The sequence below is a fragment of the Humulus lupulus genome, chromosome 3, assembly GCF_963169125.1.
Source record: "Humulus lupulus chromosome 3, drHumLupu1.1, whole genome shotgun sequence".
NCBI lineage: Eukaryota > Viridiplantae > Streptophyta > Magnoliopsida > Rosales > Cannabaceae > Humulus > Humulus lupulus.
The window spans coordinates 271742432-271814520 of NC_084795.1; the positions used below are offsets into that span (position 1 = coordinate 271742432).

Consider the following 72089-nt stretch of genomic DNA (forward strand, 5'->3'; position numbering starts at 1 on the left):
ATCAATCCATGTGTGTAAATATGATTGTTCCTTATTTTATAATGAGCATGCAAGCAAAGATTCATGTCATGTGTGTGGGTGTAGCCGATGGGTCAGTGAAAAGAAGAAGGGGAAAAAGGTTCCACACAAGGTGATGCGTTACTTTCCGTTGACTCCCAGATTAAAGCGAATGTACAGTTCAAGACATACAACTAATGACATGTTATGGCATCATACTGGGAGATCAATAGAATATGGGGTGATGCGTCATCCGGTTGACGGGTATGCATGGAAAGACTTTGATGCCACCCATCCTGATTTTGCAAAAGATCCCAGAAATGTTCGTCTGGGCTTGGCTGCTGATGGGTTTAATCCTTTTGGCAACATGAGCTTATCATACAGCATGTGGCCTGTGATTTTGACGAACTACAATCTCCCCCCTTGGCTATGCTTGAAGGAAGAGTATTTTATGCTAACTTTGCTTATTCCTGGGCCAAAATCACCGGGTAAAGATATGGATGTATTTCTAAGACCCTTGGTGGATGAGTTAAAACAATTGTGGATTAACGGGGTCGACACAAGAGATGGCACAAAGAATGAATTGTTCAAGATGCGTGCAGCCCTTCTGTGGACAATTAACGATTTCCCTGCTCGTAGTAGCTTGTCTGGTTGGAGCGGGCAAGGGTATAAAACATGTCCAACGTGCAATGAAGACACCACTTCCATTCGAGTGATTGGTAAGACATCGTATGTCGGTCATAGGCGATTCTTGAGGAGTAATCATAAGTATAGAAGGGACAAAGAATTTGATGGCAAAGTTGAGAAAAGAAATCCTCCACAACAGTTTACTTGTCAACAAGTTTTAGATCAAGTCAATGCTTTACCGCTTCAAGTGTCTGGTAAACATGACAGATTTGGGGGGGGGGGGGGGGGGTGAAGCGCAAGCGAGGTGCAGAGGAAAGTAATTGGAGGAAAAAAAGTATTTTCTATGAACTTGATTACTGGAGTTCAAATCAGTTAAAACACAACCTAGATGTGATGCATGTTGAGAAGAATGTGTGCGACAGTCTCCTTGGGACTTTGTTAGATAATGATAAATCTAAGGACACCACTAACGCAAGACATGATTTAAAGAATATGGGGGTTAGGAAATCATTGTGGATTTACGAGGATGCCAATAAAAGGTTAATGAAACTGCATGCTCCATACGTGTTCGCTTTTGAACAGATGCGAGATTTTTGTCAATTTTTGAAAGGAGTGAAGTTGCCCGATGGTTTTTGTTCTAATCTAAAGAAAAAAGTCACAGACAATGACTCAAACATTGTTGGGTGGAAGTCCCATGATTGTCATGTGATAATGCAACGATTACTTGCAGTAGGTGTTCGCAAGTTTTTACCAAAATCTATATCCACTACCATCACTGAATTGTGTAATTTCTTCAAACAATTGTGCTCTAGGACACTGAACGTTTCTGATATGGAGAAAGCTAAGGATGACTTGATTGTTATTTTATGCAAGATGGAGTTGATTTTCCCTCCAGCATTCTTTGACATAATGATCCATCTGGTTTTGCACTTGCCTGATGAAGCAATATTGGGAGGACCTGTATTTATGAGGGGGATGTATCCTTTTGAAAGATACATGAAAAAATTAAAAAACTATGTCAAGAATAAAGCTCGTCCTGAAGGATCTATAGTAGAAGGATATGTTGCAGATGAGGCTTTGACATTTTGTTCAATGTATTTCAAAGGTGTGGAAACAAAATTTAACCAGCCTGATCGTAACGAAGATGCACCGTATGTGAATCGACACCTCACAGTGTTTGAATCTCAATGTCGTCCTCTTAGTAAGGGAATTCCTGTGCCCCTCGATGAAAATACTCGGAATAAAGCTGAGTGATTCATATTGGATAATTCTCCAGAAACTGAAGTGTATTTAGAGTAAGTACATAATTAATATTCATTTTATTCTTTGTTCAATCTACTCCTTAATTAACAATATTGACATTGTTAATTAATTAACAGGGAACACCTAACTGAGGTGCAACAAAGAGATATGGCTGCCAATCATAAATTGATACATAAGAAAGAGTTTCGTTCATGGTTTCATAAGAAGGTAACTTGTACTTAGCAAATTGCATACTACAAATTACATTCTCATTCTAATATATTTCTTTATTATTAGATATATGACTTGCACCAGCTTGGGTCATTAGAGCATGCTGATGAATTACTAGCTTTAGCATCTGGGTCAGATCTATTGGCTTACTCTTACCAAGCATGTATAGTGAACGGAGTTCGATTTGTTTCATACAATCGAGATCAGAATCGAATTACACAAAATAGTGGAGTGTGTGTTGCTGGAACAGAAGGTTTTAACTATTACGGGCAACTTGAAGAAATACTCCAGCTGTCTTTTACTGGTTCTTATTCGATGGTATTATTTCGATGTAAATGGTTCAATACAGATCTGAAAAAAAAAAAAAAAAACCATCACTGTAAATAATATTACTAGTATCAATGTTAGCGGTGTATGGTATAAAGATGAACCGTTCATACTAGCTAGTTGGAAACAAGTATTCTACATCGATGATCTCGTTAGAGGACGAGATTGGAAAGTTGTCCAAGAAGTGAATCATCGGCAAGTTTGGGACTTTCCAGATGCTTCAGATATGATTGCTGATGTTGATGTTGTACATGACACCAACTCATCGAATTTTGTTTTGACTATGGATCTCGGAGAGTTAGTAGTTCAGCAATCTGATGTACCAGCGACTCAAGTCAACACGGCCCATCGACCTTCTTTAGTTGTTCAAGAAGATGATGGATTTATTAATGACAATGAAGATGATATGGCAGACAGTGTAGAAGAAGCAGAAGATGAGGATGAATTAATTGTCGACCTTAGTGATGATAATACTGATGATGTGTGCCCGATAGATGTTGATGTAATTAGTGAGGATAGTGACTATTCTACTTAGTTTTGTATCTAGTGTTCAATGTATTATACATATTGAGAAATAAAAAGTTCGTTTCCAAATAGCATGTTTCAAATTACCTAATCAATTGAAATAATACTCAATAAATTAATTATAAATAATAATTAAATATTAAAATAGATAGGTTAAATTACTGTCGTGTTAGTAGATGTCAGCAGATGTGGCTAGAGCTCACGGTGGAGACGCTGGCGGTGATCCTCCACCGGATCCTACTAGGATCCCGACTACATGCGAGTCAGGTCATTTTTTTGTTATTTTATTTACTCACATATGTTTATCATGTATATACTAATATTCTATGTATTATTAATAAAAAAAATACAGGAATCCCAACTAAGAAAAAGGGTCGTGGCGCAGCTATTGGAAAAGATCTAGAGGAGAAGCGGCATAAAAATGGAAAACCACTGGAAGTAACGTTTTGCCCACGAACGTACAAGGTTGTTGGGGGCGAGCACGCTGCTTTTGTCCGCCTTGTGGGAACCCAAATTAAAACGAAAGTTCCCGAACATTACGGTTCATGGGAATTAGTGCCTAAACAATACAAGGATCAGGTCCTTGGCATAATTCAGGTAAAAATAGTATTAAATATATATTTTTTAAAATTTGTCTTTAATATAGTACATATATTATTAATATGTTTAATTTTCAATTTAGTACTATTATCAAATAGCGGGCCGCGAGGATTTCTTAAAGTGTTTAGGTGGTATCGATCGAGAGATGAAAGACCGATATCGTAATAGGAAAACACTAAGACGCGAACACTTTGAGAAACACTACAATGGACCGGAGGATTGGGATAAGGTTCTAAACAACCCAACCAATGATGTTAACAAGGAGGAGTGGAAGCAGATCTGTCAGTTATTTACAAGTCCACAATTTATTGCGCGCTCCATAAAGAATAAGGAAAATCGGAAGAAACAAAAGTATTCTACAACGCAGGGTACAAAATCGCAGGCAGCCATCCTATAACGTCCCTAAGGTAGGGTACGTCTGCCACATACTCGTAATTCTAGGGTTTACGAGTATGTAAGGCACTTGACCAAAAGAATTAAATAAAATGATACGAAGAAATACAGAAAAATTTAAAACTTTTATATAAACTTATTAGAAGAAATTATTACACGTATGAATACTTTAATTTTAAGGCAGCCATATGAAAACTCTAAACCATTATTGCATTGCTACTGAGTCCGTGCTCCACAAGTTGCTCAACAGCTAAAGCCACACCTGGAAAAATGTTGGAAAATAACATAATGAGCTAACGCTCAGTAAGCAAATCTCATGCATACACATACACATGAATGTCGTGAGTTTGTAGTGCACATATACTAATATGCTGACTTATATACTTATGCATTTCATTTATTGCACTTTCAAACTTTACTTTTATGCTCTTTCTTTTAGTTTAACATTTTTATGGGCCCAATATCACTTGTGCACACTGTTTGATTCAGCCAATTTCTGCAGGGCTTATTACACATATCATATAGAATCCCATGGGTTCTCCTCTGGCTAGCCATCATCTCAGCTAGGCTCATCATAACACTTATTTCATCGTCGCCATAGCTGCCATACTTATTACACATATGGAGGAGAAAGACGGGAACATGGCAAGCGTGTCTGAATGGTCAACTCTGACCTAGCCCATACTAGTGGGCAGCCACTATTAGTCTTATAGACCTCCGTCTTCTTTGCTGAACTTACTTAATTGCTTCATCAAAACAGTGGCACCCTTTTTAAACATATTATTATCACTTTGCTTAAGTCTTGTGTCATTAAAATGTTAAATTTTACATAAGACTTTTCAAGGCATTTCATAACTTTTCTCATATTCCTATGCATGGTCTTATATCACATAATAATGTATCACATAACTGTACATGCCATGCATACATGCTGATGCTGAAATGCCAATGTTCATGTTCATGATTCGTGTTGATGGTATTCAATCAAGGCATTGTATCACATCTCATATAACTCAAAACATCTTTAGTCATAATACATGAAGCTTTGGGTTGGTGGCGTTGTTATACCTTAACGTAGAGCTATGGCTCAGGTCTAAGGTTTCCAGCCTAAAAACTTAAACGCTTCATATATCATAACATATAACAAATCATGAACATAAAGTAATCCACATATCCATCAACATAAGAACACATACTTGCACATAATTCATATCATTCTTAACCAAGTAAGACATCTTTCACATATCACAGAATTCATCAATTACATATCACACAACACCCTTATGGTGTTCATATAACCATTATTCACATACTTATCATATGCATCATCATCGTACCATACTTAACTCATCAGATGTACACAATCAATGTAGTCATGCATCTTACACTTAAGCACAAAAGGTGAGATTTACTTACCTTAGGTCCTTAGCTTATTTTAAAATTGCTCAGCAAGAGTCAATCAATCAAATCCATACAAATGCTATTCAAGGCACATCATTTATTAAATTCTATCAAAATCGTAAATATACACTATTGATAGTGTCTATTAACAATACCATAAACTATATGAATGATAATAATAATTATTATCAACGTAATACAAATAACTCTTCATATAAAACCGTGCTTTAAACCTTGCTCATAAGATAATGTACTCTTATGATAATAATAATAATAAGAATAATAATTATCGTCTATAAATAAACTTACTTCAATATTAATAACAAAAATACTTCAATAACAATACATATATGAATGTATATATTCAAATAGTCATTTTATAAAAGAAATTATATTTTTAACATAAATTTGTAATAATCGATATAATGATAATAATATAAATATAAATATTTATATTATTATTAATTAGTCATAATATCAATTCCAGTGATATAATAAATATACTTTATCCAAAATTTACTGGTCTTACAAATATCAATAACTGTAAGAAACTAATACTGATATTATTTTGATATTCAAATATTAATATATAAGAATAATTGTTAAATAATAGGTTTACTATAAATCACACTTTTCATATATATATATATATATGAAACTATATTCTTAATTTACTTAACAAAATAATAACAATAATAATTAAAATTACTTAATCATAAAAATTTCCATATTAATATAAAATCAATTAAATATGTATTTTTATACTTTATTTAATATCTAATATTTTCTAGAAAATTGGACAGCACAACGGCTATAAAGTGGACAATCCCAAAATCAAAACCTGTATAAAAAAATACATATAATCCCAGACAGCCAGTAAATTACAGAAAATATTCCATATATCAATAATATATAATTATATACTATAAATACACATAATAACAATTACTCTAATAAATCACAATTAAATCACAATATAGGTCAAAGAAATTATACCACAATGATCGGGTTCCACAATAAGTCAAACGGTGATTTTCTGAAACTCAAAACGTACTTCGGAACCTCGAACACTAAGTTTCGACCGTCGGTCTACGGTGGCTCGTGGTGGGCCCACCACCCAACTATGGTAGATGTAGGAACAAGTTATTGGGTTTTGAAGCCCACAACACGAGGAGCACGATGGTGGTGACGGGTCGGCAAACGGATGCCCGAGGTGGCCGAATCGCAACTTTGAAATCGCGGGGTGGCCGAACTTAAATCGAGTGGTTGAGGCGTTTAATTGGCGAGTGAGCTCTAGATTCCCGCGTGGGACGATAGTTCGGAGGCCTCTGAATCCAACTGTCCGGCACGTGGCTAAAATTGGTGGCCGGAAAGTACTCCTGCGTCGTCGGCAACAGTAGCACGCAGAGAGAGAGAAAGAGAGAGAGAGAGTTTCTGAGGAGAGAGAGAGAGGGGCTAGGGTAAAAAGAAAGGCTGAAGCATTTTCTTTTCTTTATTATTTTTTTATTTTTTAAAATTACACTTGGACCCAAAATTCTAAAATTCTTTTCAAATAAGCCCTTTAGCAAAACTTTCTTAATTTTATAAAAATCCCCAATTAAAATTATATGACATTTGGGTCCAATACTTGACTACTCAAGTTTCTCTCTCTTTAATCTCATTAAAACATAAAATGATATTTTAAACACTATTTTTCCATTACTATTTCTTAAATTTGTAAACTTGTACATTTCATGTATTAAAACTCTGATTTATAATAAAAAAATGTATAATGAAAATGTTGGATATTACACATCCGTTTTGAAAAAGTAAGTAAAAGATAAAATATTATCAAAATTATGTTCTTTTAAATTATATGTTCTCTAACATTTGGGTTATATTTTTTAGACGAACCCGGACCTCATTGAGTCATGGAAGGATTATCATTGGATGAAAGCAACAAATGATTTCGTGAACGATGATGCTCGCCCAGATTATGTAAGTTTGAATTATATTTTTTAATATTAATAGAGATATATTTAATGTTAGTGTCTAACATTTTTTGAAAACAGGAAAAACTGAAGGCTGATCTTGAATTACAAACTCAGCAAACATCCACTGGTGCTTCTAATAATGATAATCCGTTATCAGTTGATCAGGTGGAGGTGCTACAAAAAGTATTAGTCCAAAGGCGTGGACATGTGCGAGGAGTGGGCCGCAAATTGAAGGGGTCGGGGTCGAGGTCGAGGTCGGGGTCGGGGTCGGGGTCATCATCTACCGAACACTCTCACTTCAGCGAGTCTCAAGTTCCTCCTCATCATTCAAGAGAATATATAGAAAAATTGGAGAATAATCTACAGAAATTGACTGATCAAGTTAATTTCTTAACTCAATTTTTTATTCCTTCATTTCGTCCACCAAACGTTCAGATGTCGCCTGTGCCTGATAGTGACAATATTTCTAAGGCTTCGTCTTCTCAACCTCCAGCTCCAACTCATCCTTCTATGTACGGGGCAGCGGCGTGTCAACATATGGTACCTCCATATATGTACGGAGCAACACCTTATCCGTGGCCGATTCCACCGCCCTCCCTGCCGTTGTATCCCTACATGTATGGAGCTAGATCGTCCACATTACCTCCCCAATATCCTTGGCCGATGCCGCCACCGCAGCAATCACAACCACAGTCACCGCAACAACCACAAAAAGAAGACAATAAGGAGGAGGACGAGGCAGCTGATTTAGAAGACTAGGTTTATTTTATTATTAATTATTGTTAAATTTTATGAACAATATGAATATTTGCTATGTTATTGTATTGTGAATATGTACAATTGTTATTTTGATAAACTAATTTGAATATTTAATATAATATTTTTATTTTTAATATATTTGTTTTCAATTATTTAAATTTTAAATAATAATTTCGATAAATAATTAATTAAAATTGTATTTAATTAATTTATTTTATTTTTTTTATAAATAAAATAGTATTAGGGGCGACATTGTCACCCCTGATAATATGCCACGTGTAACCATTTGGGGCGACATAGTATAGTATTAGGGGTGACTAATGGAGTATCAGGGGCGGCATATCGACAAAAATAATTCAAAATTTTCAAATTTTTGAGGCGACATTTCAAGTTTTAGGGGCGACCCTTCGAGTCGCCCCTAATGTTCCCTTTAGGGACATTTTTTCACGGGTGACTAATCAAGGGCGACTTTTCGGGTTATTAGGAGCGACATGCGTTGCCCCTAAAACTCATTTTTGTTGTAGTGTCACCTCCTTCGAGAATAAATAGCTTCTGCGTCTAGGGTTGGCTGGGTATGGAGACCGAAGCTTGGGAAGAAAAGAGAGACGAATGAGAGAGAATGAGAAAGTAACATTATAGTTTTTTAATATTTTAAAATTTTAATTAATCAAAATATCATTTTTTTTTATTTTATATTAATTTTTATTTATTAAATTAACTAATTTATAAAAGTAGGGGCATTTTAGTCATATTTAAAAAAAAGTTGACCAAAATCAGGCCTAGGGTATTATTTTGCTCTATTTTGCAAAATGTAGTATCTAAATTATCATTTAACAAAACAGAGGGTCCGATCAGTAATTTTTGCACAACACAAGATCCAAAATGGTATTTAGCCAAAAAAAACTATATTGATTTTATTGATATATATTTATATATATTATAAATGTGAGTTTAACATTGTTGACCTTCAAATTGGTCAATGACACGGAGTCAAGTAAAATGATAGAAAATGAGATGAAATCAAGATAAAAAGATAAACGACACAAAAGGCTTATAGTGGTTCAGCCCCAGTCAAATGGTAATGACTTACGTTCACTTAGTGTTCTTATTGATATAAAATCCCAAGAATTGTGATCAATGAACTAGGGTTCACGAGTTTCACAAGCTCTCGGATGAATACAACTATGGTGGATAAAAACACTCTATTTCTGTAACGCCCTAAACTCCAGGGACCATTACGGTGTGCATTTTAAACAGTGTTAAACTCGTTAATCGAGCCATTTCGCCATAATTGTGTAACTAAGTATGATTAGCGGTTTAGGGATTAAAATTTTTGGTTAAGATATAACGTTTCACTAAAATGTTTATTGTATTCATTGGAATCCCAAAAATATAATTTAAAGGTTTATTACAAGAAAATATTTACAACTAGCCGATCTAAGCGGTAAAACAGGGTTTAACCCTAGTTCCTCTTTCAACCCTCAGCCATGGCGGTCGAGCAGCCGCATATGTACACATCGTCACCTAAGGTCTCCAACTCAAGGATGGTCCAGCTTTCTTTTGCCTTTACCTGCACCACGTAGCACCCGTGAGCCGAAGCCCAGCAAGAAAACTCAATATGCTCATGAACAGTAATAACATGTCATCAAATCATAAAGTGCATGCCTAGTAATAATAGCCTTAATCACGCATGCAAATAAGTTCAAGCAATGAACGGGTGACTGACCAACAAGTCACTAACAGGGGGTCTGTACCTTTAAACGAGTGACTAATCAACAAGTCACTAACAGGGGGTCTGTACCTTTAAACGAGTGATTAATCAACAAGTCACTAACAGGGGGTATGTACCTTTAAACGAGTGCTAATTATCAGGTCACTAGCAAGGGGTCTGTACCTTTAAACGAGTGAATAATTATCAAGTCACTAACATGGGATTCTGCTCCCTTAGCCATGTGACAAAACAGTCACCTAGGCCTTTGGCCCTAGCCCTGAGTAACTAATCATATACTAGTCAAGCGCTTATAATTTCCATCGAACTTAGGGTCGGTCTAGCATTAATACCCCATATGAGTCATTCAATGCCGATGTCGATTAGATCTAATCTTTTATCGGCTCTGTGTTCATGACGCTTATGCTGTTTCTGACTCCTAGTCAGTAACGTGCGACCAGTGTCGATTCTGACTAGTTAGTCAGTGCCACACACAAGTAAGCAATGCTACCAGGCATATATCATATGTCAAATATCTGAATACAGGGGCATTCAGCATGCTTACTTAACAATTGCTAGCATAATTAGGATCATGCACAAACACAAAGACCCAAGCTCTGATCAATCTCATAGTCAATATTCATGGCATACCCTAATCACATGTTTCTTGTGCATCACATGCATCACATTTAAACATCCAACATGCATCAAGAATAACCATGCATGTCACATACACAGGGTGCAATTTTCTTACCTTTGATCCAAGCACAGGTTACCAATAAACGAGCCACAAGCACGATCCTGATTCAAAGCCGCTAGTGATAACCTAGTCACAACCATAAACGGTGATCCAATGAGTTCAAGTTCTAAAACCAATCCCTGAACCAAGACTTAGCCTCTGGGACATCGAATCCCACTAAACTGTGTAGTAGGAACGATCCCGAGGCCTAAGGTTTGAGTTCCCATGCTCAAAACATCACTTCGGCCACAAATGCCCTCAAGCCCCGCGGCCCCAACTCACTGAGCTGCAGCCCCCAGCCAAAACAGAGGTGCCAACATCAGGCATCAGCACCAAGCGCCGCGGCACCACTATTCAAGCGCTGCGGCCCCTAGACCCCTTCAGCAACCTTTTCCTGCTTCATCGAGCCAGGGCCGCGACGCCCAAGAACAGGGTCGCAGCCCAACCTCGAAGCAGCCATTTTTCCTTGATTTTCCACTTTTAAAACCTTCCAAAAACCTATCCAAACATCTCCAAACTCAAAAATCAAAGTTCCCAAACATCCCCATGATCCAAAACCCATAAAACCCAAGCTTCAATTCAATCAAAAACTCATCAAAACACAAAGTCCAATTCAAGCTTAAAAACTTTAAAAAACTTAGAACTTAAAACTTGAATTACCTCTGATTGAGTTGTTCCCAACTAAATCCTCTGGCTAATAAGCTTCTAATCTTTGCTAGGATCGCTATGCCTCGATCCTCACTTGAATCTGAGTCCTAGAACTCAAGTTTATTCCTTCGAAAATGCGATCGGGAGACATAAATGGAGCTTAGAGGGAGAGAGAACTTACTGAACGTTCTTTTTATTTCTTAAAAGGTTACTTCAAGCTTAAGTAGCCTCAAACAAATCCTAACGCTCGGGGTCCCGAAAATGTCCCCGGGGGCAAAATAGTCAAAACCTCCATAATTTCCCCTGATCTTACTAACTCCTAATTTATCACCAAATATTTATTCCCATTACCCAATAACCCGGTAATGCTAAATACCCATTGACTCACTCCGAGTCAAGAATAAATCTCGTTGTGACTTTCCCACTAGCTTACCTCCTAGGATCGTCTCGTGATGAGTAACCCTAGCATAACCAAATAATAAAAAAGCACCACACACATATCACATATATGCCAAATATGCCTGAAATAGCCAAAATATGAAAATCACCCAATTAACCAGAAAGTGGGTTCACATGCATATTTAATACACTTAAACATGCATATTATCATTTAATAACATAATAAATCAATTATGGCCCTCCCAGCTTCCTAATCAAGGTCATAAACCTTATTCGGAAATTTAGGGCATTACAACTATCCCCTCCTTACAGAAATTTTGTCCTCGAAATTTGTCTTAACAGCGCGGAATATAAATTCCGCACAATTGATTCCAGTTTCCTAGGTCGTTCCCTCGACCTCACTGTTTCTGTATCATTACCTTAACCCAAGGTATAACTTTGTTCCTTAGAACCTTATTCTTTCTGTCTCATATCTGGATTGGCTACTCCCTACAGGATAACTTAGCCTCAAATCCCCAGGTTCTCATAACTCAACTCGTGAGTTTCCTTTAACTCATGTCCTCAGCATGGAATTAAAACATACACCGTATATAATTGACAGAGCCAAAACTAAGGCCCATCCAAAGTCAACCTGACCAGTCCTATCCAGGACTCAAACTGCTATACTACTCTAGGGCTCAACTTTCCCTTAACTCCTCACCCCTTTCCATGGTGATACTTTTGAGGAAGATACAATCTTCTACCTGGAACTCCATGTTCCTGCTTTTCAATTCAGTAAAACTTTTCCATTTACTCTGAGAAGTGAGCATCCAAGCTCTAACTTCTAATAATCTCAATGATCCCTTGAACCACCTCAGGATCCAAAATCAACATCTCACCCATCTCATTCCAATGAACGGGTGAAAAACATCCTCTATCATACCTTATCTCATAAGGTACCTTTCCAATACTGGATAACTCTCTCTCTCTCTCTCTCTCTGACTTACCATCAGTCTGACGACAATGAAGTGTACTGAATTCCATCTATATACTCATCGCCTTCCTTAACCCTTCCAAGCCCTGGAAGTAACAATAGAGTCTTCATCTAATAAGATAAACCTTGAATTCCATGAAGGCGCACTATCTCTCTCACATAGAAATCTGAATACTGATCAGTTGTATTACTTGTCCTTACTGATAGAAGTGTCTCACTTTAAATACTGGTCCATAATGACCCAATGCCAGCTCATACTGACCCACTAACCTAGGCAATCCCACTACGAAACCCATTGCAATGCATTCTTATTTCCATTATAAAATACTCAAAGGCTGCAATAGCCTTACTGATTTCTGATATTCTGTCTTGACCTACTAACAGGTTAAGAATTCTACCACATATTCCATTATGTCCCTCTTTATCTCAGGCCATCAATATTAAGCTTTCAAACTCTGGAGCACTGTCATGATGCCTGAATTAAGAGAAAATAAGAGTAGCACGAGATTCATCTAGAATCTCCCAATCAATCCCAATGTTCAGCAGATTCCAAATCTGATCCTTATACCATAATAAACTCATACCTACACTGTTTAATCCTTAGCTAATCCAGCTAAGACTTTCCACTCAATCTTTCCTATATGTGGTTCACTCAATCATCTTTCCTTTTGATCTTCTCTAAGATAGTAATCTCAAGCATAAAACTGACCTCCTGGCCCACCAGAAACTCTACTCTAGTTCTGGTCAGATCCTTTAACCAACATGTTGCATAAGCAATCACTTCTCCCTGTCACTGAGGTGTCATAACTACCTACTAACTGATTCTGATCTGCAAGAAGTCTCAAAACCCTTTCCCAAGGTACATGTAATATCTTTACCACCTAAGGAAACTCCTACCCCTATGGCGTTCCTTGACCTTGGCAAATCTCCGCAGAGAATACACCACAATACCATCGTCCAAGACGATCACAAATCTCATTCAAATAATCCTTTGAATACGTTCATCTAACTCATCAAAACACTCAACATTGATTAAACTCTCAAATCATAACTCAGCACTCCTAGTGCCCTTATCTAATATAATAGTCTTCTAATTAACCTTATCCCTGGTCTCTAACTGGTACTAACCAGATCCAAGATCCACCTTAGAGAATACCATCTTATCCAATAACTGAATCCCTTGGGTCTTACAACTTTGCTGAAGCCGTTCAAACAGTGCCCTAAATCTGATTCCATCCTTGGTACTAATCCAATCACCATTCTATCTCTTCATATAAAGGAAACCCTGGCAAGTTCCCTGGAAACACATCCAGAAACTCACAGACTAGCCCAGTCTATCCTGACCCCATTGCCACAATGTAAGTGGTATCCACCACACTAACTAAGAGTTTTATGCATCACCCTGCAATAAAACTCCAGCTCTTAATACAGATGTCATCAGCATACAAAACCCATGCACAGTGCCACTGTCTCAAGGCTTCCCACTCTCAAGCCCAAGAGTTACTATCCTTTCCATACAATTTAGCATTGCCCCACACTTTGCTAACCAATCCAAATCCGACATCATCTCAAAATCAATCATAACCAACCTTATCATATCAACTGATGAGTCCTTTCCACAATAATTCACCTCATATCTTAAATCACCAGTACAATAGCACTTTCCCATCATAACATAACCATGCAATCTGTATAATAACTCCATGTTTCTCCAGATGCAACAAGCAAAGAACAACATGGTACTAAAACCAATCAGCATAACTCAAAAATCAGAACTATAAAACTAACCTGCCATCCCTGAGGAACTAGTCTCAGTCTTGAATTCTGACTGCATCGGAACAAACACTCGAGCTGGAGTCGAGCTGTCCATCCCCTTTTACTCATCCTCTCTTAGCATTGGGAAATCCTTCTTGATATGCCCAACCATTCCACATAAGAAACATGTCTTTGGTCGACACCCCTTCAAATGACGTCTCTTGCAATGAGCACATACTAGATAAGTCTTCCAGCTCTCCTTCTTTCTTGCTCCAATAAATGGAGGTACCACTACCTGAGCTTCGTGCTCTCTGGCACTCTTCTTCTCATTCCTTATGCTCTCAACAACAAGAGCCTTCTCTACTACCTGAGCATAGGTAGAGATTTCATGCACTGGGGCAACTCTAATTCCTTGAGCTATTTTGGAATTCAATCTCTGAACAAACCTTTCCTTCCGAGCTACATCTGTGAGTACCATGTCAAAAGCGAACTTGGCCAACCCATCAAATCTGTTAACATACTTGGTTACTGTTGCATTTCCCTGAACGAGATTCAGAAACTCATTCACCTTAGCAGTCTTGGCTGCATCGCAGTAATACTTTTCATTAAACAGGTGCCTAAATTCTTTCCAATCCATCACAGTTGTGTCTCGTGTCTGGGATACTACTTCCCACCACGTCTGGACATCATCTTGCAATACATATATCGCACAAATCACCCTCTCATGACCTACCAGCCCCATACTGTCCAGAATGGAGCTGATCATGCCCATCCATTCCTCAGCTCTGAATGGATCTAGGCCTCCCTCAAGTACTGGAGGGTAATACTCCTGGAATCTTCCACAGAGAAACTCCCATCTGCTCTCAACCCTAGGCTGAGCCAAAACTGGTGCCACTCCTGGCAAAACAATGGAAGATGTGCTCCCCAACAGATTCTGATGTTGCTTCAAACACCTAATCCCTTCCTCCTGTCTCTGCAATCTTAATTGCACATTTGTGAACATCTGCTGAAAATTCATAGGAGCAGATGAAGAACTAAAACCCTGGCTGTAACTCCCAGCCTCTGTGTAACCACCACCAGGCCTCATTATCTGCCTTGGATATAAACTTATTGATTGAATCTGCAGTCAATAACTTGACCCATTAATCATGATGAGCATATCAAGAGCTTTCCCCACGGGAGCAATCTTACCACACCACATTCACAAATTACTATCGTACTAAAAACATGCCCATGGCATTTATACATCAATCATAATCCCTGTTCTTCCTACATTCATACCTTGCCTCCAACTCCAGCACGCAAATATCACAATCATATATGTTCATGGAGCAGGTAGTCATATGATCACATTCATATATATATATTCACGGAGCATATAATCATATAGTTAAGAGCCAGGCTCTATCAGAATCTCATGCTCCCTAATACAATGTGCAGGTAAAGCATTTACATTCTATTTAAGCAGTTTAGTACATAACTACAGAAATGGTTACCATTCCCTGAGTGAAGCTATCTTCAGTGACGATTGTACATGCCCACCTTGTCTTCAGGAACCATAAACCTTGGCTCGCTCTGATACCAAATTGTACCCTAAACTCCAGGGACCGTTACAGTGCGCATTTTAAACAGTGCTAAACTCGCTAATCGAGTCATTTGGCCATAATCGTGTAACTAAGTATGATTAGCGGTTTAGGGATTAAAAATTTTGGTTAAGATATAACGTTTCACTAAAATGTTTACTGTATACATTGGGATCCCAAAAATATAATTTAAAGGTCTATTAAAAGAAAATATTTACAACCAGCCGATCTAAGCGACAAAACAGGGTTTAACCCTAGTTCCTCTTTCAACCCTCGGCCATGGCGGTCGAGCAGCCGCATATGTACACATTTTCACCTAAGCTCTCCAGCTCAAGGATGGTCCAGCTTTCTTTCGCCTTTACCTGCACCACATAGCACCCGTGAGCCGAAGCCCAGCAATAAAACTCAATATGCTCATGAACAGTAATAACATGTCATCAAATCATAAAGTGCGTGCCTAGCAATAACAGCCTTAATCACGCTTGCAAATAAGTTTAAACAATGAATGGATGACTGACCAACAAGTCACTAACAAGGGGTATGTACCTTTAAACGAGTGACTAATCAACAAGTCACTAACAGGGGGTCTATACCTTTAAACGAGTGACTAATCAACAAGTCACTAATAGGAGGTCTGTACCCTTAAACGAGTGACTAATTATCAAGTCACTAACGGGGGTCTGTACCTTTAAATGAGTGACTAATTATCAAGTCACTAACATGGGATAACGCTCCCTTAGCCATGTGACAAAACAGTCACCTAGGCCTTTGGCCCTAGCCCTGAGTAACTAATCATAGACTAGTCAAGCGCTTATAATTTTCATCGAACTTAGGGTCGGTCCAGCATTAATACCCCATATGAGTCATTCAATGCCGATGTCGATTAAATCTAATCTTTTATCGACTCTGCGTTCATGACGCTTATGCCGTTTCTGACTCTTAGGTCAGTAACACACGACCAGTGCCGATTCTGACTAGTTAGTCAGTGCCACACACAAGTAAGCAATGCTACCAGGCATATATCATATGTAAAATATCTTAATACAGGGCACTCAGCATGCTTACTTAACAATTGCTAGCATAATTAGGATCATGCACAAACACAGAGACTCAAGCTCTGATCAATCTCATATTCAATATTCATGGCATTCCCTAATCACATGTTTCTCGTGCATCACATGCATCACATTTAAACATCTAACATGCATCAAGAATAACCATGCATGTCACATACACATGGTGTAGTTTTCTTATCTTTGGTCCAAGCAGAGGTTACCAATAAACAAGCCACAAGCACAATCCGGATTCCAAGCCTCTAGAGATAACCTAGTCACAACCATAAACGGTGATCCAATGAGTTCAAGTTCTAAAACCAATCCCGGAACTAAGACCTAGCTTCCGGGACATCGAATCCCACTAAACCGGGTAGTAGGAACGATCCCGAGGCCTAAGGTTTGAGTTCCCATGCTCAAAACATCACTTTGGGCACAAATGCCCTCAAGCGCCACAGCCCCAATTCACTGAGCCGCGACCCCCAACCAAAACAGAGGTGCCAACATCAAGCATCAGCACCAAGCACCGCAGCGCCACTATTCAAGCACCACAGTCCCCAGACCCCTTCAGCAACCTTCACCTGCTTCATCAAGCCTAGGCCGCGATGCCCAAGAATAGGGTCGCGACCCAACCTCGAACCAGCCATTTTTCCCCGATTTTCCACTTTTAAAACCTTCCAAAAACCTATCCAAACATCTCCAAACTCAAAAATCAAAGTTCTCAAACATCCCTATGCTCCAAAACCCATAAAACCCAAGCTTCAATTCAATTAAAAACTCATCAAAACACAAAGTCCAATTCAAGCTTAAAAACTTTAAAAACTTAGAACTTAAAACTTGAATTACCTTCGATTGAGTTGTTCCCAACTAAATCCTCCGGCTAATAAGTTTCTAATCTTTCCTAGGATTGCTATGCCTCGATCCTCGCTTGAATCCAAGTCCTAGAACTCAAGTTTCCTTCGAAAATGCGATCGGGAGACAAAAATGGAACTTAGAGGGAGAGAGAACTTACTGAACATTCTTTTTATTTCTCAAAAGGTTACTTCCAGCTTAAGTAGACTCAAAAAAATCCTAACACTCAGGGTCTCGAAAACGTCCCCGGGGGCAAAATAGTCAAAACCTCCAGAATTTCCCCCTGATCTTACTAACTCCCAATTTATCACCAAATATTTATTCCCATTACCCAATAACTGGGTAATGCTAAATACCTCTTGACTCACTCCGAGTCAAGAATAAATCCCGTTGTGACTTTCCCACTAGCTTACCTCCTAGGATCGTCTCATGCTGAGTAACCCTAGCATAGCCAAATAATAATAAGGCACCACACACATATCACATATATGCCAAATATGCCCTAAATTGCCAAAATATGAAAATCACCCAATTAACCAAAACCCAGGGCCTCTGGGTTCGAGTTTCTGCCTCTGCACGAGCTCATCCCGTCCCTCTCGTTTGACATTACAAAGGTAACCTCTTATTTTTATTACATTCAATTTGTGTTTGTAGTGTTATATTTTAGGATATTTTATGTTTTTGTGTCTGGTTTTGGGTTTGAATTTGGTTGGTTAATGTATGGATTAGTGTGGGTATGTTAAGAGTGAAGTATGATATTTTTTTGGGTCTGGTAAGGTTGCTCGATGGTGGTTCGATGGAGTTTCGATGGTGGTTCGCTGCATGCTCGATAAGTTCGATAGGTTAAGCCATTAAGGCTTCCAAGTTTAGGCTCGATAAGGTTCGATGCATGCTCGATTGGGTTCGATAGGTTAAGTCATTTGGGGTTCCAAGTTTATGCTTCTGTGGGTTTCATGCATGTTCGATGAGGGTTCGATGCATGCTCGATTAGGTTCCATAGGGTAGGCCCATTAGGGGTTCCAGGTTTAAGATTGAGGGATTCGATGCATGCTTGATGGGTTGGGTATTTTTTTGGGTTTGATGGTGTTCGATGTTGGTTCGATAGAGTAGGCCTTAGGGGTTCGATATTGGTTCGATAGGGTGGCCCATTATGGGTTTCATGTTTAAACCTAAGAAATTAGATGCATGCTCAATGGGGGTTCGATGCATGCTCGTTGGATTGGGTTTTATGTTGGGTTCAATGGTGGTTCGATGCATGCTCCATGGATTGGGTTTTATGTTGGGTTCAATGGTGGTTTGATGCATGCTCTAGGGTTGTTCGATAGGGTGGGTCTTAGGGGTTCGATGGTTCATGTATGTTTATTGATGGGTTTTTCACGCGACTTTATTTAACTGTATTATTTTTATTTTTATTTTTTGCAGATGTCGAAGTTTCTTTTTCCCTTGATAGATCACTTTCCTGGTCAAGTCACATATAGGGATAATGGTTACTTTAAAACAATCAAGGACAAGTTTGAGGAGCTCTGGTTGATAGAAAGGGTGAAGGAATCTGCTTTCAAACAATTTTTCGTGGCTGAGAAGTTAGACTTCTCTGCATCTCTCATACATCAATTAATGTTGTGCAAGATCCAGTGCAACAAAGAGGATGAGTTGCATTTTCATTTGGGATCTAGACCCTGTAGATTTGGTAGAGGTGAGTTTGCTTTGGTTACAGGGTTAAACTTCAGTGTTGGGCCATCTAAGAGTGATTTGAAGAAACACTTGACTAGTGACCACTTAATCAAGGAGTACTTTAATGATGAAGAAACGGTGAAGATAATGCATTTGGAGGCTGCTTTAAAAAACTGCATTGTAGTTGAAGATGCCTACAAGTTGGGCATATGTTTCTTTGTTGAGGGGGTTTTACTTACACGAGAGGGCAAGTTAAATGTCTAGATAGATTCACTGAAGATGGTGGAGGACACTGAGTACTTCTTTACTTACCCATGGGGGAAGGTGTCTTTTAATAAGCTTGTGGATGCATGTCAAAAGGACATGCATCATTAGAAGAGGAACTATGAGAAGAAGAAGAAGGAAGTTAAGGGGAAACATAAAAAAGAAAAATACAGTTTGTATGGTTATGTCCCTACATTGTAGTATTGGGCATACGAGGTCATCTAGCAGTTTGCACGTGAGTATGGTATTAACCATGGAAACCAGTTTCCGAGGACGCTCAGTTGGTCGAGCAATAAGGAGCGTCCTATTTCGAAGGCCGACCTTGCACCGATGTTTAAGAAGATGAGTGTAAGTTCTTCTATATTATGTCAAAATACATTATTCTTTGGTGGTTTCAAACTAACTTAATGCTTTGTATTTGATGCAATTGATTGTGTTGTCCATGTTGAAGCCCCGCCCTTCGGAGATAGATTATTATAGTGCTCTGACTGAGGGTGATGCTCCCTTGTATCCTGGGTTGGGCCAAGAAGAAGAGGTAGAAACTCCCACTGATTTTGAGAAGGTGGTGGAGATAGCTGCTGAGGTTGCGAAGGCAGCCAATATTTTTGTTGATGGCCCTGATGACGAGGATACCCCAGTCCCCATCGGCCCCACACCCTCGACCCTGGCCCCATCAGTACACCCCAGTCCTGATCAACCTCATTTACGGGAGGTGTTGGAGAGGTTGGAGCGAGTCGAGATTCGTCAAGATACCATCCTACAGAACCAGTCGGTCATCATGGAAGCTGTCAATAAGATCTTGACATTTGTACAAGATCTTCGCAGAGGCACGACGGAGAATGATTCTGATTCCGACTCAATTGACCTCCCAGATGATTTTGTCGTACATGACATAGGCACTCCTCCCCCGATAGTACTCACAGCAAATCTCGAGACCCCAGGTGTTGCTATAATAGAACCTGGGGATGTTGCTAGTGTAGAGTTTGAATTGGCCAAGAGGAAAAGACGCAAACCTAAGAAATTTGAAGACTACACCGACCCAACCAGGAAGAAAGCTCGTGTGGATGCGATTGATGACGTGCCATTAGTCCTCGATCCTCTGAAGAAGCCACTTGCTACACAGTACAGGACGGTCGACAAGTGGTTGCTTGGAGATATTCCGAACAAGACGAAAAAGGATGTCAAAACTGGTGTGTATGGTCCGAGTTGGTTTCTGATGCTGAAGACACCACAATTTTGGATCGATGATGGGGTAAGTAATTTTATTAATATATTTTATCTGGTATAAACATTGGTTCTGATAGGGAGAGGCAGGTGTTTGGTTCTAGTAGCTTTAAATGGGGTTCGATAGGAGTTCGATGGGTAGAGGCAGATGGTTTGGTTCTAGTAGCTTTAAATTGAGTTCGATGGGGTTCGATAGGAGTTCGATGTTGGTTCGATAGGGGTTCGATGGGTAGAGGCAGATGGTTTGGTTCTAGTATCTTTAAATTGGATTCGATGGGGTTTGATAAGGGTTCGATAGGGTTTCGATGGGTAAAGGCAGATGGTTTGGTTCTAGTAGCATTAAATTAGGTTAGATAGGGGTTCAATGTGGATTTGATGGGTAGAGGCAGATGGTTTAGTACTAGTAGCTTTAAATTGAGGTCGATAGGGTTCGATGGGGTACGATGTTGGTTCGATGTAATGACCCAACTATTTCTAAGGCCTTGGACCATTAAAACTACTAGACATAGCCACTATTTTTGAGAAAACATACATAAGGAATATTCATAACTTTATTAAAAACTCCAAAGTAAATACTGAAATACATAAATGAGCGGTATGGGATCCCATTATTTTAAAATAAAACATAACTTTAAATTAAATGAAGTTGTTTACAAAACTAAATGCAGAAAATACATAAAAACATAATTTAAAGAGACTAAATAAAAATAACGTCGTCCATCGAATCCCTTCATCCTTAATACACAAGTCAAGCTACCAAGAATCCTTTCGCCACCATATCTATTTTCCTGCATCACATAAAAAAATAAAGAAGTGAGCTTAATGCCCAGCAAGGAAAATCTACTAACACATATAAGCATAAAACTATATTATAAACATATTCTATAAAACATATGACTATAAATAAAAACAAGTATTACAATGACCATCATAATTCTTGGGGCTTGCTAGCTAGGCAATCATATGCCCATAAATTTACGGGGCTAGTTATCTAAACAAGTCATATAAATTTATGGGGCTCGTTATCTAAACAAATCATATGCCCAAGGAATATATTATTGGGACTTGTTATCTAAACAAGTTATATGTTTGTTATCTAAACAAATTATATGCTTGTTGGCTAAACAATTATATTCTTGTTATCTAAACAAATCATATACTCAAGAGTTAAAAACATATCAAAACATAACAGCACATAAAATCTATCCTATTTTCCTTACCAACACCGGGATATTTGAGAACAAGGACGGGATTTATAACACTCCTAAAACCAACTATAAGAATGGTGAGTATTTCTAAAGAAAAGAGATGATAAAGAAGAGAACTAAACCATCAAGAAGAAGCTTACTGAAAAGAAATCTTAAGTTCAAAGAACTTAAATACCTAACCAAGAATCGAAAACAACGAGTTAGGATTTGAGTAAAGAAAACTAAAGAACCATACATAAATGAACTTAAGAATAAGAATACCTTTGGATGTACTAGAACCGATCTACACCTCGATATTGAAAAAACACTCTATATCTCACTTCCCAAGTGTTTATAAAGCTTAAGATGATAAAGCTTTTATCCCAAACCCAAGCGTATCACTCTATAGTAGCCCTAGCAGCTTGAAGGCTCTGAACACAGCTTGAAGAATGAGAGAAATGGCTGGGTACTAGGTCCTATTTATAGAGTTCAAGGTGTGAAAATATCTCCTTTTAGCTTGAATAAAATAATGAATATTAATTAAAAAATATTTGAATATTAGTTCAACAGGTGCTTAAGACTCAGTCAAAAATGTTCAGAGGCAAGTCAAGAGGTTAAGGGATGAATCAAGCTCGGTTTCTACGACGTTTGAAAATATGGTCCTAGGGCCGATATATCGCCCGCCCTAGGTGATATATCGCTTGGCCCTATGTCCCGGGTGCTCGTGGTTTCAATCGTGTGAAATCAACGTGTTTTTCGTATCTCTCGTGTGGCGATATATCGCCCCTATAGCTGCGATATATCGGCATACGTTGAAATATTAGACACATAATTGCACTTTATCAGCTTAATTTGAATTGGATAAATAGCTTTGACTGATTCATAATACGATCTTAAAGCTGCTGGAAGGTTCTAGAGCTTATAGATCTTTCTTTTTAATTAAACTATTCATAAAAATACTTAAATCCTTAATAAACATGCACACGACAAGTGTCATGATCTTATTAGTTCTATCTAAACCTTATATTATAATAAATGACATCTTTATAATCAGTTATATTAATCAAACCTTATGTTATAATTAATATTCTTAAACTATAGGTTAAACTTATAAGATCTATAGGTGTTGCTACGAGTTTCCAACTAAGTCCCGACTTGAACCAAAATCCATGGTAACTATCATACTATAAACTAATACTAACTACTACTATCTAGCTAGCTAATCAAACATTCTGGTACTCTACATTCAATGGGTAGAGGTAGATGGTTTAACAATTGCTTTCCTATCATTTTTGCAGCATATTGATGCGGCCAAGCATATGCTACGTAGGCGTCGACAGTTCTATCCCGGGGCGTATCGGCAAGATGCTGTTGTGATGAATACTATGTTCTCACAAGTGGTACCAGCCCATTATGATGCATATCAGAATGCCAAGGAAGCGGATAAGAAAAGGTTTTTCTGGGATTCAGATGTGATGTCAATGATTACGGGAATTGACAATCAATTTCTGGCGTCGTGGAAGGGAGTAGACATTGTATATTGGTGCCAGAACTACCTTCAAGCGCATTGGTTTGCAGTTGACGCCTCCATTTCTACTTGGACTCTGAATGTTTATGATTCAGACGTGACAGTGATAAGTGATAAACAACTGCATTCCTTTATGAAGTCATGGTCTACTTTGTTCCCATAGTTGTTCTTGCAGTCACAGCTTTTCAAGGACGACCCTCGATTGACGATTCCACCTAGAGCTAAAAGATGCAAAGAGTTCAACGTGCACCACATGCCAGTTGATTCAGTACCCCAAACCAAAGTCAGGTAATCAAAATTCTAGATTTTATTCAAGTTTTTTAAATTAAATTCTATGTTGATTTTGTTACTAATGCATTTTATGTTTCGTTCACAGTGGAGATTGTGGTGTGTATGCCATCAAGCACATCGAGCACTTATTGGGTAGGCTACCACTTCACACGATCTGCAATGACAACATGGAGTTGTTCAGAAACAAATGAACAGTTGACTTATGGTATCAGAATGTTAGAAATTGAACATTCTCTTCTTGTTATATTTCTTTCCTTAAAATTTAAGTTATTAAAAAAATTGTGTATCGAGCATGCAAATCATTAACGAAAATTAGCAGTAAAAATCCACGCGATCAAAATTCATTAACGACAATAAAAAAACAAAAAAAATAACATGACCAATCAAGTTTAAATAAAATACAACAAAAATTATACTCAAAGTCGAGCTTTGCATGAGGACTTGTTGTGGCCACGACCACCACATCTACTGCACTTACGCATTTTCACATCTTTTTCCCCGCCGGATGGCCAACGGTTTGTCCTTGGTCTTCCTAGCTTTGGCTTCTTTGGAAGACCAACTTGTTGTTTCTCTATGGGTACACAAACTACCATATTCTTAATGTCATCTGGAAGTATCCAGTCATCCTCGTTCCCAGTTGGGTAAATGGTTTCTTTGTACAAATTCCTCCATGACTCAATGGTGTAAAACGGTGAACACAAAGAGTAAAGGTTCACCCCACGCTCTATAGATGTTGCAACTGCATGGGGACAAGGTGTGCCTATGAGCTGGAATACCCCACATGAGCATGATTTCATCATCAAATTCACCTCAGCATCTCTGTCTGCACCAGTTACATGAAACTCGAATTGGCCAAGGGCATAGACATCCATGAACCTTCCTTTGTCAGCATTGTTCGATACATCTGCCTCCATCAGGGTGGATAATTTGGTGGTAGTCTTCTGTGTCACACTATGTCGTTCAGAAAACCAAGATTGTAGTGTGAATCGAATGAATTCCAAAAAAATTGTAACTGGAAAGGTTCTTTCATCCTTAGTCTTGTTGTTGAAGCTTTCAGCTTAGTTGCTTGTCATTATATTGTATCATTTTCCAAGATAGAAAGGACGAGACCACTTATCGAAAACCAATTCCCTCCAAATAGGCAACTATGGGAGGATCCATTCGCTTAATATTTTCAAAATGCTTTAGAAATTCGGTATTCTTCCATGCATAGGTTGTTGCCCACATCTCACTGTGACAGTGATCAGTCTTGAACTTAGCTTTCACATTCATACTGATGTGATGGTAGCATGCGTCGTGGTAGGCATCAGGAAAGACAACCTCTAGAGCATGAATAATTCTAGCATGCTTATCTGACACGAAAGCCAAGTCATTAACGTCCCCAATGGCTTCCTTCAACTTTGTCATGAAATATTTCCACGAGTTGTGGTTTTCACTATCCACCAACCCGAACGCAATTGGATATAAATGACTATTCGCATCCAAAGCAACGACACATAGCATATGGTCACCATACTTGTTCTTCAGGAACATGCCATCCACACATATCACAGGACGACAAAATCTGAATCCCCTCCTACAAACTCCAAGGGAAAAGAAGAAATATAGGAAACGTCCATCGTCAGTGACAAAATCATTAATTGTACCTAGATTCTTTTGCTGCAACATGTGCAAGTAGGATGGCAACTTGCAATTCGAATCTTCATATGTCCCCCTAACATACGTAAGTGCCTTCTCCCTACATCTCCATGCCTTTTCATAACTCATATCAATACCGAATTTTTTCTTCATATCCTCGTTTATGTTGTTTGCCATGTAACTGGTCCATCAACTACGTATTTGTTCTTTATGAGGTGTCCAACGACCCACGGTGCAGCTTGACGATGACCTTTTTATCGCACTTCTAGTGAGCATGTGTGTACGCTATTGTATACCATGATCTCAAGCATGGGGGACATTGGTAGTTTTTTCCCTCACAGTCTCCAACAACAGTCAGGATCTTTGCATGTGATATACCACACGTTAGTACCTGTAATGCCCCGAATTCTTCGATGTGTTTAAAGGCATGAATAGTAGGTCGGGAGGGCCATACTTGCTTAATTATGTTATTAATTGATAAAATGCATGTATATCTGGATTATATTATAATATGATGTGAAATGCATGCATGTGAGTCCATATTTCTAATTACAGGAGTGTGATGGTAATTTGGCCCGTTGAGGGTAAATTGTATATTTGTATGCATGTTGGTGATATATTTTGACACCACATTATAATGTGGGTTTGTTCGAACCATTCAGCATGAGACGATCATGGAATGTAAATTAGCGGTCTGGTCATAATAGGTTTGAGTTCGAGGCTCGGGAGGAGTCTCGGGGTGATTTTGATGATTAGAGCATTACCGGGAGTTATAGGGTAACAGGATATGAATTATTGGTGTTTGAGATTATTGAGGTTAGCGGGAATTGGAGAGCGTTAATTATGATTAACGAGATAGGTGAAAAATACCGATTTTACCCTTGGAATAACTTTAGAAGCCTTAAATGACCTAGGGGCATTTAGGTCATTTGGTTTGGATGTATATGAGACTTTAGATGGCTGTAGAAAACAGAACAAAAACAGAGCAAGAAATTCCCTTCCCGTACATCCATTTCTCTCCTTCTTCCTTTGAAGTTTTTGGTCCCAATTTGAAGATACAAGCTAGGAAATCAAAGCTTGGAAGTTGTAGACTTGGTTCATCCATTGAAAAGGACTTAAATCTCATTTGAGGTAAGAATTCATTCATGAAAATAAGCCATACTCTGTTTTTCATTATAGTTTTCAGCTTATAGTTTTGACGTGGATAGTTGGAATCAATGGGAGTTTTTGTGTAAGATTGATTGGGTTTTGATGAGGGTATGATGTAGATGAAGTTTAGGGGTTGAATTGGGTGCTTTGGTAAGGTTTTGTATTGTTATGGAGGGTTGGTTTCAAGAGAAATCGCAAGGAAGAAGAACCAGAAAGTTTCTGGTCTGTAATTGGCGCAGCAGCGCTAGGCAGGGCACAGAGCTGGGCTCTCTGACTTGGAAATTGGGCTGCAGCGCCATTTAATAGGGCTGCAGCGCCATTCAATAGGGCTGCATCGCTGGTCCATTTTTCAGCAAACCTATTTTAGGGCTCGGAATGATCCTTAAGGGTCGGGGTTTGGATCCTTTGCCCCGTTTGAGTATATTAAGATTCCCGAGAGTGGGGGATTAATCCCGGGAGTGTGGTTTTAGATTGTGAACCATTTATTAATTTATTTTATTAATGGATTATAATTGGTTATGATTAGGTAACCGCTAAGGAATCTAAAGGTTGATCGTTCTCAAGGGTCGTTCTTTTATTCATTCTAGCTCGAACCAGAGGTAAGAAAACTGCACCCCATAAGTGACATGCATGGTTATTCATGAGGCATGTTGGTTATGTAAATGTGTACATGGAATGATCATTGAATACTTAGCAACTGTTGCTCACTTGTGCATGGTACTGACTCATTAGTCAGATTTGGCAAAGGTGCTAGTATCAACTGTGAAGCTGTGACTTATTAGTCAGGTTTGGCAGTGGTACTGGGCACTGGTCACATAGTGTTGACTCATTAGTCAGGACGGCCTTAGCGTGATTCACGCAAGCCAATAAAGATTATATCTAATCGACTTTCTGCATTGGATGACTCAAAAGAGCATTAATGCCGGACCGACCTCAAGTTCGATGAATATTATAAGCGCTTGTGTGGCTTACCCATCAGTCACTCACTTGTTAAAATAGAGACTTACCCATCAGTCTCTCATTTGTTGAAGGCTAGTGGCTTACCTAGCAGCCACTCTTCCATTTGAATTAGTGACTTGCTTGTCAGTCACTCAATATGGTTTATCAGAACCTCAAGTGATATTCACTCACCTGTTTGAGAGTTATGAGCTATGTGTGATTATAATGATAATCATTTGATAACACTTACATATAATGCTATGTTTTCTTGCTGGGCTTTGGCTCATGGGTGCTATGTGGTGCGGGTAAAGGGAAAGAAAAGCTCACCCAGCCTTGAGTGGAGAGCTTAGGTGGTGATGTGTACATATGCGGCCGCTTGACCACCACGGCCAAGGAGTTCTCAGAGGAACTAGGGGGTTTACCCTATTTTTGCCGCTTAGGTCGGCGGGTTTATAATTTTGGAATAGTAATGACCTTTTTGAGTTGTAAATAACTTGTAAATGTTCTTGTGGGCCCATGAACAGTTTTATGTACTAGATAAAACATATCCTTTCCTTTTTGCTGATTTTCACCTTAGCCTGTTAATAACACTTAGATCACGTCTTAACCAAATGACTCAGGCAATGAGTCAAATTTCCGGTTCACCGGTCACCGTAACTGTTCTGGGGTAACCAGGGCGTTACAACTTGGTATCAGAGCAATGCCAAGGTTAAGGTTCCTGTAGACTGACTGGGCATGTACACACATCATTGAAGTCAAGCTCGACTCATGGTTTGGTAACTATTTATGTAGTTATGTGCATAACTGCCTAAATGTGGTGCATATGCTTTACCTGTGTGCATGAGACACTGTGTTGAACCTGTGCCCCTGAAATATTATGAATTGTTATGTGATACATGCTGAGTACTGAATGCCATAAACGTGTATCTGCTTGTGAATATTGAATGACTGTGGAATATGATAATTGTCTGCTTGTTCTTGGACCGTGAGGTGGCAAGAGGTTTAGTTATTACTACCTGACCAGCCGTATTGATCAATGTTTCAGCAAGGTATCAGATAAGAATGAACCCAGAACAGACAGACACTACAGCTGGCTAGAGTGATCAGGGCAAGAATAACAATAATAGCCAGGGTCAGGAAAATGACCAGTCTCAGATTCCACAGCCAACTCCTGCAAACTGGCAGCAGTTGTTTAATGAGTTGCAGGCTACAGTGTTGAAACAGGGAAAGGAGCTTCGTCTCCTGAGACAGCAACAAGTGCTTGCAGTGGTTGGTGTATCAGGGGCACCTTCTGTGTCGGTGCCAGCAGCTGGGCAGCTGCCTGAGGTAGGAAATAAATGGGAACCTCTTTATGAGAGTTTCAGGAAGCAACAACCTCCAGTTTTTGAAGGCATTACTGATCCTGCCAAGGCTGAACAATGGATGAGCATGATTACCACTATCCTTGACTTTATGAGGGTAGCTGGTAATGAGAGGGTGGCCTATGCTACTTATATGTTTCGGGAGGATGCCCGGATTTGGTGGGAAGTGATTACCCAGACCAAGAATGTGAATGCTCTGACGTGGGAAGAGTTTCAGACTCTATTCAATGAAAAGTATTACAATGACGCCATCAGGGCAGCTAAAGCTGAGGAATTCATCAGGCAATGAGTCAAATTTTCGGTTCACCGTAACTGTTCTGGGGTAACCAGGGGTGGACAGCTCGACCCCAGCTCGAGTGTTCACGTTGACACAAGCAGAAGCTAAGGCTTCCCCCTCAGTTGTTACAGGTCAGCTTCTTAGTGCTGGAACCCCTTATAATGTGTTGATTGATTCTGGTGCTACACACTCCTTTGTTGCTAATAGTATTATTGATAGATTATGTAGACCTTGTGATTTCTGTGCTGTGAAGTTTGGTACCTTGTTACCCATTGGAGAGTTAGTGGTATCCAGGAGATGGGTCAGATATTTGCTAGTGACAGTGGAGGGCAGAGAGTTGTCAGTGGACTTGATAGAGTTGGTTATGACTGACTTTGATATGATACTTGGTATGGATTGGTTGGCAAAGTATGGGGCAACTATTGATTGCAGAAGGAAGATGGTCACCTTTGAGCCTGAAGGTGAGGATCCTTTTGTGTTTGTTAGTGCTATGCATGGACCTCGTATTCCTATGATTTCTGTGTTGAGGGCCAGGGATTTATTGCAAAGAGGTTGCATTGGATTCTTAGCCAGTGTGGTTGATACCACCCAGGTCGTGCCAGTGAGACCAGAGGATACCAGGTTAGTTTGTGAGTTTCTGGATGTATTTCCAAAAGATTTGCCAGGATTGCCACCACACAGAGAAATTGAGTTCGTTATAGAACTGGCACCAGGGACGGAGCCAGTGTCTAGAGCGCCTTACAGAATGGCCCCAGCTGAGTTGAAAGAATTAAAAGTGCAGTTGCAAGAACTGTTGGATTTGGGTTTTATCAGACCTAGTTTTTCACCTTGGGGTGCGCCAGTTCTGTTTGTAAAGAAGAAGGATGGTTCTCTGAGAATGTGTATTGATTACAAAGAACTGAATAAACTAACAATTAAGAACAAGTATCCTTTTCCAAGGATAGATGATCTGTTCGATCAGTTGCAAGGCAAGAAGGTATTCTCTAAGATCGACCTTCGTTTTGGTTATCATCAGTTGAGGGTCAAGGAAGGAGATATACCGAAGACTGATTTTCGTACCAGGTATGGGCATTACGAGTTTCTAGTAATGTCATTTGGATTGACTAATGCCCCTGCTGCTTTAATGGATTTGATGAACAGAGTGTTCAAGGATTTTCTAGACCAGTTTGTGATTGTTTTCATCGATGATATACTGGTATATTCTCAGTCTGAATCAGAACATGAGTATCACTTGAGATTAGTTCTTCAGAGGCTGAGGAAACACAAGCTGTTTGCTAAATTCAAGAAGTGCGAGTTCTGGTTGTCTCAGGTATCTTTTCTTGGACATATTGTCAGTAAGGAGGGGATTATGGTAGATCCAACAAAGATTGAAGCAGTCAGAGATTGTCCAAGGCCGAAGAATGCTTCTGAGGTTAGAAGTTTCCTTGGATTGGCAGGTTATTATAGACGCTTCGTGGAAGGGTTCTCAAAGATAGCTGGTGTTTTTACTGAACTGACACGCAAGAGTCGGAAGTTTGTGTGGTCAGATAAGTGTGAGAACAGCTTCTAGGAACTGAAACAGAGGTTGATTACAGCTCCTATTCTGAGTCTTCCGACAGATCAGGAGAAGTTTTTGATTTACTGTGATGCTTCTCATCAGGGTTTGGGCTGTGTTCTGATGCAGTCAGAGAAGGTGATTGCCTATGCTTCTCGCCAGTTGAAGGAGTATGAAAAGAGGTATCCTACCCATGATCTAGAGTTAGCAGCGGTGGTCTTTGCTTTAAAGATATGGAGGCACTATCTCTATGGAGAGAAGTGTGAGATCTATACAGACCACAAGAGCCTGAAGTACTTCTTCACCCAGAAAGACTTGAATATGAGGCAAAGGCGTTGGCTGAAGTTAGTAAAAGATTATGACTGTGAGATCCTGTATCACCCAGGAAAAGCCAACGTGGCAGCTGATGCTTTGAGCCGGAAGGGTCCAGGACAGATTCATGGTATGAGGCTGATAGCCAGAGAATTAGCAGATGACATGACCAGAGCTGGTATAGAATTGCTGGTGGGCCAGTTGGCTAACATTACGCTACAGTCTACGCTGTTGGAGAGAATCAAAGAAGGTCAGTTGAGTGATCCACAGCTGATCAAGATTAGAGAGGATGTTCTGGCTGGAGCGTCCAGAGATTATTCAGTGTCTGAGTTAGGCTTGTTGAGGTACAAGGGGCGGATATGTGTTCCGCTGGACACTGCATTGAGGCGAGAGATTCTAGATGAATCTCATACTACACCTTACTCTTTGCATCCAGGCACCACGAAGATGTATCAGTATGTGAGATCATTGTATTGGTGGCCGGGGATGAAGAGAGATGTAGTTGAGTATGTGGCTTTAAGTGCTTGACATGTCAATAGGTCAAGGCGGAGCATCAGGGGCCGGCAGGGTCATTGCAGCCTCTGGACATCCCAGAATGGAAGTGGGAAGACATCACAATGGATTTTGTGGTGGGCTTACCCAGGACTGTTGGTCAGCACGATTCTATTTGGGTGATAGTGGATCGCTACACCAAGTCAGCTCACTTTCTACCAGTGAGGACTACTTATACAGTTGACCAGTATGCAGATCTCTATGTGAAAGAGATCGTGCGACTCCATGGTGCGCCTAGGTCGATCGTGTCAAATCGGGACCCCACTTTTACTTCCAAGTTCTGGAGAAGTTTGCAGAAGGCCATGGGGACGCAGTTGAAGTTCAGTACTGCTTATCATCCGCAGATAGATGGGCAATCTGAGAGGACGATTTAGATTCTAGAAGACATGTTGAGAGCATGTGTACTGGACTTTGGTGGATCTTGGAGTAAGTATCTGCCTTTGATAGAATTCTCCTATAACAACAGTTACCAGTCTACCATTGGGGTTGCACCTTATGAGATGATGTATGGTAAGAAGTGCAGATCTCCTATTCATTAGGATGAGACAGGTGAAAGAAGATACTTAGGTCCTGAGGCAATTCAGAGGACCAGTGAGGCTATTGAGAAGATTAGAGCTAGAATGCTCGCTTCTCAGAGTAGACAGAAGAGCTATGCGGATCCCAAGCGCAGGAACGTGGAGTTCCAGGTAGGAGACTACGCTTTCCTCAGAGTCTCACCATGGAAAGGGGTGAGAAGGTTTGGGAAGAAAGGCAAGCTGAGCACTAGATTTGTAGGTCCATTTGAAATCCTAGAGAGGATTGGTCAGGTGGCTTACAGATTGGCCTTGCCTCTGGCGTTGTTGGCCGTGCACAATGTGTTTCATGTATCAGCTCTTTGGAGGTATGTATCTGATGTGGGCCATATTCTGAGTTATGAAGATCTGGAGCTTGAGCCAGATCTCTCCTTTGAGGAGCAGCCAGTTCAGATACTTGACAGGAAGGACAAGGTCCTCAGGAATAAGACAATACCTTTCGTTAAGGTATTGTGGAGGAACAGCAAGGTCGAGGAGGCGACCTGGGAGATGGAGTCAGATATGCAGAGTCAGTATCCCAAGATGTTCACGTAAATTTCGAGGACGAAATTTCAGTAAGGAGGGGATAGTTGTAATGCCCCGAATTCTCCAATGTGTTTAAAGGCGTGAATAGTAGGCCGGGAGGGCCATACTTGCTTAATTATGTTATTAATTGATAAAATGCATGTATATCTGGATTATATTATAATATGATGTGAAATGCATGCATGTGAGTCCATATTTCTAATTACAGGGGTGTGATGGTAATTTGGCCCGTTGAGGGTAAATTGTATATTTGTATGCATGTTGGTGATATATTTTAACACCACATTATAATGTGGGTTTGTTCGAGCCATTCAGCATGAGACGATCATGGAATGTAAATTAGCGGTCTGGTCATAACAGGTTTGAGTTCGAGGCTCGGGAGGAGTCTCGGGGTGATTTTGATGATTAGAGCGTTACCGGGAGTTATAGGGTAACAGGATATGAATTATTGGTGTTTGAGATTATTGAGGTTAGCGGGAATTGGAGAGCGTTAATTATGATTAACGAGATAGGTGAAAAATACCGATTTTACCCTTGGAATAACTTTAGAAGCCTTAAATGACCTAGGGGCATTTAGGTCATTTGGTTTGGATGTATATGAGACTTTAGATGGCTGTAGAAAACAGAACAAAAATAGAGCAAGAAATTCCCTTCCCGTACATCCATTTCTCTCCTTCTTCCTTTGAAGTTTTTGGTCTCAATTTGAAGATACAAGCTAGGAAATCAAAGCTTGGAAGTTGTAGACTTGGTTCATCCATTGAAAAGGACTTAAATCTCATTTGAGGTAAGAATTCATTCATGAAAATAAGCCATACTCTGTTTTCATTATAGTTTTCAGCTTATAGTTTTGACGTGGATAGTTGGAATCAATGGGAGTTTTTGTGTAAGATTGATTGGGTTTTGATGAGGGTATGATGTAGATGAATTTTAGGGGTTGAATTGGGTGTTTTGGTAAGGTTTTGGATTGGTATGGAGGGTTGGTTTCAAGAGAAATCGCAAGGAAGAAGAACCAGAAAGTTTCTGGTCTGTAATTGGCGCAGCAGCGCTAGGCAGGGCACAGAGTTGGGCTCTCTGACTTGGAAATTGGGCTGCAGCGCCATTTAATAGGGCTGCAGCGCCATTCAATAGGGCTGCATCGCTGGTCCATTTTTCAGCAAACCTATTTTAGGGCTCGGAATGATCCTTAAGGGTCGGGGTTTGGTTCCTTTGCCCCGTTTGAGTATATTAAGATTCCCGAGAGTGGGGGATTGATCCCGGGAGTGTGGTTTTATATTGTGAACCATTTATTAATTTATTTTATTAATGGATTATAATTGGTTATGATTAGGTAACCGCTAAGGAATCTAAAGGTTGATCGTTCTCAAGGGTCGTTCTTTTATTCATTCTAGCTCGAACCAGAGGTAAGAAAACTGCACCCCATAAGTGACATGCATGGTTATTCATGAGGCATGTTGGTTATGTAAATGTGTACATGGAATGATCATTGAATACTTAGCAAAATGTTGGTCACTTGTGCATGGTACTAATTCATTAGTCAGATTTGGCAAAGGTGCTAGTATCAACTGTGAAGCTGTGACTTATTAGTCAGGTTCGGCAGTGGTACTGGGCACTGGTCACATAGCGCTGACTCATTAGTCAGGACGGCCTTAGCGTGATTCACGCAAGCCAATAAAGATTAGATCTAATTGACTTTCTGCATTGGATGACTCAAAAGAGCATTAATGCCGGACCGACCTCAAGTTCGATGAATATTATAAGCGCTTGTGTGGCTTACCCATCAGTCACTCACTTGTTAAAATAGAGACTTACCCATCAGTCTCTCATTTGTTGAAGGCTAGTGGCTTACCTAGCAGCCACTCTTCCATTTGAATTAGTGACTTGCTTGTCAGTCACTCAATATGGTTTATCAGAACCTCAAGCGATATTCACTCACCTGTTTGAGAGTTATGAGCTATGTGTGATTATAATGATAATCATTTGATAACACTTACATATAATGTTATGTTTTCTTGCTGGGCTTTGGCTCATGGGTGCTATGTGATGCAGGTAAAGGGAAAGAAAAGCTCACCCAGCCTTGAGTGGAGAGCTTAGGTGGTGATGTGTACATATGCGGCCGCTTGACCACCACGGCCAAGGAGTTCTCAGAGGAATTAGGGGGTTTACCCTATTTTTGCCGCTTAGGTCGGCGGGTTTATAATTTTGGAACAGTAATGACCTTTTTGAGTTGTAAATAACTTGTAAATGTTCTTGTGGGCCCATGAATAGTTTTATGTATTAGATAAAACATATCCTTTCCTTTTTGCTGATTTTCACCTTAGCCTGTTAATAACACTTAGATCACGTCTTAACCAAAGGACTCAGGCAATGAGTCAAATTTCCAGTTCACCGTTCACCGTAACTGTTCTGGGGTAACCAGGGCGTTACAGTACCAGACTTTTTCACTATATACTCAAAGTTATTCTTCATTGCAAATAGAGCAGCTTTGGTTTTTAAATCAATCTTGTCGTCAAAAGTCTTCCCAACATATATTTCTCCCATTGGTGCACCAGATGATGAGGAATAGGTTTTAGCAGATGCCTCAATATCTTCTTTTGTAAACATTGGGGCACTCCATCTGGTGTGATCTTCTCTTGATACAATTGTCTCCCTCCACCTAGTGTTATCTTCTGTCCTAGCAGGTTGATTATTGCTTCTGGCAGGTGTTCGACGTCCTTGAGTTGGGAGGTATACATGTGCAAGAGGCAGTCCTGTCTCTTCTTCTACTTGTTGGGCTTGGGAAATGTCTAACTCCTCATTTGAAACATCTGCACTATAATACGAGTCATCCTCGAAACCATCATCATTATCTTCAAAGCAATTACCAACTAGATCATCATTCACATAGGGATCGTACTCATATGCCTCAAGCACACCTGTGGGACCTCCTTGTGGTATATCAAGCTGAATAGTAGCCATCGGATCAGTAACTGGAACAAAAGTGCCCACCTCTCTAAGATGCTTGTAATTGCTACCTGTAGGAGATGGATCGACACTGGTCGTGTCTTTTTTGTTCACACTAAGAGAAGGATCTGACATGACATTCTTCTTAACTGGAGTCACACATAAGACTATCCATTCTTTCAAGCTTATTCCTAAGAATACATGAACTTGACGATCATTCCTCAATTGAACCGGTGCAAATGGTTGGTCACCGTATATGTATGGCACCTCGAGTTTCAATTCATACACCTCTCTATCCACCTGAAATGTCTCGTGCAGTATGTCAAGTAGTTGCAAGTAAGTGACATCATTCTCTACTGGTATCATTTCACCTTCAGCATCCTTAAAATACCATTTCCTACCATCTGTTTCCCAAACACCGTTGTAAGAAACAAATATGTAAAGAGTTGAACCTGAAATTAAAAAAAAAAACACAAATACAATTAGATGAAAAACTAGAAAAAAAATCAACAACCATGCGTCGAGGATGCCATCGAGTATAAATCGTGAGAATGCACATGACCATCAAGCCAGCATCGAGTAGGCATCAAATAACCATCGATCATGCATGAAATAGTTAGAATGCACATTAGCATTGAGCTTGCATCGAGCAGGTATCAAGTAATCATTGAGCAAACATGCAACTGTAAAAAATGATGGGCCATTGAGCCTACATCGAGCAGGCATCGAGCCTCCATCGAGCATGCACAAAATAGTGAGAATGCACATTACCATCGAGCTTGCATCGAGCAAGTATCAAGTATCAACCGAGCAAGCATGCAACCGTAAAAAATGATGTGCCATCGAGCTTCCATCAAACATGCATGAAATAGTGAGAATGCACACTGTGACGCCCCACGTCACTATGGCTGCTTTCTGGAATGACGACTAGCCCTACAAACCAACACGAGTCTTTCCAGCGTGCTTTGTCCTCACTCGCACGCTTCTTGGGAAAACTTCCCAAGAGGTCACCCATCCCTAGATTACCCTAGGTCAAGCACGCTTAACTTTGGAGTTCTCAAGTGATGGGCAACCGAAAAGAAGATGCATCTTGTTGATATAGGTAGTACCCATCAATCCATTTAAGCCATCTTCAACTGTGTAGTCCCATACCTACACAGTCTTAGAATAATCACACTTGACCTTCCCCAGGCGGTGTGGGACTGCACAGCTTACCCGGCCTTTCCCCTTACGGATCACGGGATTCTGACTGTCACAATCACCCCCCCTTACGGGCCCGACGTCCCCGTCGGCCACACTTCCGGCTGGGTCAAGGCTCTGATACCATTTGTGATGCCCCACGTCACTATGGTTGCTTTCTGGAATGACGACTGGCCCTACAAACCAACACGAGTCTTTCCAGCGTGCTTTTTCCTCACTCGCATGCTTCTTGGGAAAACTTCCCAGGAGGTCACCTATCCCTAGATTACCCCAGGTCAAGCACACTTAACTTTGGAGTTCTAAAGTGATGGGCTGCCGAAAAGAAGATGCATCTTGTTGATATAAGTAGTACCCATCAATCCATTTAAGCCGTCTTCAACTGTGTAGTCTCATACCTACACAGTCTTAGAATCATAACACTTGACCTTCCCCAGGCGGTGTGGGATTGCACAGCTTACCCAGCCTTTCCCCTTACGGATCACAGGATTCTGACTGTCACAATCACCCCCCCTTACGGGCCCGACGTCCCCGTCGGCCACACTTCCGATTGGGTCAAGGCTCTGATACCATTTGTGACGCCCCACGTCACTATGGCTGCTTTATGGAATGACGACTGGCCCTACAAACCAACACGAGTCTTTCCAGCGTGCTTTGTCCTCACTCGCACGCTTCCTGGGAAAAATTCCCAGGAGGTCACCCATCCCTAGATTACCCCAGGTCAAGCACGCTTAACTTTGGAGTTCTCAAGTGATGGGCTACCGAAAAGAAGATGCATCTTGTTGATATAGGTAGTACCCATCAATCCATTTAAGCCCTATTCAACTGTGTAGTCCCATACCTACACAGTCTTAGAATCATCACACTTGACCTTCCTCAGGCAGTGTGGGATTGCATAGCTTACCCGGTCTTTTCCCTTACGGATCACGGGATTTTGACTGTCACACCCGTGATCCGTAAGGGGAAAGACCGAGTAAGTTGTGCAATCCCACACTGCCTGAGGAAGGTCAATTGTGATGATTCTAAGACTGTGTAGGTATGGGACTACACAGCTGAATAGGGCTTAAATGGATTGATGGGTACTACCTATATCAACAAGATGCATCTTCTTTTCGGTAGCCCATCACTTGAGAACTCCAAAGTTAAGCGTGCTTGACCTGGGGTAATCTAGGGATGGGTGACCTCCTGGGAAGTTTTCCCAGGAAGCGTGTTGGAAAGACTCATGTTGGTTTGTAGGGCCAGTCGTCATTCCAGAAAGCAGCCATAGTGACGTGGGGCGTCACACACACTACCATCGAGTAGGTATCGAGTAACCATCGAGCAAAACATGCAATCGTAAAAAATGATGTGCCATCGAGCAACCATCGAGCACAACTCAAACCTAGAAAAATTCCAGAAAACACAGATCGACAAAAAACAAAAATATGTGCAAATATTGCTCAAATCTACTCGAAATGCCCAAAAAGTTTAAAGGAAACATCACTAATACAAGTATTTAAGAAAAAATTGCTTACCCATAAGATTTTTCTCCAAGATTCCTCAACCCTTACTTTGGTCTTGATCTTTACAAATGGCTTCCTTCGTAAGGGGGTTGCTCGACTTGTGGTAGTGCAGGGATCTCTACCGTGGTGCTCTTAGTGGCGGTGTGAGGTGAGGTGAGTGAAAGAGAGTGAGGAAGAAATGAGAAGAGGGAAGAGAGGAGAGAGTTGCGACAGGGGTATTTCGGTATGCTAAAAAGAATTGACATCATTTTGAAATGATAAAAATGTCTAGCATTATTTTGAATTACACCACCCCATTAAGCATAAAAACTCAAATTTCCCTTTACAATAATGTTGAAAGGTTCTAACTGTCATTGTGGCGAGGGGCGGTTCATGCTCGTGGAACCATGCTCAGGATGTTGCAACCAGTTATTTATTTATTTAGTATTTCTAATTTTAATTTTTGCACTATAAAAACATATGAAATAAGTGTTGTCATAGCTAATGACGACACATGTATTTTATTTGTTGCTATATGTATTTTATAAATTGATTTCTTGGATTTTTAAACACTTTAGTGACGACATATGTCATAGCTAATGACTTTTTTTTAATATCTCTTCCATATTAAAAATGTGTATTTAACATTTTTTTCTTAGTTTTAACCGCTTTTTTTTTTGTTAATTTTAACTGAATATTACAAATATTTAATGGATTATACTTTTAAAATAAATTAAAAAATATGATAGAATAAATATTTAGTAATTATATTAATATAAATTTAAATATTATTATAAAATATCATTACTATAATAATATTTAATACAAAACTAAATATTTAATAATTATATTTATATAAATTCAAATGTTATAAAATAACGTTATCATTATAATATATAATACATAATCCTAATTTTTATAAAATTTGAGTAGAAGAATTATTTAGTAATTATATTAATATAAATTCTAATATTATAAACTATCATTATTATAAAAATATTTAATACAAAATTACATATTTAATTATTATATTAATATAAATTCAAACGTGATAAAATATCATTATTATAATAATATATGATACATAATATTAATTTTTATTAAAAATTTATCATTTATATTTAAAAATAAAATATGTTACTTTTTTTATTACTTAATCTAACTTATATAAATATATATTTATATTAAATAACAAAAAAATTATTATAAATACATTATATATAAGTGTTATGTATGTAAAAATAGTATGAATGTGCAAATATATGAGAAATTAGAATAATATTCTATTCTATCAAGAATACGCAACCTTCTTTTTTGAATAATATTATTATTTTTATTTTATATCTTGAATAGAAATGCTTGTGATCTATTAGGTGATTATATTATTATGCTTTTTTTAATAAAAAAATCATAGAAAATGTTTAGTTTATTTTTTTTAATATAGCTATGACATTCTTTTATAAATAATATTTTTTATTTATTTAACATTTATATGAAAATCATAAATACATAACAAAAATAATTAATAAATTTTCTAAATAAAATTAACCAAAATAATATATTACTTACATCTAGTATATGTGTAAGCGTGCGACAATAATGAAGGTTATTGCATTGCATTGTTTGATAGTTAGTGATGACAGTTTTGTTGTACTAATGACATAAAGCGACAAAAAACTCATGGCTCATTACAATACCTTATTTATATAAAGAACTCTACTCATATTCAAAGAAATTTGAATCCTTACCTTACCTTAGTATACTCTTCTAAATAGAATTTGTGACCCAGTATTAATTTGCCTTATAATAAAGTCAATGAACTCATAATTGTTGAGTAAGATGTAACTCTTATATCTGTAACTTGTCTTCTCCTGTTGTAAACTTCTTCATAATTAATTGGTGATTAAGATGTAATTAATTATTGATATCTAATTTTGGCTTTGAATTAGTAAAATTTTGTGGAAACTTTCATGCTATCTATTTCCTAAGAATATATCAAGAAAGATTCTACCGAGGACCTAGTCTGACATACATACTTAAATAAAAGAGTAACGATATATTTATTTTTAATTTGTACACTCAAATTATATACTATAATATGTAAGTAATCTCAACTATAAATATTTTAAGTGGGCTCTACATTGTATTAAATCTGAACCATACAATGTAGAGCCCACTTAAAAATATTTTTAATTGAGATTGCTTATACATTATAGTGTGTAATTTGAGTATAAAAATTAAAAGTGGATTTATCATCATTACTCGTATTTAGAAATCCTATTTTTTTGACCCAATCTATGCCGACTTCTTCAAATCAGATTTTTTTTCAACTACTAATAGACTAATCTAAATTAATTAATAAAATAGACTTCCATCTAGCGAGAGAGATTGATCTACCGTGTGAAACTTATATTATTGTGGCCCGGACCATAAGTGGCACGACATCAATAAATAAATAATAGTAATAATGAGATGTTTGTTAGTGAGAGAGACAAATCAAAATAAAGTGATATGTATTACAAGCTTAATTACATTTACAAGTTTTTTTGCTTGATTGATCAACTAAAAATAAACAATTTAACGATTAGGATGTATGCGTTAAAATTTGTTTTATGTCATTATGCTTAAAAAAATAAGTCTTATTCTATTTTTCATCTAATTTATTATTCTTATGAATTAGAAATGGTGATTCTGCGTGTGTGTATCTAAAACATTAAACTGTTTAGAATAAGATTAAAGTGATAAAAGCACTCACCACAATTTCTCTATTTTATTATTTAAAATACATTATTAATACTTTATTTTTTTCAATTTCAAATCAAATTTTTGTATTACCCTTGTATCAATTTTTCTATTTTTTCTCTATATTATTTAAATAATATATTTTATTTATTTAAATATATGATATTATTCTATACACACATACATATAAAAAATAATTAAAAACTAATCAAGTAAATTTAGAGTAGAAAAACAGTGCTACTGTACATGTGGAGCAATTATTACTACTTATTACAGTAATATATATATATATAATACATCAAATGATGCTTTATTTTGCATAAACTTGGAGCTTCTCTTCTCTATTTTAGATAAAATCACATTTTACATCATGGCACAGCTTCCCAATGCTCTTCCTTTTGTTATTTAGTTGTATAAGCACTTTGTGATAGTTGTTTGGATTGAATTATTCAAAGTAATTTTTTACTGTTATAAGCTCATTTCAGAGAAGTTAATAACCATCTTTTATAAAAAGTACTTTTACATAATCTGTAAGCCCAAGCCCAAGCCCAACCAAAGACCTACTATATATGAGTATCCTTATGCCTAACATTTTCCTACTTTTCAACTAAAAATAACTAGTTAATTTGACGAAAGAAAGTTGTATTAAATTAATTGTGTAATTATAATGGTTGTGTCCGGTAAAAAAAAAAAAATTGAATTTTTTAAATACAAAAATAAAATATTATTATTATTTTTATTTTTAAAAAATAAAAATATGTTTGGTAACTATTTTTGTTTTTAAAAATAAAAAATAATAAATACGTTTGATGACTTTTATTTTTATTTTTTGTTTAATAATATAAAATAAGGTGTTGATTTGAAGAATAGAAGAAAAAAACAATAAAAAAATATTTGAAAGTGAAAAAATTATATTTTTAAAATTTAATAAATTTTAATTAAAAATTTTAAAAATAATAAATAAAAATGGAGTTATATTTAATTATCAAATTTTTAATTTACTAAATAAAAAATTGTTTTTTTAATAGTTACCGAACATCACCAATAATAGGAAGAATATTATTTTTTTTATCTAATGATGTATATATATACTAGGTGCAAACAACGTGTAATGCACGTTTACTTAGTTTTATTTAGAAAATTTATTAATTATTTTTATTAAGTTTATATGATTGTCATATAAATTTTAAATAAATAAATAATTTTATATATAAAAAAATGGCATAAACATATTGAAAGAAAATTAAACAAAAATATTGTTTATGGTTTTTTTTTAAATAATAAGATAACCTAGAACTACTCTATTAAGTTACAAAACATTCATGATATTATTCAAATTACACCTAAATGATTGAAGAAGAAACTTCTTTATTCTTGATAGAAGATAAATGTTATTATAATTCTTTATTTAGCTACACAATCATATTATTTGTACATGACACGATACATATATATAATGTATTTATTATATATTATATATTATTGTAATAATAATATTTATAACATGGGAGTTTATATTAAAATAGTTATTAAATATCTAATTTTGTACTAAATATTATTATAATAATATTTTATAATATTTAAATTTATATTAATATAATTAATAAACATCTAATCTAATATTAAATATTATTATAATAATGATATTATATATGGTAGGGCCTTCAAAAAGAGCCCTACTGTAGGGCTCTTTTGTGTTCTCAACCCGTGAATAGTTTTCGGCGCAATTTTTTTTATGACCATGTATATTGTAGTTATTTATAGCATCCTGCAAATTTTCAGAAAATTCCGAATAATTTACAGTGCCGAAAACAGATTATTGCACACGTGACTAATTTTTTTATGCGCGTAGAAAATAACATGTTTGAACTTAGTTTTCGGCACTATAAATTATTCACAATTTTCTAAAAATTTGCAGGATGCTCTAAATAACTACAATATACACGGTCTTAAAAAAAATCACGCCGAAAACTGTTCAAATATTGATAACACAAAGAAATTTCCATTAATATAATTACTAAATATTTATTATACATAATCTTATAATAATAATAATAATAAATATGATTCTTCTCTGATTGTTACATTAAAAAATTAAACGAATACTTTATCATGAATAATTTGATTGGTATTTTTATAATACGTATATATAACTAATAATAATTAACTCGGCGTCACTGGCATTGCAGAGTGATGGAGATGGTTTGATCATTCCAAATTGAAGTGGAAGAATATTGTGGGCTATATTTCCAAAACGAAGGAAGATAATGTTTCATAAAGAATAATACACCACAAGACAATTAAGATCATTTTCACTTTTTTTAAACGTAGAATTAATTAAGGTCCAAGGGATGTTGACAAATTAAAGAAAAGTCTTGGACAGTCCCTATTAGTAATATGTGGCAAAATCGATCTCTAGTACTGGCACGTGTGATGACTTATATATGTATATATATATAGTCACACACGTGTGTGGTACTACATCAAAACATGTCTTCTCTGTTGACTGTTTATCCTCTACCGTCTCAAGTGCATGTATTTTATTTGAATTATTAGTTAGAAACCAATTAATAATACAACAAATTTCAACATTGGATTAAGAAAAAGAAAAAAAGAAGAAGAAACGCTAGTCTACTCCTGCTATGTGATCGGTTAGTTAATATTCTCGCCATGACATTTTTCAATTAGTTTTGTTTGATGCTGCATTGCTTTTATTTAAGGGCTTATACATTTTTAGATCATTTGTTTTGATTCATTATCTGTTTGTTTTGTAAAATGGTTCAAATAGGCTACTAAATTTGATTCTGATAAACAAAAAATTGAGTATAACAACACAGTTCTTAGGCAGAATGATTATATTTTTATTCTGAATTGTTAGTTTGATTAATTATTTGTGATTTTAGTTCAAAAAATTTTGATCAAAATCTGGTTTAGGGGTCTATTTGAACTATTTTAGAAAATACAAGATCTAAAAAGTAATTTATTAAAATACAAAATCTAAACAGGTAATGAGACAAAACACAAGATCTAAAAAAGTATAAACATTTTATTTAAATATATATAAATATATGTATGTATTACAAATTCTAATTAAAATATAATAATATTCTCTGTCTTTTATTTTGGTATATATATAATAATTGAAAAATGTTACTCTAATCCAAAGAGTCAATTTTCTCTTGCTCTCCTATAGTTAGTATCCACGTATATTCGGCTTTAACAAATAACGTCCCTAGTATTACTTGATGAGCGAGATCGATCGCAGAATCAACCCTAACCAATTCGATTGCAAATTATATTAATATAAAGGTATGTGATTTCACCCCTATTAGATTTTTTAGTAAATACATTTAGATTTCATTTTGTGAATAATCTTATTACTGTAACTAGCTAGTTGGAGTCGATATATCATTGGACAGCCACCAGAATAGTTATAATAAGAATTTTCTAAGGGGTATTATCCGTGCCCAATAATATAAATAGGTGGCATAATGCTATTGGTATAATTTAATATAAGGACTTACTTATTTGAATTTAATCAGAATTATGGAATATCGCTAACTAATCTCATATAGTATTAAAACACATTAAAATATCAAATAGCAACATCTTTATAATAATTCCATCGATGTAATACATATCTGACCACTTATATTTAATTTGTAGGGAAAAGACATATATAGCATGTAACTTCGTGGCTAGCACACACACGAACAACAAAACAAAACTATATAATCATAAACGTGCATTATTATTATTTGTGATAAAGTGTTTGGTCTGTAAGCTGATCGATCTCATCGTTATCAATTTGGTTACACATATATATGCAATTTTGAAAAGTCTATGGATGATGTGATGAAGAAGATGTTCAGAGAGACACAAGCCGCTCATTGCATGCGTGAATCGCCAAGACAAAGACAACCATTCTAATTTAATACTTTGTTATTATTAAACTTATTAATTAGACAAGACAAGTTAACAATAAATTCCATGCAGCTGCTGGCCCTCACTAGCTACATCCTACGTACATATCTTATCCATAAACACACATGTACTAGTGTTAAAGCTGTTTTTATTTATATTATTATACAAGACACTTTCAACTACATTTATTTATTTTAATAGTTCAAAGTGAATATATATATTATTAATTATGCATATATTAATGAGGTTGATTAACGTTCTTCGGTTGTCTAAATCGATGTCGATTTTTCTTCTTAGCTACATATGTATAATTAAATATTTTGTTACCAACCACACGATCAACCATATTCATTAATGAATGCTTCGAATAATCGACACATTCTTTTTACTCCTAAGACCAAGTCCAATCTACAGTGAAAACGACCCTTTTATAAGTTCATATTAAGGATGGCAAAATAGGGCGGGGCCCCGACCCGACCCGACGGGGCATCTTTGCCCCGGTAAAAACGGGGCGCCCCGCCCCGCTATGAATTTAAGCAGGGCGGGGCAGCCCCGAACCGCTAGGAATTTAAACGGGGTGGGGCCGCCCCGTCTCAATTTTTTTTTTTTATACTCTAATTTAATTCTCTCATGCTACTTATATACATAGTACGTAAAATTGACATTTTATATGTGGTTTAGAATATTTTAATTATAAATATTGAAAAATATGTTTTATATAATTCATCATTATTCTTGTATTTATTTTGTAAATGTTAAAATAAAAAAACAAAATATAATATTTGATGGTGTAGTTGATACCAAGTGTAAAATATAAAGATTACAATAAAAAAATAATATTTAGGAGTAGGAAAAATTCTAAAATTATAATTTAATGTTTTTTTTTAAAAAAAAGAAGTTAAATGGGGCAAATGGGGCGGGGCAGACCCGCCCCGATTAAGCCGGGGCGGGGCGGGGCAAAATTTTCGCGGGGCAGGGCGGGGCAGAAACGGGGCGGGGCAGACCCGCCCCATTTACATCCCTAGTTCATATTCTAAGAGGATTTTTGGCCTTTGCACTCTTAGTTTGCAAAAATATAGATATTATACTTTTTTTTAATTTTATAAAAAACAAATTACAAATTTATGGAAAAAAAAATTCTGTAGCTAACAAAACTTTATTAATAATAAAATTATGGTTTAAACTAATTTTTGTATAAAAATATGGGAAAATAAAAATCATAACTTAAGAATTTTAATAAAAAAAAAAAACCACAAAATAGATTTCTCTTTAAAAATCCATATTTTTACACAGATTTTATAAAAATTCATATTTTTCCAAAGATTTTATAAAAAGCCACAAAACCTGTAATTTTCTCTACATTTAAAGTAGTGAATAGACCTATTCATTTATATTTTTTGAAAATAACCAATTATACACATCTTTATATTTTTAAGAAATTTTATTCTATTTGTATCGTTTTTCTTTTATTTAATCCTAATTCTTTAATTTTTCTATTTTCTCTGATGGTTGGAGATGAAAAAAAATAATAATACAAAATTTACACGGAAAATTTTTATTTTTACACAAAGTGACTAAATTTGACAATTTTTTTTACATTTTTACGTTTAGACGGATAATTTTACATTTTTACCATTTTTATTTTTCTTTTATAATTTGTCTTTTTAAAAAATATGGTATAATTATTCATTATCATGTTTTACAGGATTTTTAATATATTTTATTTTGTTACATAGTCTCTCTCTTGTCTACTCTAATTACATTCATATCTTTTTTTTTTTTTCCATTTTTTTTATTATCATCACACTCTCTCCTACACTCATTACACTCATCTACTTTAATTATTATTCTTTATCATTTTTTTTCTTGCTACAATCACATCATCATCTTTTTTTTATTATTAATTGGTAGAAGTGTAGAATGTAATTTAATAAAATAATATTTGAGTGTAAAAGGAAGACAATTGTACCTATACCCCATACTCCATCATCTTTAATCATGACACTCCATCATTTTCTTTTTCTACACATTTAATTATTTTTTTCATTTTCTTTTCTGGCACTTTATCCTATACCCAATACTCATTTTAGTTGTTATTCTTTTTTCTTCATTTTCCGAAGATTAATATATTTTTTTATCTTATATTCTTCATGATAGTCACTGCTCAATGATTATTTTCTTGAACATTACCTTATATCCAATATCCATTTTAGTTGTTGTTCTTCTTCTCTATTTTCTATCTTCTTCTTCTTTCTTTTTTCTAGAGATCAATATATGTATTTTTTTTATCTCATACTCTTTAGAATGCTTACTGCTCAATGAAGCTCTTGTTCTCCTTCTCCTTTTGCAAATAAATATATGGTTGTCGTTTTGTTGGTTTTAAGTTTATGTTGTGTTTTTTGGTAGTTGTTTTAATATTGCATGTTGTTAACCAGATTATCTTTGTGTCGTTTATTGTTTTTTGTTAATGTTTCTCTTAAATATTTTTTTTTATTTCAGCATAGCATTGTCATTTTGATATTATAAAGGTATATTTCTTTTCTTATTTTTAGATGTTTTGTGGTTATTTGGTTGTTTTCTGTTTTTAAGTTTGTTTTGTTTATCTTTGGATTTTCTGTCTCTAGTATATATTATTAAAAAAAAAAACTATCATCAACACAAAGCAACATAAACTCTCTCTCTCTCCATCTCTTTCTTTCATTCTTTTTTCTTATTATTCTTCTTCAAATTTTTACAGCGACAACACCATCACCATTAGAGACCGTTGTTGAATTGATGTTGATTTTGTGTTGATATTGCGTTGTCTACGTGTCTGTGCAAGTTGTATGCTAGGATAATTGACAACAACGTCAACACAACATGCCAACAACCCAAAAGCAACCATGTTTTAGATTTTTTGTTGTTGTCAGGTCTAGATCGCCGACAGCTATGATGTTTTGACGTTGCTGCTTTCTCAGATCGAGATCAGGTTGTAGTTGTGTCTTTTTCCATATTGAGATTTGTTGTCATTGTGATGTTGCTTTTCAGATCTAGATTGTCTGTAGTTGGGGTGTTGTTTCAGATTGAAATGCTTTGTAGTTTTGTTGTTGTTTGAAATCGAAATCGTTGTGGGTCATCTGAGATAGGTATGGTATGTGGTTTTGCTGTTGTTTGAGGTTGAGTTTGGATGTTGTTTCAGGTAGCAATCACTGTGGGTGTCGCTTGAGAGAGGATGAGTTGCACCCTGCGAGAGAAAGAGAAAGAAAAAAAGCAAGTAGTATTTTTGTAATTTTGAAATTTTGTTTAGTACAAATGTAAAAAATTTCGTGCTACAGTAAAAATAATATTTTTTTTATTACTTTTTGGTTATTTAAAAAAAATCCCCGAAACAAGAGAAAATTGCGTCTCACAACTTATAAATAATTTAATGTACATATTTAACGTCAAAACTTTTAATTACAAAAACGTTTTTATACAGCATATACAAATAATACATACTGATATGATATACGAATTGTCAACACTAAAATAATTATTTAATTCTTTCTTTTCTCTATCTTCTCCATAACTTCAAAATAAAATTCTGGCCACACCGTTGATCATTGGGCTCAAGAGTGGTACCATCGCAACCTACTCTTCAAGGTGATCATTTTAATTTGTTGGAAGCATATTTTTATCGTTGTCACCGAAATCAAAAGTAACAATTTGGTTGCTTATAAATACCAATTAGATACTGATTAGTTACCTTTTTACAAAAATCTTTATTTTAGCTAATTAACTCCAAGCTTATTTTCAAATTTTGGTTAATTGACTTATGTTATGAATGAAAAGTAACTTTTTAGGAGTAACTCCAAGTTTATATTATGAAAAAAGTAACTAGTTGATATCATTCTCTAATAAGCTATACATGGTAACTTGAAATTATAGAAGTAATTTTTTATTCTATATGATGACTAATTAGTTTCTAAAATAGAGTGGAAGGTAATGTAAAAATATCTTAAATAATAAGACATGTAAATTACATGAGTGACTAAAAAAGTCTATTAAAAGTTACCATGTATTATGCTAAATTAATTTTTATTAATAAACTATATGGTAACTTATTATACTATATGACAACTCCTTAGTTTCTAAAATAAGTTTGAAGGTTACCAAAATGTATCTTAAATAATAAGATATCATAATATAACTTAAGAATAACTAATTGGTATACTAAAATGTCTGCAAATAAGTTTTGGACGTAACCAAAAGTTACTGAAATAATATAATCTAAAAATAAAGTTTTTAATAAAAAAAAGTGACAAATTGGTAACTCATTACCATTATAAGTAACCAAAAGGTTACTTTTGAAAACCTTGGAAAACAGAAAATTCAGAATTTCGGCAATGTTTCAAACTCAAGTATATTATTTTTTGATTATGTGGCAATGTATTTTTGTAAATAAAGTTTTGTAGGTGATTTTGTAATTATTTTATGTTATATGTAAAAAAAATTATACACATTTGAATTCGAGCCCAGAAAATATAAGGTACCATTATGGGCTTTGGGTGGGCCATAAGCGTGTATATATTTAGAAATCTTTAGCATAGGTTTTAAAAAGTTGTATTTGTTATTCAATGAATTATTTTATATAATCTGTTTTTTTCATACGGTGCCAGTTTTTCTTTTTTCAATAATAGGTGGAACAAAACTAAGAAAAATATGTGCGAAAAAGTAAAATGAGATTACAAAGATATAAACTGCTAACAAATAAAATGTGATATATTTGGACTGTTTCCATGGCAAATCAATAGCATTTTTTGTGTCTGAATAATAGAATGTTTACCACATCTTTTCAATCTTCGAGTTCACATTGATCGTCTCTAATTTTGGAATCTCGCCTAAAAGAGTGGAATCTCGTTTCTTTACTTCTTTTAACTTAAATCAATATTTTTCATAATTTAAAGTTACTCTCTCAGATATTTTTTAAAAAGTATTGTTTTTTAAAACTTAATATATATATATATATGTATATATATTAATATGGGTTTTCCATACACCTTAAGTTTTAAAAAGTTAATAAAAAAAAACCATAATTAATATGGTTTCTTTTGTAATTAACTTTTAATTTTTCCCATAATCTCACAATATATGTTAACTTTACCCTTTCAAACCCAAGAAAAGAAATTCAAGAAACCAATAACTTTTCTAAAAGTTATATGATGGTCTTTGCATTCTTTTATCATCACAATAATTTTTTTTTGTAAAATTTATCAATGATTATCACATAACCTAAAACAAACAAGGAGAATGATCATATACAATGATAAATACATGTAATAGATCTTAAAACCTCATTAATGATCATATGCAAAAAATGGATGCATAGAATTGTAACTGGTTACACTGTTTTGTCCAATTTTTAAGCTTGAATGCCTAATTATTGCATAAATTCGATTGATACACAAATTTAATACATAAACACTCCAACATATGTATGGAAACACATTACAGCAATGAAACTATTATGGCTTTTTTTTTTTTTTTTTATACATGCTTGTTTTTTTTTTTGCACAGATTTGCTTTTCAAGAACACAAACTATATCAATACACTTTAAAACACATAAAATCAACTTTAGAAACCAAAACTGTAACTAGTGACAAAAAAAACTTATTTATGTTAATTTTTTTCCTATAATTGTTTTTCATTTTGAAATGGATTTAGTTACATTAATGCATCATCATGGAGGTATATGGACATATTTCAATGAATATATGGACTGCACTCTTGCTATTTTACAGCTTCCAAATAATTGCTTACCCTACACCATATAAATCTTATTGTTTATTAATTTAATGCATAGAAACAGCTAAATCCAGTTACAACAGAAGCAGGAAAACTCAAACTGAAAAATAAAAATTTGTGTAACCAGTTACAGACATCAGAGAAAAATATATATATATATATATATTCAAAGATCAGCCAAAAACTAGTTAGCTCTAATACTCAATATTCTATGAAATTCTTACATAATCTTTTATGTTTTATGTAACTGGTTACTATTGAACCCTATCAATACTATGTGTACCAAGTTATTGAAATATTGAGAAGTTTCTTGGTCAATACACATGAAACCTTAAGAAGCTGTAACTAGTTATTGTGCAATGTTTGAAATCAGTTACAAAGCATTGTAACCAATTACTAAGTCATATTTGTAACCAGTCACAAAGCATCCTACCTAATTCGTTAAATGTATACAATAAGTATTTCTTGGATAAACAAGAAGATAAAAAAAAAAAAAAAAATCACAAGACAATTGTTTGGGAATGAAAATACTATATAATAATTGTAACCGATTAACTATAAATAGTCACAAAGTCTATACACTAAAAAAATAAACCAACACAATTTGCAATAAAACTATAACCAATTACAAAATGAGCATTAGTGTTAATTTTACCCAAGGTTTTGCTACTTCAGGTCTTTTAAATGAAATGAAAGGAAATTGTAACTAGTTACAAATCTGTACACTAAAAATTAAATCAACATTGCTTGCAAGGTACTAAACTAAGTGAAGTTTTACATTACAAACACATAAAAAAAATCTAAATATATTGACATTTTCATAACATAATAAAATTAAAGCACATAAACCTAAAACTGATGACCCTTCTTCTTTTTCTTCTCTTATCTTTGTCTGAATCTTTAGGATTAGTAGCATATCCCAACTTATTCTTCTGTTAGAATATTTTTATACGATATATTAAAATTAATTTGTTACAACTAATTGACTTCTTATTCATTTAATATATCAAAACTAATGGTCAACATTTATCTGTTAAACCCAATTTGAATTTCCTAACTAAATGGAGGGAATATCTCAATTAAGTTGAGATGATATCTCAACCTCTGTAACTGTGGCAGAGACTCCGATGGTAGGTCTCACTCTATAAATATAGACTATCAGTCCTCAAGCTCACTGTTCATATTCTGTCTTTCAGTAACTCCATCTAAAAGAGTTAGTGAGAGCTTGGAAGCATGTGTACTCGTTCTAATTTCTGTTTATTTTTCTTTTATAGATCTAAAACTAGATCGAGATTATCAATAACAATGGCTGGAGGTATACATATTCTATCCTCTAAATTTTATGTAACAATTTGTTTATTCCGCATTATGATTGTTATGCATCTAGATTAATTTGTAATCTAACTATTGGTATCACTCGCCTTTTCTATGCCTCTGCCTTGTCATTATACATAAATTGGGTGTGTATATATATATATATAAATATATCTAAATATATTTTTTCGGATTTGTTTGACCGTATACATATATATATATATATATTTTTTTGGTATTTTGATTGTGTTTTTCTTGCCTTTGTTGTTAGGTTTAGGTTGTTTTCTTCATTCCTAACAATTTTGGGCATAAAAACTTATACAATAGGGCTATATACATATACATATATATATATATATATATGTAAATATATTTTTTGTTTCTTCATTTTGGCCGGTCATTTTTTATTCTATTTTGGTATATGGTTTTCTTTTGTTTTTGATCTTAATTTCATTAGAAATATATTATACTTCGTGTTTCTTTTGATTTTGTGTATTATAAACGAGTTTTCTCACAATTGAATCAAGTTTCATCTTTGTTCATACATGTTAATGGCTGAAAATTCTTTTGAAATTAAACTCAGTTTTTTAGTTGTTATTTATGCATTATAACTACATGAATCAATTTAGACATGATTTTATCATTGTTTTGGGCAATTTGAGACTGGGTTTTGAAACCGGGTTAAAATGACCCAGTTGGCTGAAGAAGATGACCAAAATGACATGTTGTTTTTGGTTTTTGCTGGCGAAAAATGACCTATCATTTGATGGGTCATATGATAACAATACGGGGAAAATGACCCCATGGCAGATTTAAAAAAAAAAAAAATTCATAAATTACATTTTTTAATTTATGTTACACCCAAATTTCGAGAATAGGAACTTTGATATCGAAAGTCGGGCTCGTAAAGTGTAAGCTCGAAATAAGCAAATTAGTCATGAGATCAACATTAATGAGAATCAAGTACATATAGTCTCGTCCCATATTAAAACGATGACGTCGTAGGTGGTAAACTCGGAACCACATGATCTCGAAGGTTCGAGCCAAGCTCGAAGTTACAGTGACAGGGGTTCAACACTTGTTTAATTTTCTTGGTCTATTTGTATTAGCATCAGTCAAGAAGGTTCGAGCTTGAATATTGCAAGCTCGGAGGGGACGACCTCGATAAAGATACTTAATGAGATCGAGGGGAGCCGAGCTAGCAAGCTCATGATGATTTGCTCATCTCAAAGATATGTAAGTCGAATGTGTGAGATCGATGGCCAAGTGTGGACGCAGTTACTGTTTAAAAATCCCTATATCTAAGGGATTTGTTGTAATTTGTTAATAAATCCCGACTGAAATGGGATTTATACGCGCATTATATATATATGTATTTAATTGCATTTATTTTGAGATTTGAATCATAACTCCCCGAAATGTGAGGGGAGATATTCTGTAAGCCAGTCTATAAATAGATTGGAGAAATTCATTTGTAAAGGACACAAAAAAATTGGCATTGGGAATACTCTGCTGAATCGCTCCCTAAAAAAGTTTTGAGAGAATTCCCTAGTTGAATAACATCGACTCGTGGACTAGGTAGATTTTAACTGCTGAACCACGTAAAAAGTCGTGTGTTTCCTCTTTATTTTCCTGATTTTGTGTTTAGTGCTCTTCATTTCTAAGTTGACGAAAAACGACATCAACAGTTTGATGCTTTCATTGAGAGCCATTAAACAAGATGTTAGCCTGTTCAATCAGAAAACCTCCTGAGTAATCAATGGCCGCCGCAAACAATCCCAGCACTAGTGGGCGACCATTGCCCCGAATACCAGAGGAGAAAACTCCTCGTACCGAAGACTATCTGTGACGACCTGGAAAGTAGCCCATGGCTGACCTAGGCCCTGAAGAAAGAAGCGATTCATCCGATTCTCAGGGGACACCAGCTCCCAGACCTGATGAAGATCTGTACTACAATCCTGAAAGGTATGTTCCTATTGTGGAACTCGAAAATCGCCAACTGTGAAAGCAGTTGGCAGAGGCGACAAAACGCAATGAGGAATTAGCCAGGCAGGTTGTGGAAGTCCAGGCACCTCCCCGGAGGCCTAGAGGACATCCCCGTGGGAGCACGACCACCAGGAGGGCGGAACAAGCACCACAGCCTAATCAGCCGAGGCCCCAGAGAAGTACCCGGACATAGGCCATTGCCAACCTGACTGCAGAATTACCAACAGGAACGATAATAATCAAGCCCCTCCAGTGGCTTAGAACCCAAATCCTGAAGTTGCAAGAAACATCCTGATGCCTGTCTGGGAAAACTCTGGGCCATCCAGACCCAACAATGGGAGACAGCCGCTGTTGCCCATAAGGCATCCACCGTCACCAATAAGGCACCCCTCACCAGTACAGGAGGTCCCCTGACCTGCACCACGAAGACTGTCTCGCAGTGGCAGTCGGGATGGAAACCGACAGGCCAGACCTGGACGAGGAAATGAATGGGAGGCTACCTAAGAGCACAGAGCTCCTCAACCTTCGGGAAGCCAAATTTCAAGATCACAATCTGCTGGGTTAGGGAGACCGATAGGGGACCCACCCCGAAATTATTGAGCATCACAGCCAGAAAGGGTTGCAAGCTACGCAAGTAGGAGCTCGGACTACACTCAATCCGTAAGAATTTATAATACTGAGCCTAGAAATACAGAAAATTGGGGGAATCATCCTGATTTGCGGGATCACCTGAACCATAACCAGGAACGAGTTGATCCCCCGAACCCTGATCTGCGATACCATCTGACTAGTCGTAAGCAGTCGGCACATAACCCCATGCCAAGACCAGGAGCTAGAATTTTTATTAATGAAAACCAGCCCCATCAAGTCCAGGCTCGACCCTCAATGGATCTGGTCTAGGAAAGGATTGATCAGTTGGAAAGAGCATTTAGGCTCCTGCAAGACGAGCGGAGCAGGGATAAGGCTGAGGAGTCCGAAGAATTACTCGAGCCTTTTGCACTGCATATTTCTAACACTCCATTTCCCCAAGGATTCAGAATACCTCACGTAGCACCATTTGATGGGAACTCAGACCCGTACAGTCATCTGCGCACCTTTAATACCATCATGCGAGCTAGCAATGTTGGCTACGAACTCAGGTGTATGATGTTTCCAGCAACTCTTACGGGACCAGCAAAAAATTGGTTTGAAAAGTTTCGGAGACACTCGATCTCGTCCTGGGATCAATTAGCAAGAGAATTTAAAAAGCAATTCAAGGCTATGGTTGGCATCAGGCCTGAAGCTTCGACCTTAACCAATGTCCGACAACAGCAAGATGAGTCACTAAAGAGTTACCTTACAAGGTTTAACCTAGAAGTGGCCCGAGCCCGAAATGTCGATGATAGTGGCCACCAGATGGCCGTTAGAGTTGGTACTTTACCAGGGAGTCCCATTTGGGAAGATTTACAAAGAAAGCCCATTAGGTCACTAACCGGGTTCAATCGGAAGACCCAGAGGTTTGCCAATGTAGAAGAGGCGAGGTTAGCATTGAACCTGACCTCTCAGCCCATAACTACAACGACAAACGTTAGCTCCGCCTCAATCTCAGCGGCCCCATCAAATTCAAAACCCTTCTAAAAGGAAGAAGAACGAAGGGAATAACCTCGAGGCTGATGGAGGGAAAAAGAAGAAAGGAGATAAATATTTCTCCATTTACACAGTATATACCGAGCTCAACGAGACTCGGGAAAAAATATTTTTGACCAATGAAAATCAGGTCCCGTTCAGACGACACTGGAAGTGGTTTGCTACTTAGATTCAGACTTTGCTGGTTGTGTTGATTCATGTAAATCAACCTCTAGTTACGTGTCTATATTTGCCGGTGGAGCTATATCATGGAGGAGTAACAAACAGACCTTGACTGCTACGTTTACTATGGAAGTTGAGTTCGTTTCATGTTTTGAGGCTACATCGCATGGTGTATGGCTATAGAGTTTCATTTCAAGCCTTAGAGTCGTAGATTCCATATCTAGGCCATTGAGAATGTTTTGTGACAATTCAGCTGTTGTATTCATGGCTAAGAACAACAAAAGTGGTAGTCGAAGCAAGCACATCGACATAAATTACTTAGTCGTGAGAGAATGTGTTAAAGAAAATAAAGTGGTCATTCGACACATTAGCACTGAATTGATGATTGCTGATCCTATGACGAAAGGCTTGCCGCTTCATAAATTCAAGGATCATGTAGTGAACATGAGACTTGGTTCCCTTATGTAAATTTATTGAACAAACTAAAGTTATTATCAATTAAACTCTTACTTTGAAGTTTTCTCATATTTATGCGCATCTTAATTTTATTTGAGAAAATTTTATCTTCATAGGACCGGAATAAACATAGGGTTTATTCTTTTAAGTACATATCCACATAAAATACATTGTTATGTAATAAATATATTGTAATACATGGAAGATAATACTCGACATAAAAAAGACAACATATCACCATGATTCATGTGTTTATTATCTAATAGGGATAATTGTTGAACTTAAGTTATACATTAATTAAATGATGACCAAGTGGGAGAATGTTAGAATATTTTTATACGATATATTAAAATCAATTTGTTACAACTAATTGACTTTTTATTCATTTAATATATCAAAATTAATGGTCAACATTTATCTGTTAAACCCAATTTGAATTTCCTAACTAAATGGAGGGAATATCTCAATTAAGTTGAGAGAATATCTCAATCTCTGTAACTGTGGCAGAGACTCTGATGGTAGGTCTCACTCTATAAATATAGAGTACCGGTCCCCAAGCTCACTACTCATATTCTGTCTTTCAGTAACTCTATCTAAAAGAGTTAGTGGGAGCTTGGAAGCCCGTGTAATCATTCTAATTTCTGTTTATTTTTCTTTTGTAGATCTAAAGCTAGATCGAGATTATCAATAGCAATGGCTGGAGGTATACATATTTGATCCTCTAGATTTTATGTAACAACCTATTTATTCCGAATGAGAACATTAAATGTAATTGTATTTTATTTAAACTCTTTTAGGTTCCCTTGTCAATGTTGACAGTTTTAATGAAAAGCTTTTATCCTTTCGACTAAAATTTTTTATACCTAAACCTTTATTCAATATTAATTACACTTCTGAGTCCAAATGACTCGCTTAACGAGTTAAGCACTATTTTAAACACATAGTCTAATGGTCCTGAATTAGTAGGGCATTACAACTTAGTATAAGAGCTTCCAAGGCTTTGTGGTTCCTAAAGATTGACCAAACATGTGTGCTTGCTGCTAAGGACAAGCTCGACTTACAGTTCATTGGGTATGAGTTGAATACATGTTTAACTATTTAATTGAAATATATATTTCTTTTCTGCATGCTAGAATAGGGAGCATGAAATATATTGATAGGGTCTGGCCCTTGGCTGTTATGAGAATATGAACGATATGCTTATGAGCATTATTGTTGGATGTGAGTATCATAGAGATGTTTATTAGCATTATTGTTTCATGTGAATGTTGTTTTTGAGTTTGACTGTGTGACGGTCTTGAGGTTGTTATCATTGCCTTACAAGCCAGAGTCATCGATTGCAAACGTATTTCGAAATAATGCTTTTGAGGAGGTCAACTAGACTCTGTGGCAAGAATGTAGAGGCGGAGAAATGTTATTGTTGAATCTGAGTCTACTCCTCATGGGGTGGGAGCAGATGCTTACTGATGTGCAAGTTCAATTACAGAGACATAAGGGAGAGATAGGACAGTTGAGGCAACAGATTCTGCCAAAGAATGTTGCTCGACATGCGATTATGCAGATGCTTGGAACCATTGGGTGAGAGGTTCCAGAAGTAATAACCTTCGATATTTCAGGGAGGCCTATATCCACTTAGAGTAGACCCTCCTACAACTTGGCTTTGCACTAAGGTGTTAGGACGTCGTGATCTTGCATAGTGAGACCCTCATTCGACTTGGCCTCGTGATGAGACCCTTCTATGATCTCGCACAGCAATATCCCCTTTTGATGTAGATCTAAGTCGACATACTTGCATCGTGTCTTGGTATGGCGGTTTATGAGATGAGTCAACATAAGGAAAGTATCTTTCACAAATTGAGCCCAAGCACAACACCTTTAGGCAATTTAGGCAAGGTGGTCATGCGTGAGGATCTCAAGGGATATCGCAAGATGGGCTCTTCTGTTGCGTGATAGGCTCGCGCATTGCGGGACAGACTCGCGTATTGTGAGACAATCTCGCACCATGCGAGAGGGTCTTGCGTAATGAGAGATGGGCTTGCACCATGTGACAGGGCCTCGCGTAACGTGAGACGGTTTTCCACCATGTGAGAGGGTCTCGTGTAATACAAAATGGGCTTGTGTTGTACGAGAGGGCCTCACATAATGTGAAAGGGCCTTGCATAATTCGAGAGGGCCTTGCGTAATGTGAGATGGGCTCGCACCATATGAGAGGGCCTTGTGTAATGTGAGAGGGCCTTGCGTAATGCGAGAAGGTCACTACAAGAATAACCAATATCACTAACGGCACTATTACTGACGGCAAAATGTTGTTAGTAAAAGTCATAGTATCACCAACGACATTTCACTGTCGTCAGTAATACTTTTTTCTTTTGGTTAAATAAAATATCACCAACGAAAATTACAACAATGAGGACAATGTCGTCATTGATAAATTTATCAATGACGACATTGTCCTCATTGATGTTTTCTACTGTTTTTGAAAATGAACCGTTAAAGAGGCGGGCTTTTTCCCTCTAAAAAGTATTGCCAACGACTTTGTCGTCAGTAATACTCTGCCACGTCGTCAGTGATGTCCAATCACCAACGACTTTTTCCTCATTGATAGTCGTTGGTGAAAATCATTAAAAACATCTTCTTCAACCCCGAGCCCCCATTTCCCCTTAACCCATTTTCTCAGTTTTTTTTTCAGATCGAAGCTCTCTCCTCCCCTCCCGTCGAACGCCGTCCCCTCCCCTCCCGTCCCCTCCCTCTGTCGTCTCCTCCCTCTTTGCCTCACTCTTGCCTCTCTCCTCAACGAAACAGTAGCCGCTCCTCTCCATCGCTCCATCGGACCCTCGCCGCTCCTCTCCAACCACTGTGAACCCCTCACAGTCGCTCCTCCACTCGGCGCTCATCTCCGACCACCGCGAAACCCCCACAGTCGCTCCTCCACTAGCCGCTCGTCTCCGACCACCGCGAACCCCCCACAGTCGCTCCTCCAAAGAGAGCTCCGGTATATATTTTTGCCTCTGATCTTTGGTGGTTCTCAGCATATATAATATATAATATATAAATGTGTAGACCCAGATGCCTCATGCTTATATATATAACCCAGATGCCTACTGCTGTGTATTGTAGTTTACTAGTTTGGTAATCAAATTTCCAATTTGGACCTTAAACTTCTTCTTTCTCCCTTAATAAAGGAAATGCTGCTAGTTTTTACTCTATTGGTGACTTGTAATTCTGGCTTATATTCGATCATTGTTACAGGAGTTGGCTCATTAACAGCAGAGGAGTTGCAAAAAAAGTAAAGAAGGCTTCTGCTTGTCAAATAAGAGACTGCTGGTAATTATTTCACAATCAAAACCACAACTGTAATTAGACCCTCTTATATATATTTTTAGTCCAGTTATATACTATTCCAGTGTGATTGTCCATAATATTAATGGGATATGATTTTTTTTTTCTTTGAAAGGGAATGGGATAAAATTGTGAAAAGTAATTTTTTTTCGAGTCCCCTATAATTGAATTTCCATCTTTTTATTGTAAAGTTTAATTTTAAAAAGGATTATTATTTAAATAATTAACAATTTAAAAAATTTGATAAAATTAATTTCAGAATTAGTAATTTAAGTAAGAAAATATTATTTCATATTTTCTATAAAAAATAATATTTAATAAAAATAAATAATTAGACAATTAATTTAATAAATCATAAATAATAATTTAAATGATTTAATATTTAATTTTAACATAATAAAATTTTGTGCTAAAAAAAGATTAATAAAATTTTAACAAATGTCTCAGATGCCGCATACTTTTCAGATGATGCCGATACCACAAGGGCAACAATATGGGCAGCAAACATCATCGATGATGCCTACATCACATGGCCAACAAACATCGCCAATGATGCCTACACCACATGGGCAGCAAACATCGCCGATGATGCCAAGTTCGCAGGTGCTGCCCTACTACCCACAGATGCCAAATGTTCCTCAACAACAAATTCCGAGAAATGCTAGTGATGATGACGATGACGATGCTACTACAAATTCTTTTAGTATTTTTATATACGTTTTATGGACTATTGATTATGTATTTATTTATGTTTTATGAACACTTTAGTATTTTATATTTCCATGTATGACTTTTTAAAATTTAATATGAACATTTTTAGTTTGTTATATGTTTTATTTTTAATTAAATTATTTTTTATATTAATTAGTTATAAAAAAATGAAATAATTAATTATTTTTATATTAATTAATAATTTAAAAATAAATAAATAAATAAATAACACTAACGACATAGTCGTCATTGATAATATTATCAATGACGACTAAGTCGTCATTAATAGTTAAAAGCATTAAAAAAAAAGGTTAAATTATCACCAACGACATAGTCGTCATTAATAGTTAAAAGCATTAAAAAAAAAAAAAGGTTAAATTATCACCAACGATATTGTCGTCAGTGATACTTTTTTTTACCAACGACTTGTAAAGTCGTCATTGATATTGACTTTCACCGACGAGGTATCACCAACGACCAATCACTAACGACATGTCGCCATTGATAGCTACTACTGACGAAAGAAGCACCCTTCACTGACGAAATTTGTCCTCGTTGAAGCCTATTTTTCTTGTAGTGGGTCCCGCAAGATGCCCTTGCATGGTGGCGTAATGATGAAGGGAGTGACCTCGGCACGAGGTTTATCTCCTAGGAGGGAGTTTTTGCATAATAAGGGTCTTGCGTGATGCACCTCTCGGGATAAAATGAATTTTTGTGCAATAAAATTTGCATGTTCGCACATTCAACTTCCATGTTCGGAAAATTGAAATAAATAAATTTTGTATACTAGCTAGTGATGAACTATATGTGTTAATTAAGATTATTTAATCATCAAAGAATATATTTTTTATTACTTAATAACCAACAATAATATTTGTGTAAATTTAGAAATTAAATGTATATTCTAGTAATTAGAAGAGGAGTAGAAAAAAAATAGTGGTGTGAAATATAATTTAGTATAAGAATAAAAACATTAAAGTACCCATCATAATTTATATATTTTTGCCAAGTGAAAATTTCATTAAAAAAAAAAATTAAGCAAGAACTTCCACAGCAGGGGCAGCTCCCCAAAGGAAATCCTGCCAATGGCCTTAAAGCAACGCAGTCATTTAGCAAGTACCCAACATATTATTGTAGACAATTTTCCCACTCAAACATATTATTTTTTTTAATGCAAAATTTGCAAGTTGCAAGTTTAAATATTAGTTTAAATCCAAAATCTTGGATGGTACTAGTAGATAGTGGGTTAAATGATGAAATTGAATAATTTAGTGGTAGGGAAGCTAGCTAGGAGGGCCTTTGTGGAATTTGTTAGGGAATAATGGAGCCATTCACCGTAAACCCTCCGTCGACGCAGATAATTTGGCCAGTTATGTAAGAAGCTGCCGGTAGGCAGAAGAATGCCACCATTGAAGCGACGTCGCTTGGTTCTGCAATGCGCCCAATTGGTGTCCGAGTTATGGCTGCCTCCATGAACTCTTCATTGCTCAAAAACTGCCAAAGTAAACAAATTTTGCCAATTAATTCAATACTTATCAACAAAACAATATTTATAACCATTACCATTAAAATGGTGCAAAAAAAAAAAAATCATTTTAGTCAACAGTATTTTAGCTAAATATCAGACTTGATTTATTTTCGAAATAAAATATACTAAGATTAACTCTACACCTGATTTTTGTAATATTTTTTTACTCTTGTTTTATTTAAAATAATTGAATTAATTTATTACGTTTTTATTTTTGAAACTAATAATAATTATAATTTTGATTTTTTTAAAAATTATATTAGCTTAAAAATAACTGAAATTGTATTATTATAATAAAATTATGCTAGGAATAAGTTATGAAAATACAAGATCAGTTTACCCTTGTTTTATAATGGCTAATATAATTCAACGTGACATATAAGATTTAAAAATAAAAGATTATTACTGGTTTAAAAATAACTGAAATTTTAATTATTAAATTAATACAAGGATAAAATTGTCCTATTGATTTTTTTCTTTCACCAAATTCAAGTAGTGGGTAATTTTTTTTTATATATAAAATAGAGATTATTACTAAAATTTTATAAAACAAAAGGGTCAAATTTGGTATTTAGCTAAAACACACGAGACTAAATAGTATATTTCCAAATAAAAATTCCAAAAGCCTCTATAGTAATGTTGATGTATACATAATTGGTCACTACTACTTGGCTCGAGGCCGATTCTTGAGTCAGGTAGCTTCTTATTATAGAGCCATCTGCGAAGAATTATGTATTTATTCACTTTTAGGTATGTTGTCCAATAAGAAAAAGTCACATACTCAGAATGGACTTGGCCTTGGACAAGGATGCTTTTTCCATATATAATTTCATTTGAGTAATGTCATGCATGTCAATCTATGTATATTATTCCTTTAAAAATTTGAAAAAGAATTATTAGGGTAAATAAAATCAGTAGTAAAAAAACAGGCAGATAAAGCAATTGTTTCTTTACGTGGGGGTGGAAAAAGCACAAGAAGGGATTTAACTTGTAGTTCCAATCTAAAGAAATAATGCAAAGAAAATGAAAGAGTGTTACACGTTCAATGAGAGGGGTTCTGGTAACCCAAGGCACAACACAGTTACTTCTTATATTGTCCTTGGCCCACTCACATGCCAAATATTTTGTCAACTGGTTCACTGCAGCTGTAAGTAAATACACAAATATAATATATAATTGGGTTGGATTTATCATTAGCCATTAATAATAACTAGATTTTAACTTAAAATAATTAACTAATGTATACCTTTAGCCATAGCATAAACAGATCCAGTACTGAGTGATACCAAACCAGCAATAGAGGAGATAAAGATTATTGAAGCACTTCCAGAAGCTTTAAGAAAGGGATGAGCAAGTTGACAGAGATTATGAGCAGATTCAAGATTTGTTTTCATTAGGAATGAGAAATCTCCTGGTGTTGACTCTAATGTTGATTTCCATATGTTGGTTCCCACATTATTCACCTACAATAACAAACACATATCACTACTCTTACGACATTCTTTTATTTTTATTTGATTTTAACATGACCAGATCAGTAGTTACTTACTAGAATGTTGAGCTTGCCATTGAATTGAGAGGAGACTTTGTTCATAAGGTCTTTCCGTTCTGACTCGGAAACTAAATCACACACACAGCCAAACACTTGAAATCCCTTCTTCTCCCACTCATTCAAACGCTCATTCAATTGGGCTTCATTTCTGGAGCAAGTGTACACAGTTGCACCAAACCCTGCTAATTCCTCCACAGTAGCATACCTATAGATATCAACTCAACAATTAATCCAATGAATCAACTACTATTAAGGTTAATTAATAAATTTAAACTAGTAGAGATAAAGACTCACCCTATTCCTCTTGTTCCACCGGTCACTAGTGCTGTCGCTCCTTTAAGCGACCATTTTTGTTCTCTGCTATTGCTACCCATTCTTTCCTTCTCTTTTCTCTCTCTCTCTCTCTCTCTGATTTTCTTCTATTAGAACATGAATTGCTGTGTTGCGGATTTGTATATATATACACTAAATTATGGTATTGGTGGATCCAGTTAGGTGCGATTATATTATAATCGGGCGGTTGTTGGGACACTTTATTTATATTAAAGGACAAGAATTAAGATGATGACAAAGGTTATCCATGTGTATGAAGCTCCTTTGTCAAAAAAATTCAAGATAAATTTGAGTATTTATGGCTAGTGTAGGTTACTATATCCAAAAAAAACATCATTATTTAACAACATTATAAAATAATGCTATTATTTGTATGGTTTCCATCTCTCTTCTCTCACTATCTGGTTACCCTTTAATTTTTTTGGAGAGTCATGACAGTCACCACAAAATCATCACCACCACCAAATTTTAAAAAAAAAGAGAATATACTTATTTGGTACCCTGTATTTTATTGAAATATATTTTTGGTACCTTCTAATATAAAAAATACTCATTAGGTACATTCTATTTGTAAAATAAGTAATGTTATACCCAGATTTCGAGCCATGGTGAATATGACATCGAAAGCTGAGTTCGCAATAAATGGTCTCGTGAGGATTAGAGTATGATCTAGGATTGTAAATCGAGCATGCAACGTATGATATATGATCTCGAATGCGGTGACCTCGAAATGATCTCGATCTCGAAAGGTAGCTCCGAGAACACCTTCATCTTCAGGAACTTCGGAGCATGGGTCTTGAGCTCGATGTACTATCTCGAAAGCAATGTTAGCTCGGGAGATGTCAGTGGCTCGCACAATGACATGAAACCTGAGATGCTGAAGCCTTGAAGATACGCTATAACCACCTTGAATGTCTACAAGTATTGTAAACATGAGATGTAATACTCATTTATTGATGTAAATCCCCAAGAATCGTGGGATATTATTTAGTCAGTTATGCATTCCCTGGTCTTCAGGGACGTTTCCTTTTTTATCTGATTAAAGGCATTTAAAGCCATTTATTTTATTCACAAAAGAGTAACTACCCAAAATATGTGGGATAGTATTCTGCATCCTTCTCTATAAATAGAGAAGCCATGCACCATTGTAATGGACCGAAATTCTGATCTTTGAGAGAAAACTCTGGAGAATTCATGCTAAAGAATTTTTCAGAGATCTTAAGATTAATAACAGAGACTCGTGGACTAGGCAGATTTAACTGCTGAACCACGTAAAAAATCGTGTTATTGATTTGTTTGCTCCGTTTGGCCATCGTCATCCATTGTTTTTGTGCTCTTCTTTTATCTGTTGACGAAAAACGGCGTCAACAGTTTGGTGCTTTCATTGAGAGCCTTAAGCATTCATCCCTGAGAGATTCATGGCTGCAAACAATCAGAACACCCCTGAAGAAAATTACCCAAGGCGTCCTGGAAAACAGCCAATGGAGAACTCGGATGCTGATGAAAGGAGTGGGTCCTCTGATTCCCGGGGACCACCTCCACAACCAAGGGATGAGGGCATGTACTACAATCCTGAGCGTTATGTCCCTATTGTAGAATTGGAGAATCGGCAGCTGAAACAGTTGTTGGCAGAAGCCAACAAACGTAACGAGGAGTTGACCAGGATAGCCGCAGAGGCGCAGGTGGCTCAGCCCCCGCCTCCGCGCGAAAACCAAGTCCCTCCTCCAAGGGACGTGCACATTCCTCCCCGGAGGCCCCGTGGACGTCCACGAAAAAATGCTGCCACAAGGAGGCCGACACAACCTCCAGCACCAGCAGAGCCATCTGCTCCTTCTAGGCCTCAGAGGAGTACCCGAGCTCGGGTCCCGCCTAATCCACCTATGGAAGTGCCTGCAGGAACTGAGAACAACCGAGCTCCTGCCGAGGCTCGGACTCAGGTTCCTGGTAGTGTACCGAACGCGACTGACCCATCTCGGGCAAATTCTGGACCCTCTAGGCCGAGGCAAGGGCGACAACCACCATCACCTATACGGTTCCCTCCGTCTCCCATAAGATATCCTTCACCTCCCTGCAGAAACGCTCAACCTGTTCGAGATCAGGATCAAGGGCGTGCAGGGGAAAGACAAGGAAACAGGGAGACGTTCCAGGAGTGGAGAGGCGCACCATCTGAGAGAAGTCAGACGTCTCGATCTCGCACTGCGGAGACAAGGCGACGTAGAAAGGATCCACCACGAAATGACCGATCAATGAGTTTCACCAGTGATGAGTCCGGAGAGACTAGGTCCGTCAGTAAACACGACCGAGGTCGTAAAAATACTGGGAATCGCAAGAGTCATCCTGACCTGCGAAATCATCTGAATCAGAGCAGGGGAAAGGGAGATCAGACAAATCCGGATCTAAGGAATCATCTGAATGGGCATAGAGATCCCTCATGGAGACGCGAGCCTGGGATCGCGATTAATGACTATCAATTCCAGACACCACCTAAGGACCCAATTCAAGAAAGGATTGATCAGCTCGAAAAAGCCTTTAGGCTTTTGAAGAATGAACGAGGGAGTGGTCGATATGAGGACTCTGACGAGGAGCTCGAGCCGTTTGCTCCCAATATTTCTAACACTCAGTTTCCCCAAGGGTTCCGGATTCCTCACGTCCCAGCGTTTGAGGGAAAAACCGACCCATGTAGCCACCTGAGTACATTCAACACTATTATGAGAGCTAGTAACGTGGGTTACGAGCTTAGGTGCATGTTGTTTCCAACATCATTGGCCGGACCTGCCAAGAGTTGGTTCGAGAAGTACAAGAGACACTCGATAACCTCATGGGATTAGTTGTCTAGGGACTTCAAGAAGCAGTTCCGGGCTATGATGGGAGTCAGACCAGAGGCATCCACTTTGACCAACGTCCGACAACAGCCGGGCGAAACACTGAAAAGCTATCTGACAAGATTTAATCTTGAGGTCGCCCGAGCTCGAGATGTGGATGACAGTGGGCACCTAATGGCTATCCGAGCCGGTGTTTTACCCGGGAGTGCCCTTTGGGATGACATGCAAGGGAAACCGGTGAGGTCGATAACCGAGTTTAACAGACGGGCGCAGAGATTTGTCAATGTAGAGGAGGCGAGGTCAACGCTCAAGGCGACCTCGCAAACCGAAACTACAACGATAAACATTAACTCCGCCTCAACCTCGGCTGACCCAGCGGCTTCACAGCCTACCTCAGAGAATCCCTCTAAGAGGAAAAAGAGCGAGGGAAATAACCCCGAGGCTGAAGGAGGAAAGAAAAAGAAAGGAGAAAGGTATTACTCCGTATATAAAGTACACACCGAGCTCAACGAGTCTCGGGAATATATATACCTGGCTAATGAAAACCAGGTCCCCTTCAGGCGTCCGAACCCAATGAGGAATCAAAAGTCCAAGAGGGATTCCAATAAGTATTGCCGTTTTCATAGAGACACCGGACACACAACTGATGAGTGCCGACAGCTGAAGGACAAGATCGAAGGGTTGATCTCGAGAGGTTATTTCCGGCAGTATGTCAAAAACCAGAGTACTGGACAGACTACTGCAAGCCAGAGAGTAGCCGCACTTCCGGCAGCACAGAATAATAACTCCCGATCTCGGGAAGAAGACAGGCCTCCGCCGATAGATGGAGAGGACGTAATAACCATCTTGAGAGGACCTCATCTCGAAGGAGGGGGTAGAAATGCTCAAAAGCGATATGTGAATGAGCTGAAGACAGGGGACGGGTCTCCTTATGAACCCGAACCAAGGGCACCAAAAAGCCAAAGGGTTGAAACTCAACCTATAACCTTCACCGAGGAAGATGCCTCCCATGTCCAGTTCCCTCATCATGATCCACTAGTCATCACCCTGCAGCTTGCCAACAAAAGAGTGCGCCGAGTTCTCATAGACAATGGGAGCTCAGTTAACATTCTCTATAAAGCAACACTAAAGAAAATGGGACTCTCCCTTCGCGACCTGAAGGCTTGTGCAACCACTTTGTACGGCTTTTCTGGAGAAGGAACCGCCTGTATGGGGTCCATCGAACTCCCTGTGACCTTGGGAGACTATCCAGTCTCGGTGACCAAGATGATGGAGTTCATGGTAGTAGAGTTACCATCTGCCTACAATGTATTGCTCGGGAGACCCGCCCTGGTCGGGCTGGGGGCAGTTTCATCTGTAAGGCATTTAGCCCTCAAGTTCCCTACTCCAAGCGGGGTCGGAACATTAAGGGGAGATCAATTGGCAGGGAGAGAGTGCTACAGCTTCTCTTTAAGGGGAAAGAAACAAACGAGCGCTCAAGCACTCGTTATCATACAAAATAAAGATGGGACGGTTTTAGAATCGACGAGGAAATCGATCCAAGGATTGAGGAGAAAGTTGACGTCGAACCGTTGGAAGAGCTCGAAGAAGTTCAGCCCGACGAAGCTGAACCCTCGAAGAAGGTAAAGGTCGGAAAACACCTCCCAGACGAAGCCAAATAGCAATTAATTTGCTTTCTGAAGAAAAACCAGGATGTCTTCGCATGGTCACACTCAGACATGGTGGGGATAAGCCCAAATGTTGCGAGCCACGTATTGAATATAGACAAAAGCTTTCCCCCGAAGCAACAAAAGCGAAGACAGCTGGACGAGGATAGAAAGAAAGCACTAAAGGAGGAAGTTGACAGGCTGAAAGCAAACAATTTCACCAGGGACGCTTTTTACCCTGACTGGGTAGCCAATCCAGTGTTGGTCCCGAAGCCCAATGGGACGTGGAGAACCTGCATTGACTACTCGGACCTCAACAAGGCCTGCCCGAAAGACTGTTTTCCGCTGCCAAGAATTGATCAGCTCGTGGATGCCACGGCGGGGCATGGTCCGATGTCGTTCATGGATGCCTATTCTTGATATAACCAGATTCCCATGCACGCCCCCGACCAAGAGCATACGAGCTTCATCACAGATAAAGGGCTCTACTGCTACAATGTCATGCCATTCGGACTCAAGAATGTCGGAGCCACGTACCAGCGGCTCGTAAACATGATGTTCTCAGAGCAAATAGGGAACAACATGGAAGTTTATGTTGATGACATGCTTGTAAAGTCTCAACTTAACAAGAACCATGTTGATGACCTCGAAGAGTGCTTTGGCGTGCTCAGAAAGTACAACATGAAGTTGAATCCTCAGAAGTGCACTTTTGGGGTGTCTTCAGGAAAATTTATGGGTTTCATTGTCAACTCTCGTGGGATCGAGGCTAATCTCGACAAAATAAAGGCCCTGATCGATATGCCTTCGCCTCGGAAGCATAAAGATGTTCAAAGCTTGACTGGCAGGATGGCAGCTCTGAGCAGGTTCATCTCGAAGTCAACGGACCGCGGTCTCCCATTCTTCAACTTATTGAAAGGAAGTAAGAAGTTCGAATGGACAGATGAGTGCGAGCTAGCCTTTCAGGAGCTCAAAAAGCACTTAGCCGAACCGCCCATCCTATCGAAGCCTGAGACGGGAGAAGTACTATTCCTATACCTCTCAACTACCGAACACGCGATAAGCGCGGTGCTCGTTCGAGAAGAAGAGAGAGTACAGAAACCCGTCTACTATATCAGTAAAAGATTACTGGGGGCAGAGTCAAGATATCCACTGATGGAGAAGCTCGCCCTCAGTCTAATCCACTCATCTCGCAAGCTCCGCCCTTACTTTCAGGCACATCCTATCCATGTACTAACAGATCAACCACTAAGGCAAGTCTTGTCTAAACCAGAGGCGTCTGGTCGACTCCTTAAATGGGCTGTTGAGCTCGGACAGTTCGAGATCACCTACCATCCGAGAACGACCATTAAGGCATAAGCGTTGGCGGATTTTATAGTGGAGTGCACCGGTATAGCCGACGACGAGGTAACAACCACGGCCCACGAGCTGTGGAAACTTTACGTCGACGGATCGTCAAATGAAAATGGAGCGGGGGCAGGAGTTATTCTGATCACTCCTGCAGGGAGCAAATTTCACTCTGCTTTAAGGTTCGGCTTTAAAGCATCTAATAATGAAGCTGAGTACGAGGCTTTACTTGCGGGACTACGAATAGCAAAAGAGCTCAAGGCCAAAGCTATACATTGCTACAGCGACTCCCAGCTCGTGGTTAATCAAATCTTGGGAGAATACCAGGCTCGTGGCACAAAAATGGCAGCTTATCTGGAGAAGGCAAAATTCGCATTAGAGTATTTCGAGTTTTATGCAATCGAACAGGTTCCCCGAGAGCAAAACTCAAATGCAGATGCCTTAGCTCGGCTTGCCACTTCCGCCGAAAATGAAGAGCTGAATGTTGTACCCGTAGAACACCTGTCAGCACCCAGCATTACTGAGCCAGACGAGGAAGATGTGTGTATGATCGAGACAGAGCCGACCTGGATGAGCCCAATAGTTGATTATCTCGAAAATGGAATTCTTCCAAAAGATCGAAATCAGGCTCGGAAACTAATGTATCAACTTCCTCGTTACACCATCCTGGATGGAAGGCTATACAGAAGGGGGTATTCCATGCCGTTGCTCAGATGTGTGACTCCGCCCGAGGCAAAGAAGATTATTGAAGAAATTCATGAAGGGTTCTGCGGAGACCATACCGGGGGGCATAGCCTGTCCAAGAAGATTATACGCCAAGGATATTTCTGGCCAACCATTAAAACGGACTCTTTCGAGTACGTGAAAAAGTGCGACAAATGCCAAAGATTCGCCACGATACCCTGAGCTCCACCTTCCGAACTGACCATGTTGACATCCCCATGGCCTTTCGCGGTATGGGGCATCGACCTCATAGGCTCACTCCCAACTGGCAAAGGAGGAGTAAAATATGCTGTGGTCGCGGTTGATTACTTCACAAAATGGACGGAGGCTGAACCATTGGTGACCATAACTTCGAAAAAGATCCTAGATTTCGTGGTAAAGAACATCGTATGCCGATATGGAGTACCAAGAAAGATTGTATCTGATAACGGAACCCAGTTCGATTGCGACTTATTCACCAACTTTTGTAACAGAACGGTATAATAAAGAGTTTTTCATCAGTGGCTCACCCTCAAGCGAATGATCAGGTCGAAGCCGTTAACAAAACTCTCAAGAGTTCTCTAAAGAAAAAGTTGGAGGAGGCAAAGGGACGTTGGCCCGAGGAATTGCCTCAAGTCCTTTGGGGATATAGGACTACAGCTCGGACATCAACAGGACATACTCCGTTCTCTCTAGCGTACGGCTGCTAGGCGATGTTGCCCATCGAGGTCGAAATTCCAACGATCCGAACTCAGATTTACGATCAAAGTTCCAATCATACTCAGCTCGAAGAAACCCTAGACTTGATTGATGAAAAAAGAGAAGAGGCTCAGCTGAGAAATGCTGCTTACCAGCAACGAACCACAAGATATTTCAATAAGAGGGTTCGAGATCGAAAGTTCGGAGTGGGAGACCTGATTTTGAGACGAGTATTCTTGGCAACCCGAGATCCAGCAGCTGGGGTGCTCGGGCCGAACTGGGAAGGACCATACTAGATAGAATCAGTCATCCGACCTGGCGTATACAAACTTGCGAGATTAGATGGGAGCCTGATACCTCGAGCATGGAATGGCGAACACCTTAGACCTTATTATCAATAGTATAGGAAAAGTGTTGCCTGTAACCATGATTTTCTATCTATGTTAGTTTGTTTTTGAATTTCATCAAATGAAAGGTCTACTTTGTTTCACATGTAATTTATTTTTATTTTTGAAATCTCTCTTAATTTAATAACCTATGGTCACACTCATAGGATATTAAGGGGGCATCATTGGTATACATACCACCAGCTTAAAAAAAAAAAAAAAAAGTATTTGGATATAACCAAATACACGAGCTTAGATAGTTCGGACTTAACCGAGCGAGCTTAGATAGTTCGGACTTAACCGAGTTATCAAAAACATTAAGTATTTGGAAATAACCAAGTACGCGGGCTTAGATAGTTAGGACATAACCGAGCGAGCTTAGATAGTTCGGACTTAACCGAGTTATCAAAAACATTAAGTATTTGGAAATAACCAAGTACGCGGGCTTAGATATTTCGGACATAACCGAGCGAGCTTAGATAGTTCGGACTTAACCGAGTTATCAAAAACATTAAGTATTTGGAAATAACCAAGTACGCGGGCTTAGATAGTTCGGACATAACCGAACTACCAAAAACCTAAAACGTTTGGAGTTAACCAGATGTGCAAACACAACAGGTTTGGAAC

At 37.4% G+C, this 72089-nt stretch overlaps 2 protein-coding genes across 2 annotated transcripts; one reads left to right on the plus strand and one right to left on the minus strand.

The window, feature by feature from the left end:
- Positions 1 to 2735: 2735 nt before the first annotated feature.
- LOC133825710 (uncharacterized) lies at positions 2736 to 19231 on the plus strand. The gene is made up of 7 exons (XM_062258618.1): positions 2736 to 3216; positions 3302 to 3546; positions 3632 to 3778; positions 7231 to 7320; positions 7395 to 7487; positions 7752 to 7828; positions 19207 to 19231. Exons 1-7 carry the CDS (start codon positions 3126 to 3128, stop codon positions 19229 to 19231), a joined length of 768 nt encoding a protein of 255 aa, XP_062114602.1. The 5' UTR covers positions 2736 to 3125.
- A 42327-nt stretch (positions 19232 to 61558) lies between these two features.
- Positions 61559 to 64033, minus strand: LOC133824243 (tropinone reductase homolog At5g06060-like). Its single transcript, XM_062257107.1, has 5 exons — positions 63825 to 64033; positions 63528 to 63735; positions 63225 to 63441; positions 63017 to 63123; positions 61559 to 61944 (listed from the first exon to the last, which is right to left on the minus strand). Exons 1-5 carry the CDS (start codon positions 63902 to 63904, stop codon positions 61762 to 61764), a joined length of 795 nt encoding a protein of 264 aa, XP_062113091.1. The 5' UTR covers positions 63905 to 64033; the 3' UTR covers positions 61559 to 61761.
- Between the last annotated feature and the right edge of the window lie 8056 nt (positions 64034 to 72089).

What these genes read in the sequence shown, in the direction of transcription:
- LOC133825710 (XM_062258618.1), top strand. Translation starts at nt 3,126, where the DNA reads ATGTCAGCAGATGTGGCTAGAGCTCACGGTGGAGACGCTGGCGGTGAT. An exon ending in GACCGGAGGATTGGGATAAG is followed by an intron (nt 3,779 to 7,230) that starts GTTCTAAACAAC and finishes TATATTTTTTAG; the next exon opens with ACGAACCCGGACCTCATTGA. An exon ending in GCTCCAACTCATCCTTCTAT is followed by an intron (nt 7,829 to 19,206) that starts GTACGGGGCAGC and finishes TATTTTTTGCAG; the next exon opens with ATGTCGAAGTTTCTTTTTCC.
- LOC133824243 (XM_062257107.1), bottom strand. Translation starts at nt 63,904, where the DNA reads ATGGGTAGCAATAGCAGAGAACAAAAATGGTCGCTTAAAGGAGCGACA. An exon ending in GGTGGAACAAGAGGAATAGG is followed by an intron (nt 63,736 to 63,824) that starts GTGAGTCTTTAT and finishes TGATATCTATAG; the next exon opens with GTATGCTACTGTGGAGGAAT. An exon ending in TGTTTATGCTATGGCTAAAG is followed by an intron (nt 63,124 to 63,224) that starts GTATACATTAGT and finishes ATTTACTTACAG; the next exon opens with CTGCAGTGAACCAGTTGACA.